This window comes from Lepidochelys olivacea (assembly GCF_965140295.1).
Source record: "Lepidochelys olivacea isolate rLepOli2 genome assembly, chromosome: 9".
In the NCBI taxonomy this organism is placed as follows: domain Eukaryota; kingdom Metazoa; phylum Chordata; order Testudines; family Cheloniidae; genus Lepidochelys; species Lepidochelys olivacea.
Genome location: NC_140419.1, coordinates 57,083,101 through 57,151,231, shown reverse-complemented (window position 1 = coordinate 57,151,231; position 68,131 = coordinate 57,083,101). Strand labels below are relative to the sequence as shown.

The 68,131-nt window shown below is 45.5% G+C and overlaps 2 protein-coding genes across 4 annotated transcripts; one reads left to right on the top strand and one right to left on the bottom strand.

Annotated features, from left to right (window-relative positions):
- Positions 1–8,176: 8,176 nt before the first annotated feature.
- NSDHL (NAD(P) dependent 3-beta-hydroxysteroid dehydrogenase NSDHL) lies at positions 8,177–37,510 on the bottom strand. Of its 2 annotated transcripts, XM_084640241.1 has the most exons (8): positions 37,373–37,510; positions 35,496–35,546; positions 31,264–31,425; positions 30,257–30,403; positions 27,436–27,564; positions 12,085–12,227; positions 9,857–9,959; positions 8,177–8,753 (listed from the first exon to the last, which is right to left on the bottom strand). In XM_084640241.1, exons 2-8 carry the CDS (start codon positions 35,514–35,516, stop codon positions 8,421–8,423), a joined length of 1,038 nt encoding a protein of 345 aa, XP_084496367.1. In that variant the 5' UTR covers positions 35,517–35,546; positions 37,373–37,510; the 3' UTR covers positions 8,177–8,420. The 2 variants fall into 2 exon arrangements, with proteins under 2 accessions (XP_084496367.1, XP_084496368.1); XM_084640242.1 differs by lacking the exon at positions 27,436–27,564.
- Positions 37,511–37,677: 167 nt separating this feature from the next.
- On the top strand, positions 37,678–45,720 carry CETN2 (centrin 2). 2 transcript variants are annotated; one of them, XM_084640244.1, is made up of 6 exons: positions 37,678–37,826; positions 39,263–39,421; positions 41,068–41,196; positions 41,955–42,092; positions 44,301–44,436; positions 45,504–45,720. In XM_084640244.1, the coding sequence occupies exons 1-5, from the start codon at positions 37,824–37,826 to the stop codon at positions 44,388–44,390; spliced, it is 519 nt and encodes a 172-aa protein (XP_084496370.1). In that variant the 5' UTR covers positions 37,678–37,823; the 3' UTR covers positions 44,391–44,436; positions 45,504–45,720. The 2 variants fall into 2 exon arrangements, with proteins under 2 accessions (XP_084496370.1, XP_084496369.1); XM_084640243.1 differs by having other exon boundaries at positions 44,301–45,720.
- The last annotated feature ends 22,411 nt before the right edge of the window (positions 45,721–68,131 follow it).

Genomic DNA, 68,131 nt, shown 5'->3' with positions numbered 1-68,131 from the left:
TCAATCCCTTGCGATTCAAGAGCAGTGCCGCTCCATCGAGCAGGAACATGAGCGGGTCGACTGATGACTCAGAGACCGAAGCACTCGTGGTGAGCCGTACCAGTGGTCTGGCAACCGGTGGCGTGGCTCCGGGGACTGGCGTCTTGACCTTGTGGAGTGGTGCTGTGCGCTGGGTGAGGGGCTCAGGCACTCCCAGTACTGGGGCTCTGAGGACTGCTGTCATGCCTCTACAGGTCTGCGCCAGCCAACTGGTGATCGCCACCTCAAGCCCAAGGAACACTGCCTGGAGTCCATGGACCGACACCAGGGACTCTGGCAGGCCAGCCAGCCTGCGTCCATGGGCTGGTGCCATTGCTCAGGTGAGCATTGACAGGGCACCTCCTGTGGCAAGGAGTGGTGCCATACAGACGAGGACCATTGTAAGGGTTCCAAAGACAATTTATCCCTCATCTGTAGTTAGCGTGGGCAGCACCAGCAAAGACAGAATGTCTCATAAGGCCTGAAAGGCCTCCAGAGTGGATGACACTGCCAGGTGCCGAGGACTTCTGCCGCTCCCTGGAGTGGCAGGCGAGTCCTGGAGTGGGCTCGGCCACTCAACGGGAGTCAGGGACTGACCTCTGTCCAGAGGGGAAGAGCTGCCCCTCGCAGGTCTTTGTTCTCCTTCAGCCCTCTCCTTCCGTTTATGGGACGTAGGAGAACATCCCCTCCCGGCCTTTCTTTGCTTTGGAGAAGAGGAGACTAAGGGGGATATGATAGAGGCATATAAAATCATGAATGGTGTGGAGACTAAGACTACCTCTGAGTCAGTTTTCTCTGCAAGTTTGGGCCTCCAGAACCCTGACTTGTCAAGGTCAGACATGCTAGTCTGCTCCAACATAGACCCAGGATCTGAACCACGCGCCTCAAAGCTGCAGAATTAATTGAAAATAGCTTAAGAAATGCTCCTGTCTCTAGCACCCAGACATCCAGCTCCCAATGGGATCCAAACCCCAAATAAATCCGTTTTACTTTGTATAAAGCTTATACAGGGGAAACTCAAATTGTCCGCCCTCTATAACACTGATAGAGAGATATGCACAGCTGTTTGCTCTCCCAGGTATTAATTACGTAGTCTGGGTTAATTAATAAGCAAAAGTGATTTTATTAAGTATAAAAAGTAGGATTTAAGTGGTTCCAAGTAATAACAGACAGAACAAAGTAAGTTACCAAGCAAAATGAAACAAAACACGCAAGTTAAGCCTAATACATTAAGAAACTAGATTGGCTAGATTGTCGGGCTCAACGGGTAGTGATCAATGGCTCCATGTCTAGTTGGCAGCCGGTATCAAGTGGAGTGCCCCAAGGGTCGGTTCTGGGGCCGGTTTTGTTCAATATCTTCATAAATGATCTGGAGGATGGTGTGGATTGCACTCTCAGCAAATTTGCGGATGATACTAAACTGGGAGGAGTGGTAGATACGCTGGAGGGGAGGGATAGGATACAGAAGGACCTAGACAAATTGGAGGATTGGGCCAAAAGAAATCTGATGAGGTTCAATAAGGATAAGTGCAGAGTCCTGCACTTAGGACGGAAGAACCCAATGCACAGCTACAGACTAGGGACCGAATGGCTAGGCAGCAGTTCTGCGGAAAAGGACCTAGGGGTGACAGTGGACGAGAAGCTGGATATGAGTCAGCAGTGTGCCCTTGTTGCCAAGAAGGCCAATGGCATTTTGGGATGTATACGTAGGGGCATAGCGAGCAGATCGAGGGACGTGATCATTCCCCTCTATTCGACATTGGTGAGGCCTCATCTGGAGTACTGTGTCCAGTTTTGGGCCCCACACTTCAAGAAGGATGTGGATAAATTGGAGAGAGTCCAGCGAAGGGCAACAAAAATGATTAGGGGTCTAGAACACATGAGTTATGAGGAGAGGCTGAGGGAGCTGGGATTGTTTAGCCTGCAGAAGAGAAGAATGAGGGGGGATTTGATAGCTGCTTTCAACTACCTGAAAGGGGGTTCCAAAGAGGATGGCTCTAGACTGTTCTCAATGGTAGCAGATGACAGAACGAGGAGTAATGGTCTCAAGTTGCAGTGGGGGAGGTTTAGGTTGGATATTAGGAAAAACTTTTTCACTAAGAGGGTGTTGAAACACTGGAATGCGTTACCTAGGGAGGTGGTAGAATCTCCTTCCTTAGAGGTTTTTAAGGTCAGGCTTGACAAAGCCCTGGCTGGGATGATTTAACTGGTAATTGGTCCTGCTTCAAGCAGGGGGTTGGACTAGATGACCTTCTGGGGTCCCTTCCAACCCTGATATTCTATGATTCTATGAAACTGCATACAGGTAAATCTCACACTTAGAGATGTTCCAATAAGCTTCTTTCACAGACTATACTCCTTCCTAGTCTGGGTCCAGCAATCACTCACACCCCCATAGTTACTGTCCTTTGTTCCAGTTTCTTTCAGGCAGCTCTTGGGGGTAGAGAGGCCATCTCTTAAGCCAGCAGAAGACAAAATGGAGGGGTTTCCAGGGCCTTTTATACTCTCTCTCTTGTGGTTGGAAACCCCTTTGTTCTCCTGTGCAAAATCACAGCAACAAGATGGAGCTTGTAGCCACATGGCCAAGTCACATGTCCATGAATGATTCAGCTTTTTGCAGGCCAACGCCATTGTTTACGTTAGTTTGAATGTTCCCAGGAAAGCTCAGATGTGGATTGGTGTCTCCCAAAGTCCATTGTCAGTTAAGTGTTTCTTGATTGGGCACTTACTGAGAATAGTCCCTTCTCAAGAAGCTGAGCAAATGCTTCACTGAGGCTACTTAGAACCAAACACATTGAGATACAAGTAGATAGCCAATATTCATAACTTCAAATACAAAAATGATACACACATACAGACAGCATAATCATAACCAGCAAACTACCACCTTTCCATAGACACCCCACTTGACCTCCTCTGTACAAGACCTGGTGCCACCATAGGACCTTGGTTGCAACAATGACCTATACGGTCACAGTTCATGTCAACAACATCACACCACCCATGCCATTCCGCATGTCGAACAGTCACAGTCGACACTCTTCTTAGAGGAGGCAGAGGAGTTGCCCCAAGACCTAGGGTGCTCCTAGTCAGTCTTATGTGACCTCTTCTTTGGCACCGCTTATGGGGAACAACTCCTGCACCTCTTTGGAGAGGTCCCTGCTCTAGAACAGGAGGCAGTAACACTTTCTGAGCCAGTGGGTGATCTGCAGCCAGCGGAAGGCTTTGGTACCAGGTCAAGCCTCATGGCCTGCTCAAGCAGGTGCTGTTTAAAGCAAAGGCCCACACCACCTGAGTCAGTTTCTTGAACAATCTGCAGATCGCACAGCACTCCTTAGAGTGGGCTTCACCGAGGCAGAGCGAGCACCGTGTGTGGGGTCACTGTTAGGAATCACCTCTCCACATGAAGGGTAATGCTTGAACCCCAGTGAGGGCATCACCAGGAGCACTACCACTATACAGAAAACTTTTAACAAAACACCAACTATATACAACTAGGCTAAGATATAAATTTGTGAGATTGTGAAGCAACAATCTCAGAGCTACAATTGCAGTTGACAGGCAGTAAGAAGGAATTGAGGGGGGCCACCTCACAGAATCACAGGAAGGACTACATGCACAAATGCTGCCTCTCTACAGGTATTGCTAGGCAAAAGTCTCCAGCCCCTGTGCACAGAACACACATAGGATACACATCTGCATCTACTTGAAGAAGAATCATTAGTTACCCACAGTGGAACAGCTTTGAGAGGAGATTGAGGGAGCACCTCAGTGGTAGGGCCCAATTCAAACCCTTTCTCCCTGTCTGGCGGTGGGGGGGGGGAATTGAACCCAGGTGTCCCATGTCTTAGGCAAGTGCTCTAATTGCTGAGATGCCACTGCCTCCTCCTTCAGCTGTGTTGTGTGAAGTGAAGCAGGTGCCTGACTCATTCCCCAGGAAAGTACCTTAGGTGCTTAAACCAGATGCCAAAGTGGCTGGTTCCTGTTCCTGGAACACTAAGCACTGTGAGGCCTCTGCCTGCAGCCTGGAATTAGGCATCATCTCTGAGAGGGGGGCAGGACTTAACACACAGCTCTCAGCTCAGCATCTCCCATTGGCTACTTTAGGCGGCTCCCCACCTGGCATGCTGGCTTCTGTGACTCAAATTCTAAGGTACCTATCTCTCCCCATTTATTGTATACGGAACCTTGGAGCCCAACTCAGGCTCTGTGGCTCACTGTTGTGTTCTATCATTCTCTAGGCACCTAAAAGATGGGAGCCACGACGCTCAGCACTGCATCATTTAAGTCCCTATGTGGATCTGGGTCCTTATGGAGAAGAGGTGTCTCTAAGCTAGTGGCTATAATTTCAGCCATGTTAACATCTGACTTCAGCCCAGCCATAGTGCAAGGTTTCTATCTGGTTTGGAAAATAAAGGCTAGTGATGCTATGTTGAAGAGATGGTGAGGTGACCTAATCAATAAGGAGCACCTAGTGGGTCAGTCCAATTCCAATTCTCTCATATGCTTTTTGTGAGCTACCAGCACAGGGAGACCATTCTAGCTACCTCACCTATCACAGTCTCTCATTTATTCTTCTCTTTTTGAGCTGGGTTTTAGAGGGAAAATTCTAGCACGCACACTGCTCCTTACATTACACCAGTCCAACCACCAGTCTCAAGGTTTCAGGTCCTGTAGCACTTCTGGCTAGATTCTACATTCACTTGATACCCCGATGATCTACAACGGGAGAGGAAAGGGGCAGCCCTCCATTGCAATTACTGCTGATAGTTGAGATAGACAGTACTTGTGGTATGGTGAAAACAGAAGCTGGCAGACAATTCTAGCTGGCAAGTGCCACCTGCAGGCCAACCTCAATATTGCCTCTAACAGCTCATTTTTCACTTTCTATCATTGGTACTGTACTTATCTCGCCCTCATTCCTGGGGTCTGAGCACCTCACAATCCCTTCTGCATTCATCCTCACAACACAGGGCAAGTGTCCCACAACTTACAGATAGGAAAATGAGGCCCAGAGAGGCTAAGGGATGGGTCCAAGGTCAGAAGCGAGTAAATCCCAAGCCCATGCTTCCTCTCACACAAAATGCTAAAAGTGGAAGTGCAGTAAGACACATTTGGACACCAGTAACTTGCCTGACTACTCGGCAAAGAGCACAACACATGCTAGTGCTTCCCCACTCTGTTAGAGATGAAAAGAACAGGCTGACCCAGAGGCAGATTGAGTAAATGGGCTTCGTTATTGCAGTACTTATTCCTCTCGACCCAATTGTCAAGAAAGCACTGAGTTAATCACTTTATTTGAGCATGAGCTTTCGTGAGCCACAGCTCACTTCATCGGATGCATACCGTGGAAACTGCAGAAGACATTATATGCACACAGAGACCATGAAACAATACTTCCTCCCACCCCACTGTCCTGCTGGTAATAGCTTATCTAAAGTGATCATCAAGTTGGGCCATTTCCAGCACAAATCCAGGTTCTCTCACCCTCCGCCCCCCCACACACAAACTCACTGTCCTGCTGGTAATAGCCCATCCAAAGTGACCACTCTCTTCACAATGTGTGTGAAAATCAAGGTGGGCCATTTCCTGCACAAATCCAGGTTCTCTCACTCCCTCACCCCCCCTCCAAAATGGCCCAACTTGATGATCACTTTAGATAAGCTATTACCAGCAGGACAGTGGGGTGGGAGGAGGTATTGTTTAATGGTCTCTGTGTGCATATAATGTCTTCTGCAGTTTCCACGGTATGCATCCGATGAAGTGAGCTGTAGCTCACGAAAGCTCATGCTCAAATAAATTGGTTAGTCTCTAAGGTGCCACAAGTACTCCTTTTCTTTTTGCGAAGACAGACTAACACGGCTGTTACTCTGAAACCTGAGTTAATCACATCACGCTCTTTTATCTAAGTTAATATGTAAATACCCCCATTTACTACAACACCCACAAAACCCTTATTTGATAATATGAATGCCCATATAATGAATATGAATAGCTATATACCAAATATAATTATACCCGCCCCTGTTTACAGCATTAAGCATATTATAGACATTTTTACATTGAAGACATTTCTTTGCAGTAATTGTAGCCACAAGTTCCCTTAAATCAGCAGTTCACAGGGGAGGGAGAAAGAGGCCATGATTCCGAGCTCATTTATGTAGCTGGGAAAGGAAGGGATGGGGGAGAACACTTCTTTACACAAAGGGTATCCTTCAGATAATCACATTCCTTATGCAACTACAATGCTTATCTATCCTTAACAAGCAGAAGGGAAGGGAGAGGGATGGCAACTTTATCTGTCAAGTGAAGAAACAGTGCCCGTCTGTGCCTTTACTTCCTACTCCCATGCTAGCACACCAGCAGTTTCCCAGGTCTTTACTTAATCCTTACATATCCCAACACACTCTTTAGCACAGGAAGCATTATGGGCCTTTCACAAAGTCAGGGTGTCAAAACCCCCACCCTAAAGTGGCATGACCTCACGATTGCAGGTGCATTCCATTGTGGAGGGATACAAGTTGGCAGAGAACCAACACAGAATTGGATAGCCAGGGAGGGCAAAGAGGTAGATAATGACTAAAAAGTTTAATTTAGGTGTAAGCTTTGAGGAGAGAAGCTTGTTTTCTCATTATGCTCTCTGCAGGACCATGCAGTACAGAAATGAGTAATGGCAACTGTGGTTTAGCGGTGTCATGGCATATCCTGGTTACAGGAAAAACCCAAGATTGTTACAAGTTAGGAACAGGGCACACCCTTTGCTTACTAAAGGATAAGAGAACTGATGCTCATTCCCACCACTGTTACAAATACAGAGTGTAAAGGATGGCTCCACTTGAGTCACTAGTTAGTGCCAACACCACTGTGTCATTGTCGAACATACAGAGTAAAATCCAGGGCGGCCCATGGATGAGGGCACCTGGTTCCAACTGAAGCTAGAGGCAGGATATGGACCCAAGAGGTTTCAGCACTGTCCTGTCTACTCAGGTAGTATAGCATGTCACAGAGGCCACTCGTTGCCAAAGGATTGTAGTCTAGAATCCAAACTTTAAATTTCACACTCTTGGGGGTTGCAAAAGACAGTTACCTTTTTCCATATCTGGTGTTCTTCGAGATGTGTTGCTCATTCAACTTAGGGGGTGTGCTCGCCACATGCACCCGTGCCAGAAGTTTTTCCCTCAGCAGTCTCCATAGGGGACCTGCTCTGGAGCCCCTTGGAGTGGTGCACATATGCTATGTCATATAGGCCGCCGCCGGCTCCCTCTACCCTCAGTTCCTTCTTGCCAAAAATTCCAACAGTGGGGAAGGAGGCGGAGTCGTTGAATAGACATGAGTAACATCTCAAAGAACACCAGTTACAGAAAAAGGGAACTGTCTTTTCTTCGAGTGATTGCTCATGTCCATTCAACTTAGGTAACTCCAAGCACTACCCATGGAGGCGGGTAAGGAGTTCATGAACATGTAGACTGCAACACAGCTCTACCGAACCCAGCATCGTCCTTGGCCTGCTGCGTGATGGCATAGTGGGCCGCAAACGTGTGCCGAGGACCACACATCTTGGCTTTACAGATGTCCTGGATCGGAACACATGCCAGGAAGGCCGCCAAGGATGCCTGCACTCTAGGCAAGTGGGCTCTGATTATCAGTTTTCACTGAGTGACCGGGGACCCAAATCCCCTGCCAGCTCATAACAAGCCCTTATGCAAGCGGACCAAATCACTTGGAGATCGGAGGCAAGGAGGGCATTTGTAATTTTCGTGACCCCCTCATGCAAGGCGAAAGCTATCCTGGCTGGGGCTAAGGGGCAGATAACATCATAGAGAGAGTCTGTGGGCTCCTCTAAGTCCTCCACCTGGAGGCCCAGGTTGGCGGCAACCCTCTTTAACAGCTCCTTATGTGCTGTAGCATCATTCTAGGGAACCAGTGGAGGGGGCCCCACTATAGCCTCATCTGGTGACAAGTAGGAGGAAGCTGGTACCAAGGGGTCCTCCACAACCAGAGGTGGTCCAGCAGCTTGCTCGCCCCCTTCCTCCTGTGCCTATTCTGTTACTCAATCCACAGTCATTAGGAAAGGCTGGCATAGTCACCAAAGCAGTGAAATAGAAGAAGACATGGGCGGACAGAGCAGGGGATGGGATGTGGATGTACTAGCTCACTATTTTAGGAGGAAACATTCGGGTGTTTATTCAAACAGAGTAGCAGCCAATAGCTATTTTAGAACAGGTTGTCACACAAAGCAGTCACAGGGAGGTACAGGCTGTTAGTACAACTACAGGATGAAGTCCTTCAATCCAGAGAAACGCATTATCCCTAGGAGAGGCTTGAAGAAAGGTTCATTTGTCCAGAGAATTAGGGTCTCTTCAATGCCCTTGTGTTAGCTAGAGGGGTTCCTCTGGGTCTCCTTACTTGGCCCGGCGTAGGTGGGAATAGCTCTGGATAGTCCTCTCCACTGCTTCATCCAGGCTCACCACCGGCTTGTAGCCCATGTACCTTTTGGCCCTCTTGCAGCTGTAGTAATGGAATGTCCCAGCTAATGCTACCCGCATGGGGGTGAAGGTAGGTTTGATCGTGATGAGTGGACTCAGCAACAGCAACACCAGAGACAGTAAGAGAGCTAAGTAATATGCCACCCAATAGGGGATTTGGTATTTGGGTGCACTGTAGTTCAAGCCAGTCAAGATACGGGACATGAATGACCAGAAAGGGACTGGCTCATCGTTTGTGATGTGAAATGCCTGAAAAAAAGAACACAAAAAAAGCCTTGTGGTTAAATGTGACAATTTGGACACATTTTTATAAAGCCCTAGTTTTAATTTCATTTTATTGTTGAATAGATTAACACCCGCAGCTTTGCTCTGATGACTCTTAGTATCAGACTTAAAGAAAAATTAACTATATTTAATATCAAGAAATGGCCATTTATGGAACTACAACTCCCTCCCTTGTTAAGAGAGCCCACTGCTCCCAACAAATCAGAAGTGAAAATTCACACCCCCGAATGGCATAGTTAAGCCTACCTAGTCCCCATGTAGACGGCTCTAGGTTGACAGAAGAATTCTTCTGTTGACCTCGCTGTCGCTTCTCGGGGAGGTGGATTACCTATGCCGATGGGACCAACCTTCCCATTAATGTACACAGTGTCTATACTGAAGTGCTACAGCTGCGCAGCTGTGCCACTGTAGCATTTTAAGTGTAGACAAGACCTCAGACTATTAGTGATTGTTGCACTGTAATTCTTTACCCAAAGATAACCTTGAGAATTTCTGCTGGAGTAGGTGTTTTATAACTGCTATGTTATACTTTTTAAGTGCTTAGAGCTTTGATTGAGCAGTAACTTTAAAGTCTATCTATCTTTAGCCCTTATGGTTGCGAGAAGCTTTTACCAGATGCAAAGCCATCTGAATGAATCTGCAGACAAAAAAGAAAAATAGCTACAAGGTGTGAACCACCTCCATTGGTCTTCAAAGTTAACATCCCATTGAGACCAATACTTCCATGTCAGTATTAACTATTTTATTGCCAATCCTATTAGCAGAAACATGCAGCTATTTCAGGAGTGTGGGCAGAGCATAGATAGGGTACCACACTCCAACCCCATTTAAGTCCCGACCTTGGGGTGTGGCAGAGCAGTGCATGTGCGGGTGAGGAGATGGAGTCTGGGGAAAGTTTACACAGCACTTTTTCATAGTGTGTTTTATTCTAGTTAGTGCAGTCACTTTCCTGTGTAATAAAAATTCATCCAAGTCACTGAGAGGAAAGAAGAGCTAAGACACAAAGAAATGGAACCTCTGATCACACCCAGTTTTGCTATCCATATGCAATGGGGAGACTACCTTACCTTCCCACACAGGGGAGAGTCTTTATGAAGATGCTCTGCAGCTAGTATGTGCCCATGGACCACATTTTCCACAAAGGTAAAGTCTACTAGGTTCTTCCCATCCCTGCACACACAAAAGGAAACAGCTTATCTCAATGTACAAAGCAGCTGAAAATCAGCAAGTGGCAAAAGGCAAAGCTACCAACATAGCTGAGCTCCCAGCTGCCTCTTCCCCAGATGTCAGAAAAAGGTCCTGCTTCAGGCCAACCCCTTTCTGAACGAGAAGCCTCTAAGGCTTTGTCTACACTACGGACCTTACAGTGGCATAGCTGTACCGCTGCAGCTGCGCCACTGTAAGGTCGCCTGTGTAGCTGCTGTATGCCAATGGGAGACAGCTCTCCCACCAGCATAATTAAACCATCCCAATGAGCGGTGGTAGCTATGTTGATGGGAGAGCGTGTTTTTTTCCCACACCCCGATCAATAAAAGTGCTAGTGTAGACAAAGCCTAAATCACTACTCAGGAGCAAGCCTGGCACCATCCCAGCTCCTGTCCAATGTCCCAGGTAAGGCTTTAAAACCTGCAGTCACATCTAATTGAAATCTGAAAGTTTTGGGACCCACAGAACATCAATGAAACAATCCACAGAAGCAGAACAGATATGACTATTGTATCTAGCACACAAAGGGTTATTTAAGGACAAGCTTTCTGCTCATTTATAGATTTGCCTGACTCATTAAAATTACATTTCATCCAAATTTAGCCCTGGCCAAAATGAGGGGGATCTTCACCTGCTTACATCAGAGTTGAATTTAACCCACTGTGTTCATTTCTCTTTAAGAGCCTAATTAAATCAACAACTGGATTGTCAGATGCACTCTCCCAGCCCCTGTCCCTGAAAGCTAATTGTTGTGAAACAACTTCCTGATGATTTGTAATTTTCAGTCATTGTGGCTTTAATGGGTCATACAAAGATAGAAAAGAAAAGAGTCTTCACTGGAAGGGAATACATAAGTGTTTCTAGTTCTGCAGAGCCAACACCTTTCTTAGGGAGGAAAATGGAGACTATAAAAAATGTTTCAGTAACATAAGAAGGGGAAGCTTAAATTTATTTGGATTCATGATTCATAAAGCAGCTTGAGAAGGTAAATTTAATTGATGGCACAAGTGCAAGCTAACACAAGCCACACAAGACACCTCTCTCTAAATAGGTCTCTCACACACACACCTACCCCTCCCAGTATGCAATTAAATCTATTATAAACTGGATGGGAAATTTATTTTTTAAATCACAATACACGAGTCTAAAAAAAGTCTTAATCACAGTCAGTACTATTTCTTGCTCTAAATTTTAAATTCCACACTATGAGTTGTGCCACTTGCAATGAGGAAGCAAAGTTTTTGAACTTTATTATAGTTATCAATATGAATATCAAAATGCAATTTAAGTTTTGAGATCACAATAAGACAGTCGAATGCAACAATTGTATAACACTAGATGAGTTAACGTAACACAATCCATGTTCTGTCAGGTCTTGTTGCATATTACATATGAACATAACTTGACCATGATGAATGTGTGACTGGTCAGCTTTGAACTACTGTCCAAACTACTAGGGCTGTGGCATTTAAATGTAACTTCTCTCTGATTTATAGGTCAATCTTTGTTTTGACCTGTAATGTCACAACCATAATTTAGCCATAATGATCACGAATCTTCACTATAAACTGGCATAGAACAAGAAACTCCTAAAGATGGTCTATCTGATAAAGGCTCATATGCCACTCTCGTTACTGTTGAGTCTGAGCACCATCCAGTAGTGCATTAAGCAATATTTGTACATAGTTATATTATAATTATATACATTTGTTCTAGATGGTTAATGGATAGCTCAACTGATGTCTCTTCAAACAGGAGACAAACTCATCTCAGTGCCAGTATCCCACAAAAAGAAGGCTTCTTCAAAATGAATCCTGGGTCAAAGCAGTGGTGGTATAGCTGGGGAACCCATCATTTCCTGGGAAAAAATGTTATGATTCCTGAGTAGGTTCTGTGCAGAAGTTGATGGACTGTTAAATCACACATTCTGCCTAGTTCTTGGGCATGTCCAGGCAGGGCCTTTGATTTAACACTGGAGAAGCACCATCCACATCTTTGACACTACAGATCTAATAATATTCTCTTCCAAATGGGGTATGTCACTTTGGTATCAAATTTCCCATGAGACAAAGATATAAGTCTCTCTCACCCAATCATGAACTTCATTTTGCCACTCTTAGCTGCCTGAATGAGGATGGGAACCAGCTGGAGGTCCCTGGGACCAAATATCCCATGAGGGCGAATGGCAGTCGTGAAGAAATCATCATCTGGGTCATTAGCATTTAGCACTTCCTGTGGGAGACAAAAAGTTAGTCAAGAAAGACTGGCGAGACCAACAGATGGCTTAGAAATGCATCCCTTGCATCATCATCCCATAGAACTGCTTCCTCTGCATTTTGGGGGGGAACCTTTCTCGAGCATCAATGTATGAGCTAATGCCCATCTATGCCTTTGTGGAACACCTTTTCCCTCTGGATCGCCTCCTTTTCTTCCACTCCTCTTCCTGCCAAGAAGGCAGCAGACAAGGCCGCATCCAGTTTCATTGTCAGACACAACTTCACAGATCAGCCAACAAAAGAGAGACCTGAAGGAGGACCAAAGAAATCATATCTATAGGTGAACAGTGGAACCCTGGAACTTTTGGAACTGCATCACTCCATCCACCCCTTGCTGAGGTAGTGGGGAATAGGAGAAGTAGAAAGAATTATTTCTCCACCCCAAAATCCTTTAGCTCATCAATAAATGAAAAATTTCCATCATTAGCTCCCTTAATCCACTTTTTGAGAAAGCATCATCTCACTCCACTGGAATCACCAACTGATAACATGCAGACTTAGTTTAGTTTTAGTTCCATTAGGAGTTTCCAAACAACATGTTCTACCACATTCCAGCAGCTAGTGTCTTTCCCAAAAGAAACCCAGTGTTATTTGATATGAAGTACTGAGTTGTATGTGCAAATAAATATGGATAGTTCCACTGCTTTGCCAAAAACAAAGGCATAATTATGGGCGTATTGGGCTGGATTTGTCTAATCGTGTATTCATAAGCCTCCTACTCCATTAGTTCATCAATCTGCAAGGCAGCTGAGTTTGCAAATGAATAGATGCGCTGATGCGATTTTTGAATAGCAAGTACATGGCTTTTTTTAAAAAAAATTAAAGGTTTTTTCAAGGAATGCAAAAAGGCTGTTAAGCCTAATACTTTTGCTTAAGGGTCAACTCAAATTGGGATTCAAATATAAATTCTGCTGAAAACTTTATGAAACTTTAGACTATTTCCATACATTTTTTTTAATTCCAATTACAAGAATTTGGTTTTGTTTCATTTGAAAACAGTCCCCTGCCATGTTTAACACCCAACTCCTGCAGCACTAAGAATTTGAATGTGAAACAGACTTCAGAGATTTTCAATGTCCCAAGTGGGAGAAAATGCAAAGTGCACAAAGACAGACAAGTTTTTACTTTCATAATGGAAGATGTTCTCTGCACCAGAGGCAACAAAATGTGTTTGTACAACATGTGATTAAGTTGATTGTGTCCCTTTAACTTTACCGGTCTCAGTCTCACCTTCCTGCTCTTTCCACACTAATCCTCTGGCACACCTTCTGTACAAATAAACATGTCTCAAACGTATACCCTACTTCAATAGCCTAACTTATGCCACAGGTTTACTTTGCTCTTTTCTATTAAGCGAAGGTACTGCTGGTATAAGGGCAGGTTTGACAGCTGTGAAGACAAAGCTCTATATTTATCCAAAGAACAGGAACAGCATGAGCATCTGCTGTGAAAGCATCTTTTCCACTGCCCCATCAGTGTGCCACAATGCTATTTTAAAGGCACCAGGGGAGACTTTCAAAGGTGCATGCAAACCGCTATTTGTATTTTTGAAAGTCTCCATCGTCTCTACATGACAGATATTCATGCATTCTTTATGGCTCATTAACCTCTTTGCTGAAATTGTCAGCAAGGAGACTAAATAAAAAAACAAACAGTTACCCACCTTTTCGTAACTGTTGTTCTTCAAGATCCATTCCATTCCAGGAGTGTGTGCACCCACATGCACAGTTGGAGACTTTTGCCTTATCGTTATCTGGAAGGCCAGCTGTGGCACCCCCTTGAGTGCCATGCTCATGCACCGGTATATCAGGCACCGCCGGCCCTATACCCTTCTCAGTTCCTTCTTGCCAGCAACTTCAACAGAGGGGCAGGAGGTTGGGTAATGGAATGTACATGAGCAACACATCTCAAAGAACAACTGTTATGAAAAGGTGGGTAACCATTTTTCCTTCAAGTGCTTGCTCATGTCGATTCCGTTCTAGGTGACTCACAAGCAGTATTAACGGAGGAGGGCTTGGAGTTCAGTCGTGCAGCTTGCAGCACTGCTCTACCAAAGCAAGCATTGTCTCGAGCTTGTTGGGTAAGCACGTAGTGAGATATGAATGTGTGAATGGACCACCAGATAGCAGCCCCGCAGATATCTTGAAGGGCTCTTGGGCTAGGAAGGCAGCCGACAAGGCCTGAGCTCTAGTTGAGTGGGGGGTGACAATTGCTGGCAGAGGCACCTTCAGCCAATCATAGCAGAAACGGATGCAGGCAGTGATCCAAAATAAAATCCTCTGGGCAGACACACAATGGCCTTTCATCCTATCTGCCACCGCGATGAACAACTGAGTCAACTTGTGAAATAGTGTGGTCCTTTTGATGTAGGAGGCTAGCACTCTCCTGACATCCAGGGAGTGTAAGCTACACTCCTCCTCAGACTTATAAGGCTTTGGAAAGAAGACTGGCAAGAATACGTCCTGGCTGGCATGAAATTGCGAAACCACCATGGGCAGGAAAGCCGGGTGTGGCACCTGCTGGACCTTATCCTTGAAGAACACAGTATACAGTGCTTCCAATGTGAATGCCCTAATCTCGGAAACCCTTTGGGAAGAAGTTATCGCCACCAGAAATGACACCTTCCAGGAGAGCAGAAGAGAACAGGACACCAAGGGCTCGAAGGGTGCTTTCGTGAGCTGCTTGAGTTCCAGATTAAGGTACCATGGAGGGACAGGATCCCAGACTTGAGAATAGAGCCGCTCCAGACCTTTTAAGAACCAGACCGTCATGCCATGGGCAAAGACTGATCTGCCCTGGAACGGAGAGTGAAAGGCTGATATAGCAGCCAAGTGGACCTTAATTGATAAAAGGGACAAGGCTTGGAGCTGAAGATGCATAAGGTAGTTCAGGATCAGCTGCAGCGAGACCTGCTCAGGCCCAACCCCTCGGGCCAAAAGTCCAGCACATGAAGCTTTTCCATTTAGCCAGATAGGTAGCTCTAGTGGAAGGCTTTCTGCTTCCCAGTAGGACCTGCTGGACTCTAACCAAGCACTCCTGCTTCTCAGTAGTCAACCATGGAGCAACCAAGCTGTGAGGTGCAGCGCTGCCAGGTTTGGGTGCAGGAGACAACCGTGATTCCTCGACAGGAGATCTGGCCAGGTCCGACACTGACAGGTCCACAAGCATCCTGAAACAGTGCTGGTGAGGCCAAGCCAGGGCGATCAGGATGACCTTGGCCTTGTCCTGCTTGACCTTCATGAGGACCTTGTGGAGCAACGACACTGGCAAGAAAGCGTACATCAGAACCCCAGAGCACAGGAGTGAAAAGGCGTCCGATAGGAAGTCCCTGTCTATTCCCCAGAACAAGCAGAACAGCTGGCACTTCCTGTTCTGGCAAGTCGCAAACAGGTCCACCTGGGGAGACCCCCACTTCCGGGAGATTTGGTAGACCACATCAGGATGGAGAGACCACTCGTGGTAAGATGAGAAGGTTCTGCTGAGGTGATCCGCCAAAATGTTCCTGGTCCCGTGAAGGTGCGCTGCCACGAGATAAATGACATGCTGCACACAGAAGTCCCAGAGCTAGCTGGCTTTCCGGCAAAGGGCTTATGACCTGGCTCCACCTTGTTTGTTGATATAAAACATTGTGGCAATGTTGTCCATCAGGACTTGAACCACCTTGCCTTGCAGCTGGGACCGAAAAGCCTGGAAGATCAGGCGAACCACCCTGAGGCTCCCTGACATTTATGTGGAGGGTGCAGTTGACCCCCGACCAGCGGCCTTGTGTACTGAACCCTCCCAGGTGGGCTCCCCAGCTTATGTCTGAGGCATCGGACACCAGAGTCAACGACGGGGCCGGAGCTGTGAAGGGACCTCCCTGCAAGACTGATGCAGGATCCAGTCACCATGCCAGGGATGCCCGAATGTGGTCTGGCACCTCGACTACCGGGTCCAGGTTGTGCCTGTTGGGGATGTAGACCGACGCCAACCATGCCTGCAGCAGGCAGAGAAGGAGCCAGGCATGGTAGACCATGTTGGTGCAGGCCGCGGTATGACCTAACAACCTTAGGCAGGTGCGGGTGGTGGTGAGCAGATGATCCCTCACACAAGAGATTACATCCGACATGTCTCAGAAGCAGGACTCCAAGAGGAATGCCCTTGCCTGCGTGGAATCGAGAACCGCCCCGATGAACTCTATCCATTGCACTGGTACAAGGGTTGACTTCTTTTCGTTCACTAACAGGCCCAAGTCGCTGTATGTGGCTCGTACCAGATTGAGGCTGCTCTGTACATGATCTGCCCTTGATGAGCCAATCGTCAAGATAAGAATAGATCCCCTGGGATCTACTGGGGCCATTCATTTTGTAAAGACCTGCAGAGCCGAGGATAGGCTATCATAACCATAAGGGTAACCTAAAAATTCCTCCTTACCTGTACGGGGTTAAGAAGCTCAAATAACCTGGTTGGCACCTGACCAAAGGAAGCAATGGGGACAAAAGATACTTTCAAATCGGGGGGGGGGGGGGTCTTTGTTTCTGTGGCTGTTCTCTCCTGGGACTGAGAGGGGCCAGACAGAAATCCATCTTCTCCAACCCATCCTAATCCAAGTCTCTAATATTGCAACCAGTATAGGTAAGCCAGGCAAGGTGAATTAGTTTATCTTTTGTTTTGCTTGTGAATTTTCCCTGTGCTAAGAGAGAGGTTTATTCCTGTTTTCTGCAACTTTAAGGTTTTGCCCAGAGGGGAACCCTCTGTATTTTGAATCTGAATACCCTGTGAGGTATTTTCCATCCTGATTTTTACAGAGATGATTTTTACCTCTTTTTTTTTTTTAAATAACATCTTTTTAAGAACCTGATTGATTTTTCCATTCTTCCAAGACCCAGGGGTTTGGGTCTTTGATCATTTTGTAACCAATTGGTTAGGATATTATTCTCAAGCCTCCCCAGGAAAGGGGGTGTAAAGGCTTGGGTGGATTGCTGGGAGAAGAGGACTCCAAGTGGTCCTTTTCCCTGGTTCTTTGTTAAATCACTTGGTGGTGACAGCATACCTCAGTCCAAGGACAAATAGAGATTTATGCCTTGGGGATGTTTTTAACCTAAGCTGGTAGAAATAAGCTTAGGGGGTCTTTCATGCAGGTCCCCACGTCTGTACTTAGAGTTCAGAGTGGGGAGGGAACCCTGACATAGGCCAAAGAGGACTGCTGTAAACTGGAAATGGCACTGGCCCACCATGAAACAAAGGAACCACCTGTGTCCTGGGAAGACAGAGATATGGAAATAAGCACCTCTCAAGTCAAGCGGTATACCAGTCTCCCAGAGCTAGGGAGGAAATGATGGATACCATGCAAAACTTCGACTTCTTGAGGTATTTATTGAGCCATTGCAGGTCCAGAATGGGACGTAGGCTACCTGTTGCCTTTAGGTTCATGAAATAGTGGGAGTAGAATCCTTCCCCCCCATTTCCTCAGGGACTTCCTCCACCGCTTCCAGTTGCGGAAGGTGGTTTATTTCCTGAACAAGGAGCTGCTCGTGAGACGGGTCCCTGAAGAGGGATGGGAGGGAGGGGTGGCCGAAAACTGGATGGTGTAGCCTGATGACATGATGTCCAACACCCAATGGTCCAAGGTAACCCTCAACCAGGCCAAACAGAAGAGACGGTCGAGGAAAAGGTGGGGCAGATCCAGGGAGGTGACTGGTGCGTCGCTCTCAAGCGCGCCCTCAAATCGAGCACTTCTGGCCCCCATGGTGTTTTGCCAGGCCAGGCTGTGCCAGTGAGTTGGAGGATGAGGGGTGGTGGTGACTAAAACCAGAGTCCCCTCTCCTTGCAGGTCCCTGCCGAGGCTACCACTACCTTCGCGGTGCGGGTGGATGGAATGGCTACCATGCATCCCCAGTGAGTGGAGGGTGGCCTGACCATCCTTTAGGCCATGCATCCTTGCGTTCATTTGGTTGAAGAGCCCAACTCCATCAAACGGGAGGTCCTGAACAGAGGCATGCATCTCCTAGGATAGGCCAGCAGTCTGGAGTCAGGAACTGTGCCTCATGACCACCACTGAGGCGACCACCCTGGCAGCCGAATTGGCCGCATCCCAAGCCATCTGGAGGGAGCACTGTGCCGCTGCGGTACCTTCCTCCACCAGAGTCCAAAAAGGTCCAGTCTCTTGGCCTCATTTTTTGGGATGGAACTGGCCGGCCCATTTGTTGGCTGCCGACACAACCAACAACTCCGGGGGTGGGTGGATGTATAGGTATTCAAATCCCTTTGCGGGGACAAAATACTTCTTTTCTGTCCTCTTGGAAGTGGGTGGGATGGAGGATGGGGTTTGCCAGCTGGTCTTGGCAATATTCAGGACCGGGAGTGAGACATGATCAGGGGTGAACACGGAGAGCACACTGAATAAAGTATCTGATTGCTCCACCATCTCCTCCGCCTTGAGGCCCAAGTTGGTGGCCCCCAGCAGAGCAGCACTTGATAATCTCTGAAGTCATCTGGTGGGCTAGGCCAGGAGGGCCCAGCCACATCCTCCTTCTCCTCCGGTGAGGTGGACTGGACTATCGGGGGACAGCCCAGGGCATCTTCCCCGGAAGGGGAAGGAGGCCTCAGGGTGGGCACCTACTCCTCCACGGCAGCACCCATCGGCACATCCTGCACCGAGCCCAGTGCCATCGGTGCCGACTGAGGTTTGGCCGATGTGGCAACCAAGGAGTAGTGGGATTGGGGCATCAGCATAACAGGTACACCCCAGGCTTTCCAATAGGACCATTGTGTCAGCCACTGACCCTGCTGCCACGTCAGCACTGCCACAGCGGATGCACCTTCTATAGTCCAGTTGCGCTGCTGCCTGGGGGAGGGGCTGAACTTCCTCTGTGCTGGAGAAGTCCTCTTCCTCCGGAGATCAGGGCAGGGTCATCAAGGCCCGGGTCTGGCGGTTAATCACTGCTGCGAGTGACCGGTGCCTGGAATGGTCCAACCAATACCGAGTAGGAGGAGAGATGCTGAGTTGGGGAGCATCCCTGAGGCCTCGGTGATGGTGACCATCATCGCGAAGATGACTGGTGCCAACTGTAAGGCGACCAGTGTCTCTCTCTAGACGAGTCTTTGAGCAAGGACAGAGACCAGTAAAGCGGTGCTGGCAACCTGTAGTGACAAACTGGTGACCTGGCTGACATGGAGACCAATGGTGGGGCACATGGCTCTGCCTTGGCTCCGGAGACCGGGGATGCTCACTTACTTTCTGGGAGGCCCTCATGGCAGGCTTGCCTCTGTGGGGAGCCTTAGCTTGGTCCATCATTGCAAGCAGCGCTGATTGCGGTGGGAGAGCTCGTTGCTCTCCAGGCACTGGGAGCCGAGAGGGCGTTGACTGAGCCATCAGCCTGGCTCCCCTACCACTCCCTAGAGTTGGTGGCGGGTCCAATAGGGGGATGGTACTCCACGGGGCAGAACCCCCTTGCAGCTCCAGTGTGGGTGGGCCAGCCAAGCAGTGTCCTTTGCCCAAAGCCCCTTTATCCAGTTTGCTCAGTGCCAGGTCCCTCTTCTTGGCATTCTTCGTGGGCACTGGTGAAGGGGACCACTGCCGGGAAGAGCCTGGTGCTGGAGGTGCACTACATGCCAAAGCACTGGGTGCTGCATGTGACGGGTTAGACCCCCGGCAGGAGTGCCACCTGATGTACTGTGGTTTCACTGAGCCCCTCATCCTGCTCCACCAGCCTAGATTCCCTCTCCGTTTTGCTGAATTAGGCTCTCCAGCAAAGGTTCTCCAACACAGGTAGGGCCACACCCAGCTGAAGACTGAAGTCAGCTCTGAAGTCATGTGCACACCCCTTTTGGGGAATAAACCCAAAATAATACTGTCTTGCACAGTGTAGAAAGATCTGCACAGCACAAACTCATAAAAATTCACCCTCTTCCCCAATGTGAAGAGAGTTATGCACACCTTCTTGCCCCCCCCCAGTTAAAAATTGCACAAACTGGGTTTAATAATAAACAAAACAAGTTTATTAACTCTAAGAGGCAGATTTTAAGTGGTTAAAGGGACAGCAACCAGAACAAAGCAGTTTACTAAGCAAACAAAACAAGCAAACTGAGCTCGATTCACTAAAGATCAAGTAGGGGGGGAAAAAAAACGCTGACCACTTGCAAAGCAAGGGAAAGAGGTGCTCCTACTAATCACCAGGGTCGGTAAGAAGGAACAGAGTGGGTAAGACCAGCGGCGCCTGATATACTGATGCATGAGCACGGCACTCAAGGGGACGCCACAGCCAGCCCTCCGGATACCACTAAGGCAAAAGTGTCTGATAACTGTGCACGTGGGCATGCGTGCGCATACACACACACCTAGAAAGGAATTAACATGAACAAGCACCTGAAGAAGAACAGCAACCCTGGTGAAATGAATGGCACATATAGTTTAGAGCTATCCTTTCAGGCTCTGAGAACTTGGGCAAACTTTGCTGCATCGGTTATACTTGGTCATGTTATGAAGGTTTTCTTTGCAACCATAAGAGCTAGAGACCTCTTGTTTTTTAAATGAAAGCTGAGACTCTAAAAAACAACTAAGAGGTCTGTCCACCCTGTGGCTAGTTGTCTGCACCCACTGCACAAGGCATGTCCCACTTTGGGAAGAGGAGGTTACTTACTGTAATTGGAGGTTCTTCACAGTGTGTGGTCTGTATCTGGATTCTAAATGTGGGTGTGCATGCGTACTACGTTCTGGAGCTGGAACTGTTCATAGTAGCGTCCGTTGACCACTGCATCCGAGGCTTTAAGAAGCTGTGCAGGTGGACACCACTCCAGTTCCCTCTTCTTACCTGGCAACAAAGATGCCCAGAGTAGAGTGGAAAGACAGCAGGATTAGAATCCAGATAGGGACCATCCTGAAGACCCTTCAGTTACACTAAGTAACCTCCTCCTCTTCGAGTGGTGACCCCTATATGGATTCCAAACATGGGAGAGTAGTGAGTACTGCACAGGTAGGAGGTGGCTGCGAGGACTTGGAAGAAGAGATAGTATGAAGAACAGCATGGCCCACCGCAGCATCCGTTGACGTGGCAGAGGCGATGGCATAATGAGCAGAAAAGGTGTAGACCAAGGCCCAGGTGGCAGCCCAACAGATATCATGCCATGGGACATCCACCAGGAAGGTGGATGTAACAGTGAAGTGGGCCATGACTCCCAGGGGGAGGGACGGAAGAGAAATATGGGAGAGCGTATAGCAGTCCATGAAGTAACAAGAAATACATTTTAAGAGGCATTGCAACGAAAGGGCATGGCTGCAGCAACATTCCACAATAGTGATAAAAAGCCAGTGGGGAGGCCCAAAAAAACACTGGATATGCTGGAGGTAAAAGCCAATTCGTGGCAAACATCCAGGGTGTGAAAAACCCATTCCTGGGGAGAGGCCTGCAGTTTAGGGTAGAAGGTGGGGAGGTGCACAGACTGGTTGAGGTGAAATGGGGAAGCAACTTTGGGGAGGAATTTGGGATGGAGACAAAAGGGAGACCTTATCCTTGTGCAAAACAGTAAAAGGGGGTCCCGCCATCATGGCTGCTAGGTTCACTAACTCGCCTTAGAGAGGTGATGGCCACTAAGAAGATCACCTTCATGGAGAGGTAGGCGAGGGAGCATGTTGCAAGTGGCTCGAATAGTGGTTTGGTGAGGGCTCAGAGGATGAGGTTAAGGTCCAGGTAGGAGTAGGCTTTCATATGGTGGGGAAGGAGTTGAGAAAGCTCCAAAAGAGGAGGAGGAGTCGGGTGGGTGAAGATGGAGAAATCGAAGCACTGAGCACCTCCAGGTGGATACAGACAGAAGAGTGGGCAAGGCCCGACTGATGGAGGTGGAGGAGATAGTCCAGAATGGCAGGAACGGAAATAGTCCAAGGGGAGCCAACGGTGCTGTGCCCAGGCAACAAAAAACGGCACCTTTTGGCTAGGTTGGTAACATGCCCTAGTAGATGGGTGGCGACTCTGGGAAAGGATGCCACGAACAGGAGAGGAACATGTGTTGTCTACGCATAAGCCTCATCAAATACCAGGCCATGAAGTGGAAAGGACCCAGGTTGGGAAGGTACAGTCAGCCATGTTGTGTGAGGAGATTCGGGATGTCTGGAAAACGTATCTGAGGGTGAACAGATAGGAGAGCCATGTACCAATACCGGCGGGGTGAGGAGGGAACTCTGAAGAGAAGAGTTGCACAATTTCGCTGTACTTTGCGGAGGACTTGGGGAAGTAGGGAAATAGGCAGGAACGCATAGCATAGGCTGTGGGTCTAGGGAACGAGGAGGGCCTTGCCCTAGGAGCCTGGGCCAAGAGTGCCTCTGGAGCAAAAAAGAGGGGAAGTTTGTGGTTTTCTGGCATGGCAAAAAGGTCCCAAATCAGCATGCCCCACAGGCAGAAAAGGGACCAGAGAGCAGAGTTGTAAAGTTCCCACTTGTGATTGGCACGGAAGGAGAAGCTGGGCAGGTCTACCATGGAGTTGCTGGTGCCGGGAAGATGTACTGCCTGCAACATGTCGTCGTGCTGGAGGCACCAGTTCTACAGGAGGATGGCCTTGGTAGAGAGAGGGGGAAATCGGGCTCCACCCTGCTTGTTGACATAAACCACAGCAGCCATGTTGTCCAACAGCAGATGTACATAGCAGGATCCAAAGAGAGGTAGGAAGGCCAGCAGGCAAGGCAAATGGCTTGCAGTTCTAGGATGCTGAGATGCATCCGCGCCTCCCTGGGTGACCAGAGACCCTGAGCCACTTGGTCGTCTAGATGAGCACCCCAGCCGACAAGCAAAGCATCTGTCGTGAGATTAAGGTGTGGTTTGGGAGGTGCAAATGGAACACCAGCCAAAACTGTAGCTGGATTGCGCCACCAGGTGAGAGAGGCAAGAACTGGTGGGGGAATGAAGACCCATTTGTTGAGGTGGTCGAAGTGCAGGTTGTAGAAGAACCGGAGCCACAGTTGGAGGCAGCACAAATGGAGACTGGTGTATGGGGTAATGGAGGTGCAGGCCGCCATATGACCCAGAAGGGAGAGGCAAGACAGATGTGGGTACACTGGTGGCGGCAGGAGGGTGGTGAGAGTGGTGAAGCATTCTGAGGGAAGGTACGTGCAGGCCGCAACAGCGTCCAGATGAGCACCTATAAAGGTGAGGGAACAGGAAGGGGTGAAGATAGACTTTTCCTCATTGATGCAAACCCCTAGAGCGCTGAGGAGGGCATGCAAGGTTTGAATAGTGGTGAGATAGGCTTGGGATGATGCCATGAAGAGCCAATTGTTTAGGCATGGGAACACAGAATGGCCCAGGCAGTGAATATGAGCTGACATGAGGGCAAAGATCTTTGTGAAGACGTGGGGGGCATTAGCAATCCCAAAGGGTAGGGCCCGGAACTGATCATGAGAACGTTTGACTGTGAAGCGGAGGAACTTACGATGAGCAGGGTGGACGTCGATATGGAAATATAAATAAAAGGATGCCTTCATACTGTGAACCAAGCTCCACTGGGGGGGGGGGGGGGAGAAGAGGAGGATATAATGAGAGGGAGGGTGAGTCATGAGGAAACGGAAGTTGCAGATAAATCTGTTCAGAAGGCTGAGGTCCAAAATAGGGCCAAAGTCACCGCCCTTCTTCGAAAAGAAGAAATAAGGGGAATAGAAGCCCCGACAGTGCTTGAGTTGGAGGACTTATGCTTCCTTCTGTAGGAGGTGAGAAGGAGGGCATATGCTTCCTTCTGGAGAAGGGGAGAGTGCAACAATGTGGCAGGGTGCTCCCGGGATGGGCAGGAAGCAGAGAAACTCAATCAGGTACCCCCAATGAACAATGTCCAGCACCCAGCAGTCGCTGGTAATCTTGACCCCCCAAAAATCACCTTTGTAGTGGCAGGAAGGTGGTGGGAAGGTTCATGGATCTCAGGGAAGGAGTCAAAAAGGCTGCTTTGAGGAATGCTGGAGACAGATGAAGCAGTGGCAGGCTAGCAAGGTCGCTGGGTGCACAGGTGGCACAGAGAAGAATCCTGTGGGAGCTGAGAATAGGACTGGTGGTAAGGCTGGTACATGGTCTGAGGGCAGGGATGGAAGGAGGAACGTTGTTGATAATGGGCAGCGGTGGGGGGATAAAGGTCCAGGGACTGGAGAGTGGCACAGAAGTGTAGGGACTCATCCACTTTGTAGCTGAACAACTTATGGTTGTCAAAGGGGAGGTCCTCAAGGATGGTTTGGACCTCTTTCAGGAAGCCACTGGAGTGAAGCCAGGAATCCCAGGGAGGGATGACCCTGGATGCTAGCGAGCAGGACGGTGGCTTTGGTGGCAGTATTGGCAGCATCAACCACAGCCTGGACAGCAACCTTGGCCACCAACTTGCCTTCATCCAGTTGGCATCAGAAGTCTTTGTTGCTTCTCTGGGGGAAGGAAGGCCTGGAAGTCTGTAAGCGTGGACTGTGACAGGAAGTCATACTTGGCCAAGATGGCCTGGTAGCTGATGATGCAGAATTGAAGACCAGCAGAGGAGTAGACCTTGCAGCCCATGAGGTACAGCTTCTTGGCAGCCCAATCAGGGATGTGGACCGCAGGTGTTGATGCCGGGCACGCTCAGTCGCAGGTTGGACCACTGGCAAGTTAGGGAGTGGGTGGGTGAAAGGAAAGTCCATGCCCTTAGAGGGAATGCAATAGCAGCATTCCACCCGCTTCGGTGTTGGGGCACAGGAGGCCAGGATGTGCTAAACAGTTGTAAGAGTGCGTTGTGAATCGGGAGGGAAATATGCAAGGGTCCAGGGGATCGTAGGATATCCAAGAATTGATCCTGCAGGTCCTGGACACCAAAATAAGTCCCAGTACGACACTAGGTCTGCAGGAGGTGAGAGTGTAGGAGGGATGATGGCATCATCTGGAGACTAGGAAGCGCCCATATGGACTGCGGTTGATGAGGTCACAGTCAGTAACACCAGTGCCGCCGGAACACGGACAGCCTGTGGGTCCTCAAAGATGGAGGAAGGGGCCACGTGCATTGGGGATGGACAGTGTCACAAGTGAGGTGGCATGCCACAGTCATGGTAGGGCTTTCACATGGCCCAGCATATGAGTCGCCAGGCGGCGGTAATGCTCGGGCATAATGGTACTATGGATCGGCCAGTGGGGTGTATGCGGGAGGGTATGGATGGCACCGAAGGTCCGGGCTGTAGGACCGTGCAGTCGAGAATGCAGTGTTCAGTTTGGAAGACCACTTAGATTCAGAAGACAGGTCTGGTAGGGGCAGAGCCGTCAGAACTGCTGGCACCGTTGGTGTGAGAGGACAGACCAGGAGCAACAGAGGCTCCTCTGCAGAGGGGCCCAGTGTAGAAGAGCGGAACAGAAGGTTGGAGAAGGAGCAGGGGGAATGGTAGGCAGATAGTGACAGAGGTCCCAGGACAGAGCAGGGAGACCACGTACAGCAGCATAAGTTTGGGGTAATGGGAGACAAGTGTCCTGGCATGCATGGTACTGGGTAGGTATATCTGGATAGACCCAGCAGACTGAACAGAGCCTGAGGCGACAGTGGTGGGCCAGACACCATGGCCGGCGGCAGGGCTTAGACTCGTGCTCAGAGTGGGACTCTTTGGAACTGGAGTGTCTGAGTTGGCGAGCAACTTCTCACCCGACCTGGCATGGCTCAGGGAGACAACACTGTGCTTGGAGGCAGTCGCCATCAGGGAGCTACCTTTATGCCCATGAGTGTGCTTTTTATGCAGCTGGTGCTGGGCGGGATGGCTCTGGAGAGGTGTTCACTGCCAGTGTTGAACCCCGTTCCAGCAGATCTGTGGATCCCGGAAGCACACACGGTTGTGTTGCATTGCCTATTCCATGAGGTTTTTGTGGTGGTGACGTTCTATGGCCTTGCAGATGCGCGACAGAAATGATCGACAAATAGAGCTGTGGGCAGCAATATGAGCCTCGCCAAGGCAATGTTGGTGCTCGTCACTCACAGAAAAGGATTGCAGGCATGAAGCACAGTATTTGAACCCAGCTTGCCAGGCAAAAAGTCCCCAGAGGGGAGACGTCTAGGGGAAAAAGCTAACCAACTAATGATAAACAAATAAGTACACTACGAAAAACTAACTAAGGAGAAAAAACTATGTACAATGGACAGAAGCTGTCTCTTATTAAGCTAAGAAGGAATCTGATGAGGTTCAATAAGGATAAGTGCAAGGTCCTGCACTTAGGACGGAAGAACCCAATGCACAGCTACAGACTAGGGACCGAATGGCTAGGCAGCAGTTCTGCGGAAAAGGACCTAGGGGTGACAGTGGACGAGAAGCTGGATATGAGTCAGCAGTGTGCCCTTGTTGCCAAGAAGGCCAATGGCATTTTGGGAGGTATAAGTAGGGGCATAGCCAGCAGATCGAGGGACGTGATCGTTCCCCTCTATTCGACATTGGTGAGGCCTCATCTGGAGTACTGTGTCCAGTTTTGGGCCCCACACTTCAAGAAGGATGTGGATAAATTGGAGAGAGTCCAGCGAAGGGCAACAAAAATGATTAGGGGACTGGAACACATGAGTTATGAGGAGAGGCTGAGGGAGCTGGGATTGTTTAGCCTGCAGAAGAGAAGAATGAGGGGGGATTTGATAGCTGCTTTCAACTACCTGAAAGGGGGTTCCAAAGAGGATGGCTCTAGACTGTTCTCAATGGTAGCAGATGACAGAACGAGGAGTAATGGTCTCAAGTTGCAGTGGGGGAGGTTTAGATTGGATATTAGGAAAAACTTTTTCACTAAGAGGGTGGTGAAACACTGGAATGCGTTACCTAGGGAGGTGGTAGAATCTCCTTCCTTAGAGGTTTTTAAGGTCAGGCTTGACAAAGCCCTGGCTGGGATGATTTAACTGGGAATTGGTCCTGCTTTGAGCAGGGGGTTGGACTAGATAACCTTCTGGGGTCCCTTCCAACCCTGATATTCTATGATTCTAAGAGCACCGAGGAACAGAGATTCCAACTCTGGCGATGCGGCGGTAAGAGGGAACTGGAGCGGCGTTGACCCACGCAACCTCTTAAAGCCTCAGCATGGGTCATGCAGGTCAACTGACACTACTATGAACAGTTTCGGCTCCAGCATATGGCGTGCATGAGCACCCACATTTGGAATCCACATAGGGACCATCACTCAAAGAAGAAATGCTGGTTTAAGCCCAGAGAGTGATAGCATTAGCAGCACGGTGCTGTATACCTTCTCCTGTAGGATCTTGGTCTCTGTGTAGTAGTCAATGGGCTTCTTTGCATAAGGGAGGTCTTCTGTTCCATTCTTGATGTCTGTGCCCTCAAAGACTACGCTGGCACTGCTGGTTAACACCAGTTTCTGACAATGGTTATGGAAGAAAAGTAATGTATTAGAGCAGTGGTTCCCAAACTGGGGTTCGCAGAACGTTACAGGAGGTTCGCCAGAAAAATTTCACTAATGGCAACCAGAGGACCCCAGGCATTGGAGGCACCAGGTGGGACCTGGTTGCAGGGCAGACAGCCCAAGAGTGGGACAGGGCAGTTGGGGCTGACAGCCTGAGCCCTGCCCCATGAGCAGGGGAGCCAGCAGCCTGAAACCCAGCACTCCAAGCGGGGTTGGCAGCCCGAGCCCCAGGGAGAAGGGGCTGGGCAGTTGGGGCTGGCAGCCCAAGCCCTAGAGGTCAGCAGGACCTGCAGCCTGAGCTCAGTTGACCAGGGTGGTCAATAGGGTCCAGCAGCAGGAGACCCACAGAGTGTGGAGGAAATTTAAACTTAAATCCCTGGAAATATTCATTTTTAGGAGGGGCTTCATGAGATTTCACGATTTAGTGAAAGGGGTTTGCGGGCTGTTAAAGTTTGGGAACCACTGTATTAGAGGATAAGCCAAAAGATATATTGTTTACAAAGGCTGCATGGAAGGGAAAGTCAATGTGAAGGAACAAGATTAGCTTCTTCTTGGCTAGTTCTACAGAGAATGCAGCAGTTTCTTTTAGAGATGCTTTAATTGAAAGTGATCTGAAAATTACAGGTTATAAAAACTCCATTTTCTTAATTGAGCTCCATTAGATAGCACATTACTGAAAAAATCAGAGGAAGTCCCTATTCCAAGGAATGTATTTATTTCTATGAACTGTTTATTAATTTTTAAATACACAGAGAAAAAGCAAACAAAATATACATAAACGTCTCATTATACATATGTGATGCTGGCAGACCAGATGCCAGCTCTTGCCCATGCTGCAGGCATTAGCTAAGAACTGACAAACTCATAGCTGGAGACCAGACCAGTTCACCTGTTTGTTAGTTTTGCTCGAAATAGGTATTATCTTATAAGAATGTATTTAATGTTTAGCCTCTAAGAAATGCTTGTAAAATTTTGCATGCATTAATCTCACTTGTAATGTTGGTATTCCATACTAAGAAAATGCATGAGTTTTGTTTTATAACTTTGAAAATATTTACTCTGAACTTGTGAACCCAAGCATCCCAGTCATCCCAAAGGACTATCAAAAACAGATGGGCCATCAAGGAACATCACAATACTACGGACTGGTTAATGGCCCTATTGCACCTGGGAAATTCTAATAAAACAAACAAAGTCACAGGAAGATTTTCTCTTTTTGCAGTTTGAACTCTCACAGGGCCAGAGCTACCAAAATGAAGCTAGAGATTCCTAGAGGCTGCCTCCTGGTCTGCTCTGAAAGACACTACAACTCTGTCGCTCTTAGAATTTAGATGGTAAGTCATTTGTGTGTATACATTTGCTTGCTTTAAGCTGTAACTAACTCCCCCCCCCCCCCCCCCAGTTAATAAACCTTTAGATAACTTATTACAAGATTAGCTACAAGCATTGTCTTTGGTGTAAAATCTAGGGTACCAATTGATTTGGGGTAAGTAACTGGTCTCTTGGGATTGGAAGCAATGTGAATATGGTATGATTTTTGGTATACATAACCATTTATCACTAAGTCCAGTTTGTCTGGGTGGCAAGATAGACTGGAGAGTAAGAGGACTGCCTAACTCTATGCTAAAACTGTTACATTGATTCAGGAGTTCACATTTGTTACTGGCTTGGTGAAATCTAATCATAGAATAGACCACCAGTTTGCGGTATCTCCCCTGGTTCTGACAGTCTGCCCTGAGGTAGAAACTCATGGTCGTGAGCCACTGCAAACTGCCTGACAACATAAACTTCTCATAATATACCCTACTCTAAGGATTTTATAATCCTACTGAAGTAACAAAATGCTTCAGAAACAGGTGAAGTGGACACTTCAGAAAATTTCCAGTGCTGTCAATCAAGAGAGAAAAATAGTTTCCAAGGAGAACTTGAATGCCCACTTAGCCTGTTTTCCTGGTACATTTCAACTCTTAATACCTCTTAAAAAAGCACACATTGGTATTTGCTAGTCGTTAAAGTATCTTTAAAAAGATTTTTATGCTGCATTTGTTGGAATATGATATAGCCCAGCAGATTTGAAATGGGAAGTCAAAGATATACAGATGATCAGAAATATCATCAAATTACCCTCTGAAATGTGACTTTTTAATTTTTTACAATTTAAAAGAGACATTACTTTTTGCCTAACAAGTTCTAGACTGAAATGTACTCCCTGTTCTGACGAATCCCAATCTGAAGCCTGAAGGTAAACAACGCATGGCCTATTTTCCTCCCAGCAGCCTATTACAGAAAGAAAGCAATTGTGGGGCAGGAGTCCATACTTGACATGCATCATTTAATTCTGTGTATTGTTTTAGTAATTCTGTATTTCCGCCCAGAAACTGTACAGTGGCTGTATTTCACAAGCAACCTTCCTTCCACCAAAAAATAAAGTCTCTCATTCATCCAGTGCTCGAGGATTTCAATAGGCAGAAATTGAAATAAAAAGCTCATGTGATGTTGGAAAGACCAAGGGGAAAATGGTGCAGTTGTCTTACAGTTACTACTGGAGTCATTAAGTTCACATTTCTTTTAACGCTGCTATTACTCTATAGCCTTATATCAGGACTTCAGCATCTCATGCCCCTCCCATATGCTGTTCTATTCTTACCTGAACCCCAGCTTCTTTGCAGGCTTCAATGACTGTTTTGGTCCCCATAAAATTCACTTTGTAAAACAGATCCCTGTTGTCACTGGAAGGTGCTGGTGAAGCACAGTGAAAAGCCACTGTCACACCTTGTAGAGCTGGAAACAGGTCCTAGGGGGACAGATGAGGCAAGGCACCAGTGAAAACACCAGGAGTGCTTTCCATTTGAAAACTGTGTAGGTTATATGAACACACAAATACCCACATTTTGTTTTGTGAAACATAACAGCCACATCATCTTCATGAAGCTGAAGAGTCGAGATACAGGACCAGCTCTTGTATCTCCAGACCTCTTTCTGCTAGGCAGGAAGCTCTATTTGTTTCCCTTCCCCCTCACCCCCCAGGAAAAAATCCAGAAGCTTCCCAAGGCTTGGAGACTAGCCATGCCCAGCTAGTCAGGTGCAGGCAGAAGGCCAAGGATGCCTCAGATAGGAGTTAAAAACTCAGCATAGTTCCAAGGATTTAACCCCCATATCCCAACATTACTGCCCAGCTTTATGGTGCATCTCTCAGGAGTACATCATGCCTGTGGAGAAGTCCTCTCAAAGACACATGCAGCAAGTTATTTCCAAGACACATTGTGATGCATGTCTCCACATTGGAAGGCAGGTATAAGCCCTGTCCTTGTACAGATACAAGCTAAAACACCCAAGGACTGTTCCAAAGAGTTCAAGAAGAGTGTTCCTTTAGGGACCATTTTGAGCCACTGGTGAAAGAGAAGTGAAGGACAGCACTAGCAGAGAGGGGATACAGTTGACCACCCTTTCACAAGGTCTTACTGCAACCATTCCACGAAATACTGCTGTAGTGTTGACCTTCCCACCTTTCAAGGAACACATTACATGTCTCACACAAAAACTGAGTCAATTACCTTGGGGAACGTGCCTCTACAAGATCCTAAGCTCAGTTTATATATTTCACTTTTGTTACCTAACACAGTGTTATATTTGTCAGCTCTGTTCATACTATACCTTTTTACTGCAGAGATCTCCCAGGAAAAACTGCACCTTATCATTCTCAAACCCCTTTTGAATATCAAACACATTGACTGTATAGCCTTTCTCCAGCAGCCTCTCCACCATGTGTTGGCCTAAGAATCCTGAGCCACCTATCACGGTGCATTTCTTACTGGCCTGCAGAGGCAAGAAGGGGAGAGAAGTATCATAACAAGCAGACACACTTGTGAAGTCTTTCATTAAACCCAGGCTTGAACTTTATAGGATTATAGGAGTGATGATCTCATTCACTTGGCTGAAGTCCAGAATTCAAATTTTCCACTGCTGCAGTTAGACAAGTCAGTAAATTAGGCTGATCAGAGGAATCTGAATCCAGGTATTAAGCGACTCACCAAGATCCACTTCAGTGGATAGAGTGTAGTAGACATGCACAGCTTATGTCCTTTGTAAGAAGATTCTGTCTCATTCTCTCTCATTGATTAGGTTTATCCTGACTATATTTACCTTCCTAGGAGGTTGATTATAGTGCAAAAATTCATTAGACTCATTTATTTTGTTTAATTTCCCAGTTCTTGTATCAAGCAGGCTGAAACTGCTCAAGAGACAGACACGGGAAACAAGAGCTTAGCCACCCCTAAAAATATGATGAACTAAGTTCTACACAATCCTATTTGACTTTATGTACTGATTCACAACCCATGTAATGCCACTAATTTGGCTCAGATATAAACCAAATACATTAGTTTCCCAATATTAGAAAAGTCCGTTCAGCTTCCTGTAAACTGGAGCTGGGATTCTTGGGCTTTGCAACATGCCAGCTGTCTACCCCCTCGTCCATTCTGCCAATGAGCCCCACTCTTTATATATTCCACTTGCTCACTCATTTACAAAATCTCAATCTCTAGAGCACTCAGATTGCAAAATTCTTCTCTACTTCTATACACTGCCTGCACAGTATGAAATATATGTATGTCTCTACAAACCAAAGCATGGATGATAGGTGCAGTTGTAGATCTATTTGCCCCAAGTGTCTCTTAAAATCAATGAGAACAAAGGCCACTCTGGCTGTCAGTAGCTCCTCGTCTCCAGATGTTTCCTTCATATATAGCTCTAACCCTCCTACAAACTTAGCTTGCTACAGTTTATTCCAATAGAGTTTCATCCTCAGTGATGGAGAGGAGCAGGTGAAACTAGCTCTCTCACAAAGCCTGGAGCAGGACTAATGGCTCCAAAACCAGGAAGGCAGCCAAGCAGATACAGCTTATCCTTTTAATTAATCCTTAGCCTTTTTTTCTATGGAGATATTGGTCAGAGTCAGTATCAGGCACTCTGGTCTGGGTACTCACCTGCCTGAAATAAGACCAGTGACCTATGGGCTCAACACCAGCACAGAGCGAGCAACTGAGGTTTTGCAGAAGAGCTTCGTACAGCGAACCCTCTGTCCTGCTTGCAAATAGATTTGCTCCTATTGTTACTACACAAAAACTCACCTCAGCAAATCTTCTACAGAGTTTAAGGGGAAAATTATCCCATTGAAACTGCCCAAGGCAAGTGACTCTTCAATGGGTTCTAAGTGCTGTGTCTTTCGATGGATCCCATTGCAGAGTACCAGTTTTCCAGAACGGAGATGAGAAAAGTCTACTGGACTTGTTCAGTTATATCAAAGTTCAGTGCTTATTCTGAAGGGTCTCTGAACGGGTTGTGTAAAGCACTGCAGCAAGCAGAGATGTCATAATTATGAGGAGTGAGGGAGCCATCTGATGCCATAGCATAGATTAGAAAGTCCCAACTTGCGTGTGTACTAATCTTACCCATAGCCCAGTAAAACACAGCATTACAACTGCCACTGTGAAGCATGCTCAACATTTTATTTCATTCACGCTTATTTTCTTATCTCTCAGTTTCACTTGTCCTTATCACAAGAAAGCTTAAAAAAATAATGATATGAAAAGAATCAGGAGGATAAATATGCCAGAATTTCCTCTGAAAACAATAAACAGTTGTTGTGCAATAACAGAGCTCACACTTGACGAATACAATTTACCTACGCCCAAAAAGTTACATGAACTAAATTAGATTTTATTCTTTCCCCATTCTAACTCCCTGCAAGCACTCTAAACATCAGAGTGACAGGATAACAATGGCTCTAGCAAGTTCCGGGGACATGGTTTAAAATAAAAAACAAAAAAATAGTCAGACTACCCATCTGCACGGTATCAAGGTACAGCCCTATTGTAATTGAATCTCCAGACCTGTGGATTTTGTAGTGTAGATGAAGCCTAAATGTGTGTTAGACACATCCCTGAATCTTTTTAAAACTGCATCAGTAGCAATCATGTTATAAATAGATCCCAACAACTCCAGGTTCCGTTCCCACTAGTAATACCAGGAGTGAGTATTCCAGTGTCCTGGACGACAGTCCCTGACTTCACTGGCTATGTCAGGGTTTCCTCCCCACTCTGAACTTTAGGTGTTATGGGGCTTATTCCTTCACCCACTTACTTCCCTGGTCCTTCTCGCTTGAACAGAGAGCAATACCCAAAGTCCAAAGGTGCAAACAATTCGATGTTTATTAGGGTGAACTTCCAGCAAGCATGATTCCAGTTTCCTTCCTTAGTGTCACCCTTCCCAGCTCTGACACCACAGAGCCTTACACCTGTGTCCCTGTTCCCATTCCTGCCCTTAGCCAAACATAATTCCAATTTCCCCCACTCACCCACTTCCTGATAGACTGCAGACTATGTAGTAAAACTTGAGTTCTGCTTAGCTATATCTTAGCCAATCATTTTACTGAAATTTAACTAACCAATCCTAACATATTGTAACATGATTATTCAACCAATTATATCCCACCACCTTAATTAGTTTACACCCAGCAAAATTAATTATACAGCAGACAGGAACAATCACAGAACCAGACAGAGATTATACAGACAAACAATAGCAAAGTGGGAACTAGAATGACAAAACAATACAGAAGTGAGGATTTCACATCCCAGCTATTGATAAGTGAGTTCTTGCCAGACAGGATGCTATCAAACTAAGTTTCCTTTTACATCTTCTAGGCACTTCCCTTTCTCTGGCAGCGATAGGAATACAATCCTGTCCTGATAATGCCTAACAGCCCAATAGCACCTTATTTCAATGTGACTAGGTTGGAATGTGAGGATGTGACCTTTCGCCGCCCAGCTTATGGCTGCCTCTGTTGCTTAGCCTAAGGCCGTAGCCTAAGCACAGAGCCTCAGACTGTCACAGTAAGAGAAGGACCTTACACTGGCAAACAGTGATTTTGATTCTTCTATACCTCTATCTAGCCAAGTGATAAGAATACATCTAAATTCTTAGAGTATAGGCCTTTACAGACAGGCCTGAATATCTATATCCTAACATTAGGGTACAGATGTGGGGACCTGCATGAAAGACCCCCTAAGCTTATTTTTACCAGCTTAGGGTAAAAACTCCCCAAGGCACAAATTCTCCCTTGTACTTTGGATTCAGCTGCCACCACCAAGAGATTCAAATAAACATTTAGGGAGGGCCACTTGGACCCCTATCTCCCCCCTAATATCCTCCCCAAGCCCCACACCCCCTTTCCTGGGGAGGCTTGAGAATAAACAAGATGAGCACAGACCAACCTTGGGTTTTTAGGGAAACTAAAAACCCCAATCAGATTCTTAAAGAAAACAGAACTTTATTAAAAAGTAAAAGAAACACCTCTGTAAAAATTAGAATGGAAAATAATCTCACAGGGCAATCAGATTCAAAACACAGAGGGTTTCCCCTCTAAGCAAAACTTTAAGGTTACAAAAACAGGGATAAACCTTCCTCTTAGCACAGGGAAAATTCACAAGCTGAATCAAAAGATAATCTAATGCATTTTCTTGTGATTACTTACTATTTCTGTAAGATTAGATACTTAGTTCAGATATGGCTTAGGGAGATGTATTTTCCCTGTCCTGGTTCCTCGCTGACCCCCGAGCAAACAACAAAGAGACCAAAAGCAAACTCCTGCCCCCACAGATTTTGAAAGTATCTTCTCCTCTCATTGGTCCCTTTGGTCAGGTGCCAACCAAATTACCTGAGTTTCTTAACCCTTTACAGATAAAGGAGGGATTTTATGCTACCCTTAGCTGTGTGTTTATCACAGGGTAGATAACCAATTTTTCTTCCTCTTCTGGATAAACTTCCAACAAAAATAAGTGATGCTTAGAAAACAAACTTGGAAAAAATATTTCCTTTAAACTTACTAGTCGGAGTTGTGTAGCCATTTCTTGGAGGATTCACTGTAAATCTAATCCCTAAAATAAATAAATAAAATAAATAAATAAATAATGATGTTAATACTTTAACATATCACATTTAATTAACCATATCACAATTAATTAATTAATGAGTGGTGCAAAGAACTTAAACACCTGCCATTTAAACTGGAAAAAACAGATTTTTCCCATATAACATTACCACAACAGATGAGTAACTTGGATCAATCTTGTACACTTTACTCGCTGGCATCATCTTCATAGGGAGAACACACTGTTTTTGTGTAGGTCCCACAAAAACAAAATGGCTATTTTTTATAAAACTTCTCGCCAACATAGTTGTGCTCTTATTATTTTAAGCTCCAGAAAATACATAAATTATTGAAATTCAATTTGGTATAAAGATTCTCCGCCAATGACAGAACTCCAAACAGGTTATGTATCTCAGATAATTGTGTACCTGTGGGAAAATGCCTCTTAATCAGCAAATCCTTCTCATTTTAGACAGTTTAAACTGCCATGTCATCTCTGAATTGAACACTATAATGCAAACACATCAGCAGACTGTGCAATATAATTCCCAGAGAGCAGCCTGGGAGTGGGGCAGAAGCTCCCTGAAAATGTGGGGGATTGAGAGGTAGTACTGAGACTCAGCCAGGAAATGGAGTGAGTTTCTAGTCTGGGAAGGAGGCTCCCAGTAGTCCCTGCCTACTCCAGCCCCTGCAGGTCCCTCTCTCTGGCCTGACCCCCAACCCATGGTAGCCACTCCAGCCTCTTTGGTTCCCAATCTTGCCTCCCCTCCCAAGTATGAGTTTATTGTATAACCATTTCAGAGCTGCGGGCTAGAACTCCCCACCAGTTCTACCACTCTGGAAGCCACACTGGGCCAATCAATATCTACTGCAGATCTGTTGAGACTCATCTGCACAACATCCAGAGGCAGAGGAACCAGTGGCCACATGATTTATCCTTAGCCAGGACAGAATTGAACCACTATAATACAAAAATATTTTCTAATAATGATGGTAGGGCAAACTCCCAAATTGGAACTAGAGCCCCACTGTGCTCTGTGCAGAGAAAAGAGACAATCCCTACCCTGAATTGCTTACAATTTAAAGACAAAAAGAATGAGACTATAACATAAGCAAATGAATCTGGTGAGGAATTGGCCCTACTTAGTTACATAGGATGTACCCTGTTTTCAAACTGGGGAGGAAGAATCACAGCTTGTCCCTATCCCAGCTATGATTAACAGGCTGGGGTTTGTAAGTATAACAGCAAAGGTGACTCTTATGGAAAAATTTGAGGTTAAGTTAGTGGCTGTTAGGATTTTATCAGGGGGATTTTGGCAGGGAAGAGTAGTATTGTCAGTCCACAGTCTTCAAAAAACAGAGTCTGGCCCTGAAAAATAATTAGATTGTCTTAAAATCCACTAGTTATTTTACATAATAAAATATTTCTGTGCCTTCACATTGCACTTGCTTCCTCACCACGGAGGGCTAGACACTTTCTTTAAAAAAATGAAAACTCAGATTCTCATGCAGTATAGCAGTTCCAGCAGCTGGAGCTTTAATAAAAGCACAAGAATTGGCCACACAAAGGCAACATGGGAGAGAGCCCCGAGGTGAGTCCCTGCCCTGGGCCGAAGCCTAGGGGGATACCACCCCTCCCAACACCCATACTGGGACTCCCACTGTCCCCCCCGCCCCCAGGCTTCAGGGCTCCCCACCCACAGGCCCGTACGGCCCTGAGCATCCAGACACCCTCCCACCAGCCCTGCCCTCTGCCACAGTTCCCGCCAATCCAGCCCCTTCCCAGCTCCCCCATGCTCCCAACCTCCTGCCACAGCCCTTCCCCACCCCTACCTGGCACCAGCCCCGAAAAGAAGCAGGCAGGATCCCGACACCGCCACTGCTTTCACCGGCCCCACCCCAGACCCAGTTTCCCCCCGCCCAGGGACACGCGCGCACCCCTCAGCCGCTCCAAGCGGCGACAGCATTTCCTGTTAGCTCCGCCCTCCCCCTCTTCTCGCAGCCCCGCCCCGCCCCGCCCCGCCCCGCGGCCGAGAATCAGCCGAGCTCCAACGCGCTCACTGATTGGTTTCCTGGATACTCCTCTTCAGCCACTGGTCTTGGCGGAAGGCGGAATAGACCCCTCTCTTCTTCCGGATCCGCCCACTAAGCATAATGAAAAACATGGTTGCTATGGCATCAAGGTAGAACTATTGGCCTATGGGGAAGGCTGCCGTTGATACTGTGCCCGCCCCTTTTTTCTGTCCGGACCCGAGGCGCTGTTCCTGCAGCACCGGCCTGAGGGATGGTGAGTGGGTCCGAGAGCTGTCCGGTCTGGAGGACGGGGCGGGGGCACACAACACGGAGGGGCGCGGGCTAGGCCGGCCACTTGATGGAGTGATGGTGCTGAAGCAGTAGGCCCCGAAGCCTGTCACAGGGAATTAGCAGCCCCGCCCCCACACAGCAGCTGCGGGAGTGGGCCCTGAGGTCCAAAGGGCTGGGTCCGCGCTGGCGTGGCAGGTACAGAGTTCCTAGCTGCATCCTTGCCCGTGCTGCAGGGGGGCTTCCAAGGGGGTGCAGACCCCCACATGTGCTGGTCCTCCTCCCACCCCGCCGTAATAACACCACCCAGCCCTTTTGGAGCACTTGTCATCAGTCAATCTCAAAGTACTTTACAAAGGAGGGCGGTAGCATTATCCCCATTTTATAGATGGGGGAAACTGAGGCACAGAGCAGAGACATTACTTATTGATGGTCACCCTACAGGCTAATAATAGTGCTGGGATTAGAACCAGGTCTTCTGAGACCAGGTCAATGCTAATCCATTAGGCTATACTGCCACAATGAGTTGCTCCAGTTGATGTAGGTGGCATGGCCTACATAGGCAACAGTCCCTAGTGTGTGCTACATGGTGCTGGTCCCGGCTGTGTGGCTTGCAAAGATATTCTGGTGTGCACTGTATCATCTTGATCCCAACCATGTAGCCAGGGCTGTCCCTAGGTGAGTGTGCGGCCTGGGACCACCCCTGCCCCCACTCCAACCTTTCCCTTAAGCCCCCCCCCTTCCTTCCCCTGCTCTGCCTCTTTCTGGCTTCTACCCCCTCCCCCCGAGTGACACTGGGAGCTGGCAGGGGGGACTGGGGTTACTGCTGCCACTTCCCAATGGTGTGTGCAGGCCTGACCTCTGCTGTTGGAGCCAGGCCCCCCCGCTAACCCCCCAGGCCAGCCTGGCCCCCCACTCCCCCTCTGGGCTGGCCTAGCACACCCCACACGACACGCTCACAGAGCTGTCCCTAGGGTAAGGCGATTCAGGGCGGCCACCACAGGGGCCCCCCAAAGCGTGGGGCCTGGGGCGGCTGCCCCAATTCACCATACCCTAGGGACAGCTCTGCATGTAGCCTGCAAAAATTACCAGCCTCAGTCTCACTGTCTCAGTTTGAATGCACTTATATACAAATATAGATGGAGCATAATATGCAGGGACCTATCACCCCTGCAAGTTACACCTTCAGGCTGGAACCTTCTGTCTTCACAAGCCATATCTCTGTCCTTTAAAAGGGCAGCTTGTTAGATTTTTGTGTGGCCAGATTGTCTATTGTTTTCTGGCTTCACTGGAAATCACAAGGGTTGCTGAGAACGGAAGTTTCTGGTTTCATTCTGGATTGTTCTCCCCTGATGCTGAAAGTCTTGTCTGCCTGCTTTGGGAATCTAATTCTAGTCTCTGATCTTCTATTAATATTTCAAGGCTTCCAGCTTCAAGAAATCTACATTAGGGGCGGTAGCCCAGAAGAAGAAGACCGGTCCTAAACTTGAACTAACTGAAGACCAGAAGCAGGAGATCCGAGAGGCTTTTGATCTGTTTGATACCGATGGCACTGGGAACATAGATGTTAAGGAGCTAAAGGCAAGATTAAACTCGATGTTAAAGAAAAAAAGGACCTAGATGTATAGAGACTTAAACTAATCTAAGCTGGGGCAGAGGAGGGTTGATCCCTTTACAACATAAAGTCACTGTATCCCCACACAACTGCTATCTGTCGCTCTTTGTGCTGTCCCCTTCTCCCATGGGGCTCTTTGGAGCTGGATTGACAAAATCACACTCTGAAATGTAGTTCCAGGATGTCATGAGCTTTGTAGGTGTTGGCAGAAGGTCCAAGGTTTTAGGTCATTGTGAAAGCCATCTTAGGATCATACCATTCCGAAAGCCATAGTTAAAGGACATGCCAGTGTCATTAATTTCTGTGTCACTGTTTGTGACAGAGCAGATATTTGGTGTCTCCACCTCACTCATTCTGTTAGAGAGGATGATGATTAACCCCGTCTAGGATTTTCCTGCTTTCTACAGCTCCCTCTTCTGCTTCTCCAGTTTAAATCCTGCCTCGCTCAGAGGACCATGCAGAAAGGCAACCTTCAAGTCTGCCATTTGTCTCTTCACTAGGGAATGGAAAAGCAGAGTGTGGAGGGATGGGGAAACTCTTTCCTGAGGGGATTCTAAGTGTTTTTTCTACTCTCCTTAGAGAGAAATTTCCATTATGTCAGTGGAATGTGGCAGGGGCAGAAGTAACTTCTATATACATGATAGACAAAACCAACTGTTCAGCTTTTTTAAAGAAGATTTATAGAGGAACCAGAATCCCAGCTGTTTTAGACCTTCTTCTGAAGGTTTATGTCAAGGTATAGACCCTAACTCCCTCTGGGCTTAAGTGCTGGTTGAGTTGAGCACAGTAGATTGGAGTTCAGTACAGTACTAGGCATGATGGGATCTTCTCCCATGGGGTCACGTTCCTTGAAGACTGTGACCTTTCTTTGCCCTCCAGTTACCTCCCTAGTGGCTCCAGGAACTCTGTATATCTAGTATATCTGAGCTTCCTCATCCTGAATGTAGTGTCCAAATAGTAATGTAGTGACCCTTTGACCAGTAGAATACAAGCGTTTTCTGCATTTTCCTGTACCTTGATTTTCCGTGGCGAAAAGGTGGTCTTTTAGATCTGTTCTATTTGTTTTCCCAAACCTTTCACCTAACTAGAACACTTACCCTCTGAGTGGGTGTCTGAGTCGTAACCAGAAAGAGGGAAAACCCAGACCTCAGAAAATGACTTGGAATGCGAAAGATCAGATGAATAAGGTTAAAGACCTCAGGACCAGAGGGTACAATTTCTCAGGCAGCATGGATGATGAGTCTTACATCTGTTGGGCTTTTTTCTTATAGGGGAAAGAGGGTCTGCAGAGCACCAAGAACTTCTCTCTTCCATTAATTTCCCCCTTTACTGACTCCACTTACTTGCTAGTACTGACTAGAGAAGGCATTATTCTCCAGAGTATGTCTAGAAAGCTCCTTATACAAGGGTTGCTGTTAAGACATTCAGCTCTCTCCAGGTTGCTAAGTGTTATTAGTAGACCATTTTTCCATCACCTGCTCTTTGACCTTGTTGTTTGCCGTGAGAAAAAAATACCTAATTTAACCACAGCATGGCATAGTTTAACTTTTTTTCTTCCATACTTGTATTTCCATTGCCCACTGAGGAGCTAATCTCTTTTCATTGTTTGCAGGTGGCCATGAGAGCACTAGGGTTTGAACCCAAAAAAGAAGAGATCAAGAAAATGATATCAGACATTGATAAGGAAGGAACAGGAAAGATCAGCTTCCATGACTTTCTGGTGGTGATGACTCAGAAGATGGTATGTAACTTGGGACAGTCACAATGAAACCAATTTTGCAAGTTGCTGAATGCCTTTCAATTCCTGTTGACTTCAGTGGGAGTTGAAAGGACTCAAAACTTCCCTACCTAATCTTAGCAACCACATGTGCAAAATTTATGGTTGCAAACAGGAACCATCCCATCATAGTTGGTGGTGTCTTTAAGATCTTTCTCTTGGATAAGATTGCTTACAAAGAAGGGAGTGGAGAGAAATTAATATAATCAAAACCACACCAAAGAGGAAAAACAACATTGGCCACCAAGAAGAGAAGCTGTGCTAAGTTTTGGTAAGTTGTGAGGATGACAGTGATAGTCACTATGCCAGTACAGTGTTTTTCCAAATTTAAGATATCTACGTCCATGATCTGTGTACTGTACCTAAAAATTCTTAGAAAAACTCATTGATAACAAAATAACATATTTGACAGTGTTGATGCTGCAAAACTTTAATCATGCAAAGATCTGGTCCTAGACATGACAGGAACATAAAAGTGACATTCAGAAAACATCATTACATTGGCAAAATTAAGGCTCGCTGAGTGCTTTCACTCACTATTTGCATAATTTCTAATAATTGGGTTTCTTTTATATTGAATCTTAGCTTAGTTTCCTGTGTTTCTAATATTTGTTTTGATAAGTACAACTTTTACACTTAAGTTACTGATATGTACTCTTAGATTTAACTACAAGTTAACAAAGTTTTTGGCTATGAACTGGTATGTTGCTTACTTCTTTAAGGCTGAAAAAGATTCCAAAGAGGAGATTCTAAAAGCCTTCAAACTGTTTGATGATGATGAAACTGGAAAAATCTCTTTCAAAAACCTTAAACGTGTGGCCAAGGAACTTGGGGAAAATCTCACAGAGGAGGAGCTACAGGTTTGTGCCTTGTATGATTTTGCCTACGTATGTTGTATACATAGTAGTCACTGATTGTATTATTTCATTTCAGATTTAATTCATTAACATTCATTTTTTAACTTAGGTGAAACTGCTGCGGAATTACCAGTCTGCTACACTAGAGTGCCACAGAATCCAGAAGTTTTACAACAGAGTTCTGGTTTAGTTTGCCACACAGTACATGGGGCCTTGAATATGCTCTTTTTAAAGAGATGGGTGTACATTGCAGTACAAAGAGCCTAAAATATAAGCCCTTGTCTTAGAGGGCTGGTATGAGGCCTGAGCTAAAGTAGTGGACAAGCTTTGCTGAAGCAAAGTTAGGCTGTGAGCAAACGTTAGACTTTGCCTGCTTGCAAATTTACTGAATTTGGCAAGAACAGGGCTAATATTGAAAAAAACCACACATTTGTAAGAAGTGCTAGGCACAAAGTACTTAAGCAAACTCGTTTTAGAAGGGTGGTATCAGAGCATTTCAGTATTAAGGATGGTATATAAATATTCCCCAAAGATAACAGGGACACATAGACCCCTCCTAAAAATAAGGTCAGAATAACAGTGTAATGAATAAAAATGTATAAGGTGGTGGGTGGTAACCAACTACGTCAGAGGGTGTTAACTAACCATGTCAGAAGGGCAGTACGTAACTTGTTTATACTAATGTATAAAATAAAGTCTCCGAGGAAGTGTCTTTGGCCAGCCTAGGGGGCAGTGAAAAGTCCTGCCACTAACTAAGCTGCATCCATTGTCCTGGGCATACATGTTTTAGTATCCTCAGAGTTTGCCAGGTGCTATTACCATGCTTCATCTACAATAACCCTAGCTGTGTGTCTTCGTTCCTAAACCGATCTTGTGTCATTGGGCAGTTTGCCCAAGTCTGCGCAAAGCTGGGACAGCACACAGGAAAAACACATACACACAGCCGAACATCTAACAACATCGGTGACCCAAGAGATCTTTTGTTCTTTCGCACTCCATAGACCGGATCCCCAGTCCCTGACATATCCCCTTTGCATTGCTGTTGTAGTGCAAAAGGTCCATAAGACTGCCCTAACCAAGTACTTGAGGATTTCCCTTGTGTGGGGATATTCCTTGGTGGAATAACTGGATCTGTGTTAAAACCCTCTCAGTCTTCAAGGCAGGGAGTTGGGAGGGCAAGGAAATGTGTCCAGAGTGTTGCTGTGTGCCTGCAAACCCTGGTTGGTGTTATGGCTCCTTGGGGGCTATTCTCAGCCAGCACAATCCTGTGGCTGCTCTGGCTTATGTGGAAGGGGCACACCACAAGCACCAGGATCAGGGATGGGATGGAAAGGTTGTTTAAACCCACTCTTGCCCTGGATGCAAGCAGGTAAATTTGTAAATTATATTTGTAACAACAGAAAGTGCTGAGTTTTACTTAAATTATCTCCATTTCCCACTGCCCTTTTCTTTCCCACTCCCTCCTGTTTCCTTTACTCTCCTGGTGTCATTCTGGCTCAAATGGCAGTACTCTGGGACTAAAGATTGCAAGTTAAAGATCCACACCATAATGGGGATTCTTGCTCAGTGCAGACACTGTCATGTGTTACTTAAGTGAATGTTGTGCTATCCTTCAGCATCTTAAATCAAAGTCCTTTCCACGTGCACTAGTACAAAAAATAAAGTTAAAGAGTTTATGACAATCTGTGTCTGAAATAGGTTCTAAAAGCCAAGACTGCGTTGAGCATATATGGCCGGGTGGATCCCACTTAGAATCATAGAATATCAGGGTTGGAAGGAACCTCAGGAGGTCATCTAGTCCAACCCCCTGCTAAAAGCAGGACCAATCCCCAATTTTTGCCCCAGATCCCTAAATGGCCCCTCAAGGATTGAGCTCACAACCTGGGTTTAGCAAGCCAATGCTCAAACCGCTGAGCTATCCCTCTCCCTATCGTTATCCTTTTGTACATCCCGAGTAACTCCAATGACTTCAGTGAAATTGCAGTACTCTGGAGTTACAAAGATACAATACAGCAGGATCTGTTGTTTTCTTCCAGGATAGTTCCTGTACCACACAGTGTGTATAGCAGCATAACAACTGCTTTTGAATAGATTGAATGTGAAATGTGCTGTAATAAAATCCTGTGTCCTTTCCATTCCATTTCCCTCCCTTCCCTGATATACCTTAATGGACCCATCTAATTTGGTCTCTGAATCCTTAACATCATACAGGAAATGATTGATGAAGCAGATCGAGATGGAGATGGGGAAGTGAATGAGCAGGAATTCCTGAGGATCATGAAGAAGACCAGCCTTTACTGATATGTTTGTTGTGGATTTTCTTTTTATACAGTTGGAAATATATTTGGTAGGTGCATCAGTTTTCTCCAGCCTCTGTCATTTCTCAGGGACAAAGGAAAAGTTGGGTCATTGTGTTCTGTGTGTCTGATCTTTAAACTTCATTTGTGAAATGTTCCACTGCTAAGCTGAAACTGTTTTCACTGAGAAAAATCTTCACACATTTATTCTTGTAGATTTTTCACACCCAGTTTGTTTCAGATATACAGTTCATATTTGCAGAGCCTTATCTGACTGAAACAGCACCGGAAAGAGATTGTGTATGCTTACAGAATTGTTAATAAAAGAGAGGACTCGAAGCCAGAGACTTTTGATACAAACTGCCTCACAGTTCACGGTGCATTTGAATCCAGAGTTTTGGTTTGGGCACAGTGATATTAAATGCTGCATTTGACAGGGAGCAGTGTTGTTGTTTTTTTTAACTCTGTCCAAAGATCACCAAGCTTGTGTTTTATGCGAAGAACAAACCCTTTCCTTCTTTTATTATACTGTTAAAAACATGTAAGTGAGCAGATTGTTACAGCTTATTGTACTGCTATCTATCAGAGAAGTTCTTCTTTGTGCAATCTGTCCTTAATAGTGGGTGAGGGAGAAGACGTGAAGTTACAACTGTTAAAAAACTGTGTGTTCTGGGGAACATTCAGTGGTTCCTAATTGTACAATTTTGTTTGAAATGAAATACTATTTTTTTTAGCCATCATGGTTGTAGAAATTAACATACAGTAACATGAATATAAATGGACACAGCTGCTTTCTTGAATTTGCAAACAACCTAAAGCAAATGTGCCAAATTCTCTTATTAGACTCTTAATATTTAAATGGTCAATTTTAGGTGTGACGAAGTGGGGGATTTTCTTTGTGTTTTGCATGAATAACGTATGTGCTGCATGTTTAACGAGGTGGCGGGAGAGCGTGTTTGTTGTTGCAGAGGACCAGGTATGATCTCGCCTAGTAGCCTGGCCCCCAGAAAATGACCTGGATACTGTGGAACTTAGCAACCAGTGACCCAGAGGCCCACCCCAGCCTGGGAGCCAGCTGGTTCTGGCCATTGGTAACAAAGGTGATCTGTTTGCCCAGGAATAAAGACAGACAATGGAGGAGGGGCTTTCTGGAAGGTGATACTGGGTGGTCAACTGGAAGGAGATCGCTTCTGGAGTGGGGATAAAGAGCAGCCTGAGGCATCTGGATGCGGTATAGACCCAGATGGATGGTGCTAAGACTTTTGAGGACCAAGGGTCCTGAGAACTTCCTGTGTTGTGTTCAGATGTACAATAAAGCCTTCTGTTTGACCCTGGCTGAGAGTCACTGCAGGCTAGAGATTGGGGTTTCATTATTCCCTCTGGGTGTGGAGGCCCTGGGGGGTCCAGAACGAGTGGACTCCCTGAGGGGGGCTCAGAGAGAGAGAGAAAGGCATGCTGAGGGCTCAGAGATGTGGTCCCAGGAGGCAGCAGGGCCAAAGGGCCTAACCGCAGAGAGCGAGTGCAACCCTCGAGAAGGGCTGTCACCCTCTCAAGGACTATATGGAGTTGAGACTACACAGAGTGGGGGTTAAAAATAGGAATAAATCAATTCTGTTGTATGCATCTTACAGGTGGACCCACAAAGGAAAAACAAAATCCACCCTGACTTGGAATAAAATAATCATTGCTGCTATTCTTGCTATTGTAAGCCCTACCCAAATCCAGCGATGTGAAGTGGCAAAGGAAGGAAACACGTGAACTGTTACACCCCCAAGTGGTGGTAATGAGGCAGATGGGGACTCTAAGGATTTCCCCGTAAAAAACTGTACTACTAGCCCCACCCCCACCCCCCATGGGAATTAAGCAATGTCAGTAAGTGGTGTATGAATTGGAGGGGGGAATCCTAACCCAGTGAAGAATACTAAATGTATCTGGAAATATTGCATGGTATTCTTTAGAATATGTCATAATGAATGACAGTAGGAAACAGTCATCTAGACAGGTGGTTTATCACAAAGGGCCCAAAAATATAATTCTCTGGCCTCCTGGGGTGTTTGGGTTATGGGGTTCCGCTGTTGGGGTGTGGTGTTACAATGTGTAATCATAATGGTACCTCCACAGAGGACAATCCTTAAGCTTGCAGTTATGTACATACCAGACTGGGCAAGAAGTCTCCCCTGGGACACAAGGAATATAACAATTTAACCGCTTTGCAGAATGTAACCCTACACGTAATATGGATGCCAAGATGGAAGGATCCTGATTTAAGCTGGCTGCAGCCTGGAGCTGAAAATACGTCCTTATGGGCTAACGTGTGGGAGCGGGTGCACCAAAAGCTCGTCAGTGTGTCCTTTCAGTCCATTATATAAATTGGTGGTACACGCCAAAGAATGGTGGGTGGACAGGGTACACTCTAACTGCAGCACATACATAAAAGGGTTAAAGCAACAATTTAATTGGTGGGTGAGGGTATACACATAGAATTGTTGCTGCAGAAGGAATCTATGAGCAGTAGGAACCACAGGGTTAAGTGCATGAAATTTGGGTGTGGGGGGGAAATGTGTATGGGAATGCAAAATGTTCAACTAGTGGGGCTAGCACCTGGGTAATAGTTGCAGTGGAACCTTGAAATAAGACTGCAACTAAGGTCGTCCCCATGAGCCCTATGGAAATAATAAGAAAGGGAAGAGCTCACTGGGAACCACTAAGAAGATCAAATGATGTAAAATAAACAATAATTCAGTTAAGTAATTATTTGTCCAAATAAAATATCTAAATGTGCCCCTCTCCAATGGCCATAAAGAAGCAGGCCCAGTGCCCTGTGCCAGGAGTGAACAATTGGGTGTAATGTATATGGGATATGGAGTGTTCTGCTGGGAGTGTGCACAATTCTGTAATATGACAGGTTTCAGAGTAACAGCCGTGTTAGTCTGTATTCGCAAAAAGAAAAGGAGTACTTGTGGCACCTTAGAGACTAACCAATTTATTTGAGCATAAGCTTTCGTGAGCTACAGCTCACTTCATGGGATGCATACTGTGGAAACTGCAGAAGACATTATATACACAGAGACCATGAAACAATACCTCCTCCCATCCCACTCTCCTGCTGGTAATAGCTTATCTAAAGTGATCACTCTCCTTACAATGTAATAGTTGGATTGTTACAATGTAAGGAGAGTGATCACTTTAGATAAGCTATTACCAGCAGGAGAGTGGGATGGGAGGAGGTATTGTTTCATGGTCTCTGTGTATATAATGGCTTCTGCAATTTCCACAGTATGCATCCAATGAAGTGAGCTGTAGCTCACGAAAGCTTATGCTCAAATAAATTGGTTAGTCTCTAAGGTGCCACAAGTACTCCTTTTCTTTTTGAGAATTCTGTAATAGAACACTTGGGAGTACAAGTGCACCAGCATCTGGCACAATTACATGCTGCCATTGGAACTTTGGTGCATGAATGGATCTGTGGAACTCATTGCTGTGGACAAATTGAACCAGTGCATTACCCAATTCCATACCAAGTTTTCAAGCTGGTTTGGACAGTGCCCCGTTTCTCTGTAAATATTCATGATATGGACACAGTTGTGGCAGCTCCAGGCCAAGCAACGCCAAATGCAGGTCTTGGAAACCAGGGCCCTTCAAGGAATGAATGCCTTCCAACTAGCTACTGAACTGCTGATTGATTGTACTTGGACTGATGTAGTCTGTGCCCTTTGGACAGGCCTAATGGACCCTCATTCGCTTCTTGGTCATATTACTCACGTTATAGGGGTGCTATTCATACTAACTGTATTATTAATCGTATTAATGGGGTGCTTAAAATTATATGCTGCCTTAGCCTCGCCCCAAAATCCATACTTGTAAATTCAGCGGCTTATGCCTTTTATAACCTACCTTTGCTCTCTCCCCCTAGCATGACTGGTGGACCAAGGTATTGAGCTAATCGGAGCCAGGGCTTCCAGCTCAAGTGCCCCACCATCCAGTGTGCGGGAAGGAGGGGCACCTGGGCCCTTCTTTGAAGAGAGTGGGGGAGTGTTGGGGTATGTAAGGGTTAATTAAAACCTGGGTAACCACTAGCATTGTATTGGGGAGGAAGGCAGGGGCAGGCACTGTCTCTTTGATAGATAAAGTGCTATCCCTCTCCCTTCCCTTCTGCTTAAGGAGTGATAAGCATTGCAGGAATGTGGGGATCTAAAAATACTGTTCATGTGAAGCGGTGATTGCTCCCCCTCCCTTCCTTTCCCAGCCACATAAACGAGCTTGGGGTCATGGCCCGTTCCTCCCTTCCCTGTGGTCAGCTGATCAAGGGAATTTGTGGCTGCAATTATTACAAAGAAATGTGTCTGTAAAGTAAAAACTATCTGTAGAATATACTAATGTTGTAAATAGTAATCAGGGGCTGAAATAATTATGATCAGTATATAGCTGTTAATATTTATGGTATGGACATTCACATTACTAAATAAGGGTTTTGGGGGTGTTGTAGTGAATGTAGGTATTTACATACTAACTTAAATAAAAGAAGTGTGCTGTAACTAATTCAGTGCTTACTCGACAATTGGGTCAAGGGGAACAAGTACCGCAATAAAGAAGCCTGTCTACTCAATTAGCTTCTGGGTCCCCCTCCTCATTCTCTAACAACATACTTACCTGAAGTGTACCACAAAGAAAAGGAAAACTTAAAACAAGCTTAAAGACAAGAAAATCCCTGTTATCTTTGATTAACATTGTGATGATGAGGCAAAATCAATACTGAATGTATTGTTTGCACCATTAGAAGAACCTGATTGCCGGGAATGTTAACTCTTTTTTTGGTGTTTTTAGATAACTGTTAATCACTCAACTGTTTCACGGGCTGTAGTCAAAGCACTAAACGAGTACCAGATTGATTATAAAAATGTTGTAGTAATTGATACTGACAATGCTAGTTACATGAAAAAAGGCATTTGATTTTGTGTTGTCTACACTGTTTCCAAATTCTGTGCATACGTGCCAAACAGGTTATATTGTTAACTTAATTGGTGAATCATTTAGAATGCCTTTTCAGCTGGTTGATACATTTGTAAGATGCTTCAGAAACATGTTCTGTAACTCTGGAAGTACGAAAGAGAGGTACCTCCTTTTCATGAACCAGAAACTACAAGAGGAGTCTCCAGATGCCAAATTATCCATGCCTTCTAGCCCAGGTGGAACACGCTGGAACAGCTGGTTCCATCCTGTCCAGTATCATTCTAAGAACTTTCAGTTCTACAAAGAGTTCTTTAATGAAGAGTGCAATAGCAACACCCCAATTTCTGTGCAAACTATTCAGAAAATGCTGAATGAGCCAACTAATTATGCATTGTTGAAAGTACAGAAAATGTGAACAAATTATCAGTTTAAATCTGGCATTTGAGAGAAGGAAGCCTTGCACTGTTAAAGCATTTGACATTCTGGAAGAACTGCAGATATATTTCAGTTCACATCTAGAGCTCCATTCAGAAAGCACCTCAGAGTTCTTCAATTTTAGGGAAGCAGTAAACTTACCTCCTGTTAAAAGACTTCCCTGTCTAGCTCCTTTTAAAGAGGCATTCCATGAAGCTTCTGAAAAGCTTGACAACTCTTTATCATTTGGACAACCAGATTAAATTTTCTGAAGACTTGTAGGTTATTTGATCCTCATCGTGTTTACATCCCTGTAAAAATTTTCAAGCAATACCTGTTTTTTTCTGAGATAGTTGAACAGGAGCTGAAACTGTACAGGGAAAATATTGTGCCTGAAGCTAGTCAAAGTCAACCTATTTTTGTAGACTGCCAAGTGTTTTGGCTTTCAGTGACAGAGAAAATTCCAAATATCTCCAAACTGGCCTTGAATTGCATAAATGCTGTCTCAAACTCTGCAGATGCAGAGAGGTTTTTCAGTGTATTTTCTGGCACAAGGAAATCACTAAGTGAGAAAAACTTGAAGGCTCTTTGTTTTCTGTACTATAACTGAATTAAATGAAAATATTAGATTGCACTGAAATGCAGGATAATGATTAGCAAAACTGTGACTTTCATGTGTGAAAGTCTAAGCAATTTAAAATGACATTCTACTTTATTTTTATTTGCTGTTGGTGTTCTGTAATGTAATCTAAATTAAAATCCAGGTTTACAATTGGAGTGCAGGGTATAGGTTACCAAGTATTTGTAATTTAACTTTCATGTATTTAGGAAATGCTGAATAGTTATTGTGACTTTTTTCTGTATTGTAGTTTTTTAAAATTGCCAAAATATGCAGAATTTTTAATTTTTTGGAGCAGAATTCCTCTGGAAGTAAAGAAGGCCTGCCTAAGCAGCACACAATGGGGCCTGCACAACACTATGATTCAGCAAAGCCCATCAGGACATGTCTGGGCAAGTGTCTTCTAGGTACATGGACTAAGGATATAAAACAGGAGACTGTGGCATCATGTTTAGTCTTTCACCTCCCCCATCTCACTGTGAACAACAGCTGTTCATCTGAGGAGAGTGGTCCAGGCTTAAGGAGAAGCCTGTATATTAAGAACTGTAACAGCCAGTGGGGTGAGAAAAATATGCTTATCTTTTATTTTCCTTTGTAACTATTTCTGACCTCTGATGCCTACCACTTTTAATCCCCTAAAATCTATCTTTCAGTAGTTAATAAATCTGTTTTATACTTTACATAAAACACTGCCTTTGGCTCGAAGTGCTTGGAAAATCTCAGTTCTGGTTACAAAGGCTGGTGCATGACCTCTCCATGTTGAGGGAGGGGCAGGCAGGGTAATAAACTTACACTGCTCAGGCTTCTGACCAGGACAAGATGGTACAGCTCAGGGGTGCAAAGCTGGGGGGAGTTGGCTGGTGCCTTTCTCTGTGTGATTCATGAGTACCTTTGGGCGCACTCCTGCAATGTAGCTGTATGCGGGGCTCCACATGCTGTTGTGCTGCATGATAACAGTGCCTGGAAGGATTTGCTGCTTGTCACTAGCAAAGCATTGTGACAGATAGTCCAGGCTGGAGAATCAAGGGAGTACACCGGTAACCCAGTTCCAGGATTCACGTTGGGGAATCCCATCACAGTAGGACTGCAGGGAAAAATCCCTGTGAGAGACAGGGTCCAGTACTGGGAAAGGGCTCTGTGATGGGTTGCCCCCTGCCCCTGCCGAGGTGCCACCTGTTACATTGGGGTACCACTGAGCCGGCCTGTTCCACCAGCCTGGGCTCCTTTACATGGTCCTGCTTAGCCAGGCCCTGAAGCCTCCTTCAAGCACTGTGCCATTCTGTACCTTGGGCGATGACCCAGCACAGCAATGTTCAGCCTTATAATATGATTGTGTGGTATCCAAAAAACGAGGAACACGCATGATTCTTGAAAGAACTTTTGAACATGCTAGGAGTGGTAACAAGGAAGTGCTATAAGAATACTACTTAGCTAGTAGTACCTGTAAACAGCATTAGAGCTTGGCACAGCAGCAAAGCATAATAAACCTGGAGTGCTGTTTGGAAGGGGAAACTGAGTCATGTTGTCTCATAGCATTGGTAGCTAAATGCTAAGGCACCTACACTCTAAAATATACTAATATCTACATTGTGTTAACAATGCTGCACACGCTAGAATGCTTTCCTGCAAGCTGGAAAAAGAAACACAGAACATTGTAAAAACACCTATGGATAACACTCCTATTTTTGGTAACACTGGCAAGTTAGATAACCAAGACCTAAAGAGGATTGTAGGCACACTGTCTTTGCATTAGTCAGTAACTAAGGCTCTAGCACACCTAAGGCGGGAGGTGTGATGCTACACCCCATATTCTTCATAGAAATATTGGTATGATATGAATATAGCACAACTAAGATACGTTTTATGTAAGATGGGTCTTGTGACATAGCATTGGAAAGGTCACGAGTTGCTAAATATGAGTATCCTATTTGTATGCATGTATCATTTCTGTATCTGAAGTGAGGAATATTCACGATGTATCAATTACAAAAGTGTTTGCATCTGGGGAATGCCCACCAAACAGAATGCAATCCGTCTTGATGAGCCTTTAGGGAGAACAATAGGACTTTGAAGATTCTAATTTCCTACCTTTTAGAGAATCTTCTTACTGAAGGGTCATGTGATTAAGTCACTTGGCACTGGATTCCATGATACAATACCACTATTTTTCCAATGGGTGGGGGACCACACTGGCAAACAAAGGGTTCCCCACCATATATAAACCTACTTAAGACAGGGGACTGACTTAATTAGTTTTTGTTCTTCACTGAACAGGATGACTGCTGGAAACATCTAAGGAACAAAGACAAAAGTGGGGGCAGAGAAAAACTGAGCCCTGGCTGGAAAAGCTGCCTGGCCTCTGAAATAAACGTCTAAAACAACATTTAGGGTGAGAAATAGCTACTTGATACCAGTTTCTTTAGTATTTTAAGCTTACATTGCGGTTTTTGTTTTATTTGCTGGTAATCTGCTTTGGTCTGTTTGCTATTCCTTATAATCGCTTAAAATCTATCTTGTGCAGTTAATAAATGTGTTTGTGTTTTCTCTAAAACCAGTTGATAACTTCAGGGCAAAAACTGCATCTCTTCCTCCACACTGAGGGAGGGGGCGAAATTTCACGAGCTTGTGCTGTACATTTCTCTGATCAGTGCAAGACAATACCATTTTGGATTTACACTCCAAAAGAGGTGTGCACTTGAGTTCTGAGGAATTCCATAGCTCAGTCTGCCTATGCAGTGCTGATTTTAATGTCTTTCTCTTGCTGAAGCTGCGTGTGTCCTACCTATGTGTGTGCTTTTGACGTTCCCCTGTAGTACCTGTAGTTCCCCTGTAATACCAGTAGATCAGGACAGAATCCAAATGTCTTTTAGAGAAAGCGTCAATACGAAATTTATAACGAACACTAGTCACTTGGAGTCAGGGTTAACATTCCTATGGGTACTACACGAAGCATGGCTTAGGATTTCTTTGCGCAGTGCTCCCTGCCCTAGTTTCAGGAGTCCTGTGAGTAGCGCTTCCATTAGGCTTTCAAAGTACAGGGTTCCTCACCCTAGGATTACGGTTCCTATAGTAGAGTGGAACACGCTAGTGTAAGGTTTCCTATAGGTAAGCCAGTTGGCATTTGGGTAGGGTTCCTATTCTTAGCCCACTTGGAGTTAGGGTTCCTATGGGTAGCCAGGTTAGGATTAGGGTTCCTATGGTTAGGCAACTTGGAGTTAGAGTTTGGATTCCTATAGGTAGGCTACTTATATTTAGGCTTAGAGTTGCTATGGTTAGTGTTGACCATCTTTGGATTAGGCCACTTGGAGTTGGGGAAGGATTCCGATGGTAGGGCTCCCCGCCATAGTGTTAGGGTTTGTACTGGTTGCACTCCCCCGGCCCACCAGCGCACGTGTGGTTAGGGTTTCTATTCGCAGGGCTTCCCGTTTTAGGGTTAAATTTGTATGTGTAAGACTCTATAACCTAGGGTTAGGGTTCCTTTGGGTGGGGATCCCTGACTTAAGGAGTCCTATGAGTAGGCCACTCAGAGTTAGCGTTAGAGTTCCCCCGCCCCACAGAGTTCCTCTAAGTAGGCTTTTTGGAATTAGAGATAGGGTTCCTAAGTGTTGGGGAGCACTACCCATAGAAACTGTAAACCTAAGGCGGAGAGCGGTACCTGAAGGAATGCTAACCCTAACACCAAGTGGCCAAGCGCTAGCAATCCTAAACCTAGGGCGGGGAGCCCTAGCCACAGGAAGCCTAACTTGAACTCCAACTGTGCTGCGAATTGGATCCCGAATCCTACGGCAGGTATGTCATGCCACAACATTAAGTGAACACTAACTCCAGGTGGCCTACCTAGAATAAACCCTATCTTAGTCGGAGAAAACTACACAAAGTACTCTTAAAACGTGGATCGGGACTCTGAACCATCTAAACCCTAACCCTCGGGCTGTGATCCCTCCGAATAGGAACGGTTAGCCAATTCAATGTGGCTTACCCTCAGGAACACTAAGCCGAACTGCAAGGGGCCTGTCCATAGGAAATTTAACCCTATCTCTAGGTCACATACACATAGGATCCCCCTAACCTCAAATCCAAATAGCCAATACATAGCAGTCTTAACCTTAATTTCAAGAAGACTACCAACAGGTATCCTAAACTAGGACTGGCCCCCATGCCCCCTCACTTGGGCCAAAACTTTGAAAGGTCTCAATTCTGCCTTCTTCCTTTTCTACTCTTCTTATGCTCTGCTACCTACCCCAATAAAGGAGAACTAACAACTTAAAATGCCTTGTTCAACAATTTTAAGTAATACTTAACTTTCAAAACCATGAACAGCAAATATAACTTTTCTTGTCTGTATAGTGAACGCTGGCATTTTTATCTGTTTGATAGTGGTGCTTTCCATGCCTTCTTAGTTGCAAAGATTTGAACTGCTTCTTGAGGAAGATCCGCATTCTAGGTCAGCTCACTGAGATGATTGTGAGGCCGACCAGCCTGGCCTGTGTTATTGTGACGCGTAGATATCTTTTTATTAACTTCAGCGCAGAGTCTCCACTGGCAACTGCAACAGGAAATGTTAGAGATATATGCAGAACAACAAAAGCATTTGGAAAGAGGGTGGTCATATGCTTTGTGCACACATGTTCCAGAACAGCCTTTGGCGTTTATTCTGCTGAAATATATCTTGAAAGGGCTTTCAGTTCATCACCTAAATCACTCACATCAATATCGTGCATGTCATCATGTGTTAACACTGTCTCTAGTTCCCTGCATTGCTGGTGTAGGTCTTCAGGTATAGTGAGGAGTTTTGGAATATCATACAACATCCCAAATATACTGCTGTGTTCCCTTGAGCTGCATGAAAAGTTCTTCAACTGACTGTATTGCACAGTCTAGCACTTGGTTAAAGAATTCAACTTTGAATTGTTTGGGCTCTCTGATGGGATTATTCCATGCTTTGTAATCAAAATATCTTCTTCTTCGGTGACTCTTGTATTCTTGAGTGGGTGGAAAAATAGTTTCAGTGTGAAGTTCCTCCGCCAACTTCTGTGCACTCTTCAGAATGTTTTGAAATCCCTCATCTGACCGGTAAGACTGTAGGAATGACTTTGCTTTGTCCAGTTCTTCCATTGCTCCAGATATATCAAGGTCAACGCTTTGGAGTATCTTGCTTACAACATTTATTTCAAACAATATGCCATGCCACAACACTAAGCCACACAGAAATTTGAAGTGATGTATGTTTCCTTCCCTTTATATTTATGACACGCCCCCCTCCCCCCCCCAAATCACAGATAGGGTGAAACACTGTGATTTCTTCCTCGAGCTGTAGGAGAAAAGAGAGTTAATAAGACACATACACCTCTAAATATACTACCAAGTGTATAAAGACTAACAATATTTTCCAAATCTCAAGGGCGATTTTAAACAGCTGATTCTGGGAAACTTTCACGGGAGAGTGCATCAGCCACTTTGTTAAAAGCTCGTTGGATGTTGAAATCAAGATCTTGGAGAGCTAAACTCCACCGAATAAGTTTTTTGTTATTTCTCGTGGCAGTATGAAGCCACTGTAACGCAGCATTGTCAGTTTGCATGTGGAAACGCCTTCCCCAAACGTATGGGCATTGCTTTTCCACAGCATAGGCAATGGCGTAACATTCTTTTTCACTGACTGACCAGTTGCTTTCCCTCTCGCATAGCTTCTTGCTGAGAAACACTACAGGGTGGAATTCTTGATCAGGTCCTTTCTGCATTAAAACTGCTCCCACACCACACTCGGACGCATCTGTGGTTACTAGGAATGGTTTGTCAAAGTCTGAGGCCCTTAGTACACGGTCAGACATAAGTGTTGCTTTAACCTAGTTAAAGGCCTTCTGACACTTTTCGGTCCACTGAACGGCATTCGGGTGTTTCTTTTTGGTTAGGTCTGTCAGTGGGGCGGCAAGTCGGCTGTATTGCGGTACAAATCGTCTGTAATAACCGGCCAAGCCTAAGAAGGATTGAATCTGTTTCTTTGACTTTGGGAAAGGCCACTTTTGGATCGCATCCACTTTGGCCTGTAGGGGGCTGATAATTCCTTGACCCACCTGGTGTCCAAGGTAAATAACTCTGTTTAGGCCTATTTGACACTTCTTAGCCTTAACAGTTAGTCCTGCCTCCCTTATGCGCTTAAGGACTTCTTGTAGATGTTCCAGGTGTTCTGCCCAGGAATCCGAAAATATGGCCACATCATCAAGGTAGTCGACTGCATATTCTCCTAATCCCGCTAGGAGATCATCTACAAGTCTTTGGAAGGTGGCGGGTGCATTTCATAGCCCGAAAGGGAGTACATTAAATTCATACAGCCCGACATCTGTGGTGAAGGCTGACCTTTCCTTGGCGGATTCATCTAGCGGTACCTGCCAGTACCCCTGGGTTAAGTCCAAGGTAGAGATGAACTGGGCCCGTCCCAGTTTCTCTAATAGTTCATCTATGCGTGGCATTGGATAGTTGTCTGGGCGAGTTACAGCATTTAGCTTATGGTAGTCCACGTTAAAACGTATTTCCCCATCTGGTTTGGGAACTAGAACCACTGGAGATGCCCACGCACTGCCAGAAGGGCGGATTACACCCATCTGTAACATATCCTGGATCTCCCGTTCTATAGCAGTTTTAGCTTGAGGAGACACCCGGTAAGGTTGGACTTTAATTGGGTGAGCATTACCTGTGTCAATGGAGTGGTATGCCAGTTCAGTCAGTCCTGGGGTGGCTGTGCACAGCTCCTTGATCTGCTGTCGCTGCATACGCCCAAGAGCTCCATCAAGGAGCTGTGCACTAGTTACGTGCCGACGTTCTCAGCCACCTGGACCATGAATGGCCCTTCCCACGATGCTTCCATTTTATGGGCCTGGAGCGTCTTTAAGACCATGACCTGGTCCCCTACTTTGAAGGAACGCTCTCTGGCATGTTTATCATACCAGGCTTTTTGCTCTTTTTGAGCATCCTGTAAGTTTTCTTTAGCAAGGGCTAAAGCGGTTCGGAGGGTGTTTTGTAGGTTGGTTACAAAGTCCTGAATGTTAGTTCCTGGAGAAGGTGTAAATCCCTCCCATTGCTGCTTCACCAACTGTAGTGGCCCCTTAACCGCACGGCCATATACAAGTTCAAATGGCCAAAACCCTAAACTGGGATGAGATACAGCTCTGTAGGCAAAGAGCAACTGCTGCAACACTAGGTCCCAATCATTGGAGTGCTCATTTACGAATTTATGTATCATGGCCCCCAAAGTTCCATTAAACTTCTCCACCATGCCATTTGTTTGATGGTGGTAAGGAGTGGCAACCAAGTGATTTACCCCATGAACTTCCCAGAGGTTTTCCATAGTTCCTGCCAGGAAATTAGTCCGTGCATCTGTGAGGATGTCAGAGGGCCAACCTACCCTGGCAAAAATGTCTGCTAGTGCCTGGCACACACTTTTAGCCCTGGTGTTGCTTAGAGCTACTGCTTCCGGCCATCGGGTGGCAAAATCCATGAAAGTCAGTATGTACTGTGTTCCTCTGGGTGTCTTTTTTGGAAAAGGACCCAGAATATCCACAGCTACTCGCTGAAATGGAACTTCAATGATGGGGAGTGGCTGGAGAGGGGCTTTGACCTGGTCTTGGGGTTTTCCCACTCTTTAGAATCATAGAATCATAGAATATCAGGGTTGAAAGGGACCCCTGAAGGTCATCTAGTCCAACCCCCTGCTCGAAGCAGGACCAATTCCCAGTTAAATCATCCCAGCCAGGGCTTTGTCAAGCCTGACCTTAAAAACCTCTAAGGAAGGAGATTCTACCACCTCCCTAGGTAACGCATTCCAGTGTTTCACCACCCTCTTAGTGAAAAAGTTTTTCCTAATATCCAATCTAAACCTCCCCCACTGCAACTTGAGACCATTACTCCTCGTTCTGTCATCTGCTACCATTGAGAACAGTCTAGAGCCATCCTCTTTGGAACCCCCTTTCAGGTAGTTGAAAGCAGCTATCAAATCTCCCCTCGTTTTTAAACAGCCAGGCTTCCCTGACGCAAACAAACACCCTAATGCCTGCCCCCTGCAGGCTAGCAGTCAATCAGACACTCACTCAGGCTCTCACACTGCCCTCCCAGCAAACACACGCTCGGATACTTCCTCAGCAAGCAAACAAACACACACTCGGATACTTACCAGTCCCAGGCAAACTCCTGCTGTGAGCTGCTTTGCTGTCCCCTGCTGCTCAGCTGGTTCGCCGCCGCTCAGCTGGTTCGTGAAGCTCTGGCTATTTTTAAACAGCCAGGCTTTTGTTTTTGTTTTTTTGTTTTTTGTTTTTTTCCTTTGGCATACTTCACAAGACTGGACATAGGTAGAAACATCCTTGCCCATTCTCTCCCAGTGGAATGACCCCCCCCAAACGGTCTTTGGTCCTGTTCACCCCAGCATGGCCACTAGGATGATCATGGGCTAAGCTCAAGAGCTTGGCCCGGTATTTAGTTGGAACTACCAACTGTCTCTGAGGATGCCAGTTTTCCTGGTGTCCACCAGAAAGAGTTTCCTTGTATAAAAGTCCTTTTTCTACAACAAACCTAGATCGATTAGAAGAGCTGAGAGGCGGTGGATTGCTCTTGCTGCCGTCCAAGCTCTCTGGAGGCTTTCATCTGCTTCCTGTTCAGTCTGGAACTGTTCCCTTGATGCTGGAGACATTTCCTCATTGGAGTGTGGACCTAGGCTTGGTCCCCCTGGAAGCGATGCAGGTGATGGGGCTGTTTCCGTTGACTGTGAACTGCTCTCTGCTGAAGCACTATGTTGGAGGTTCAGGCTCTGGCATGACCCGGGAATGCTCGGGTGTTAGCCCCATTCTGACTCTCGCCTTGGATTTAAACAGTTCATAGTGGTTCATGTGTTCCTTTGTCATTTCAGCCGCCACCTCTGCTAAGGGTCCACTGAGCTGCGGCCTCATCTCTACCATGTACTGGTCAGAGATGCTGTACCGAAGGCAGGCCTTTTCGAAGTTTTCAAAGAAGGGCTTGGTATCATCATGTGCCTTGTAGGTGGGGAACTTCCTGGGATGTGAAGAGGTACCTGTAGAAGAATTGGTATTCTGTTGTCTTTGCTATCTGGAGCTCTAGTGCATGCTTCCACTCTTTTTCCTTTACCTCCATTTCTTTTTCCTTTGCTTCCATTTCTCTCCGGACAGCCTGACGTTCCTTCAGCTCATGCTTCCATTCTTTTTCCTTTACCTCCATTTCTCTCCTGTGGGCCGCCTCCTTTGCTTTTTCTGCCTTTGGTGCTGTCATCTTAGCCTCTCTGTTTTTAATTAACTTTACACCCGACAGTTAAAGAAAATAACAAAAAACTGGCTTGTAAAATTCTTGTGCTGTAATGTAATACCTATGTTCTCTGATAGCTAGTCTTAGCCTACAGAAAAATGCACTGTCTCCAGGCAAATAGACAGAAAAACCTTCTAGTTGCTCTTAGCTAAAAAACATCTATGGATAACACTCCAACATAAAAAGGATTGAAGGCACACTGTCTTCGCATTAGTCAGTGACTAAGGCTTAGCAGTAATCTAAGGCGGGAGGTGTGACGCTACACCACTGTTCTTCATAGAAATATTGGTATGATATGAATATAGCAAAACTAAGATAGGTTTTAAGCAATATAAGTCTTGTGACATAGCATTGGAAAGGTCACGAGCGACTGAATATGAGTTGCCTATTTGTATCATTTCTGTGTCTGAAGTTAGAAATTTTCACTATGTATCAATTACAAAAGTGGTTGTACCTGGGGAATGCTCACCAAACAGAAATCAATCCTGGAAACGTCCACTTGGCGTAGTCTTCCCCTCAAAGTATTCTCCCCAAGCCCTGCACCCCCTTTTTGGGGGCAGACTTGATAAGAATCCTCACCAATTTGCATAGGTGAACACAGACCCACCCTTGGATCTTGGAACAATGACAAAGCAAAGTCTGAAGGTGAGTTTTTTTCTGTATTCACTTTTCTTTCTGTATTAAGCTTAGACATGCGTGTTTTAATTTCTTCTGTTTGGTAATTCACTTTGTTCTTTCTGCTACTACTTGGAACCATTTTAATCCTACTTTCTATGTTTAATTAAAAAAACACTTTTTACTTATTATTATACCCAGTGTACGCATTTATATCTGGGGAGCAAACTGTGCATATCTCGCAATCAGTGCTATAGAGAGCGATAAATTTACAAGTTTACCCTTCTAAGCTTTATACAGGGTAAAACGGTTTTATTTAGGCCTTGGACCCCATTTTGAGTTGCGCATCAGAATGTTAAAGACATGAATATTTCCCAAACTGCTTGCAATTTATGGGTCATGGTTAAGACCCTGGCTCTGTCTTTTAATCAGGGAAGGTTGTCTGGCTTTTGTTAAGGCAAGTTTCTGAAGTTCCACGCTGTCAGGAAAAACAGGTTACAAGTCGTAACAGAAAGGCTCGGCCTTAGTGCCTACCTCTGGCGGGCGCCCAAACCCTTCACCCACAAACAGCCTTACAGATACAACAGAGCAGTAGCCAAACAGCGGTTAATGGCTCAGCAACACCCAGCAAAAAAAGGATTCACTATCCAAGGAACTGTATACAATGGAGACTGTTGAGAGAAAGCACAGAGACAATGCATAGTGAGAAACTCCTGAAACTGCACTGTCTGTCTGTGAAGAAGTGGGTTTTTTTACACACGAAAGCTTATGCCCAAATAAATCTGTTCGTCTTTAAGATGCCACCGGACTTCTCGTTGTTTCTGTGACAGACTGACAATTATGGATGACTGGCATCTCCTGAATGCTCCTGTTGGCTCAGTTTGGAGTATCAGTGATTCACGTCGCAGTTAGAATTCATCTTACTCAATGTGGTTCTAAACTCTGCTTATTTCTGTAGAGTCAACATCAATGCAAAAAAGATATCCGTTATATTCTCTCACCCCTCTGTCTGCTCTTGCCACTGTGGTTCATTCAGACTTCACCAGCCACACAGGAATTGCACTTGTGAACACAAAACTCTGCCTCTGGCTGAAATGGTAGTGAAACGTATGTGACGAATTATTGATACAAATAGTTGTTATCAAACGAAGAGAGCCTTTGCTCACAGGAACTGGCTACAGCAACTGCATCCTGATGGTCATTATGAGGATTGGGTAGGTTAAGCAGTCGTTTTTCTAAATGGGGATGTTCAGGAAAGGCAAACAGGATTTTGAGGAGTTTCTTCATGTTATAGAACTATTGGACAGCAGTGGGAGTTAATAGTCACATCCAGCTGAGTTAGTGCATTCTTAGCATGGAGGACATTGGATTCCATGCCTTCGCTCTGTATGGTCTTAGGCCAGTGGTTCCCAAACTTGTTCCGCTGCTTGTGCAGGGAAAGCCCCTGGCGGGCCGCGCCGGTTTATTTACCTGCTGCGTCTGCAGGTTCGGCCGATCGCGGCTTCTAGTGGCCGCGGTTCGCTGCTCCAGGCCAATGGGAGCTGCTGGTAGCGGCGGCCAGTATGTCCCTCGCCCCACGCTAAGGGGAAACCCAAACAAGAATAAAAGGGCACGCAGGAACAAACAGTATGTTGAGAAACCCTGGGCCATTGAGGCAATGCTGTCTAGCCACAGGACTGGACCTATTGGAGTCTGCAGTAGGCTTTTTGCAGGTGGAATTGTCTAGGTGTCTCTCTGCTTTCCATTTTTGCCATCTTTGTGTAAGGTAAACAGGACTTGTATTGTGAATAAAAATAGAATACGAGAAAAACAGATACACAGCTTCTTGCAACAGGAAATTGACGTACTGCAAAGTTCTAAAATCTGTTGCTGCTTGGCGAAGGAAAACACCTCTTTAGACTTTTAAGATCAGTGTTACATATACAACTCTCTCTATCCCACACATGTTGGCCAAATAATATCTAATTTGGTAGCACTTCTCCTCAGGGATGTCAGATCATGAGCCAGATTCTGGATCCAAGAATGTGTCTTTATGTTTCTCCCCGGCATAGGATCAGCACCTCCAACCGCCCCCGACCTTGGGGACACTGTGTGCCCAGTGGAAGCAGGAATAGCATAATACCTCTTCCTTTGCTCCACAGAGTACAAGGGCTGTAACTCTGTTTGGATTTCACTTGGGCCATAGGTGTGGGGAAAGTCCCACATCCTCCACCACCCACTAGGTACCAATGTACAGATCAGAAAGAATCTTCCTTGTAAAAACCTAAATAGCACTTTAAGGGAAAGCTAAACAAGATTCTTCGGAAATCCCAAGGGTTCTGGGCCGAATATACCTTAATCTGATTCTAATTTTACATTAACTGTTAACAAATCATGGCCACAAAATCCTGGACAAGTGGAAAAAGACAAAGTTTACATGTAAAGCGTATACTTTGAATGCTACTGCCACATAAATAATTACAGCCCATAAATCAAGCAGGATAATTCTCACCACCAGTGCCATCCTGTTAGCTTTTTGGCCTTTTACCTGCTTTGGACAGAGCACCACAAGTGTTTATAAACTGGAAGTTGAGCACAAGGAGAGCTTTGTGTTCTCTACATATAATTATTGTGTCAAGGACAGCAATCCTGCACTTAAAGTGGAGGTGGAATTTATAAATCCCTATTTTCATCTGCGCTTAATGGTTTCACTTAATTTGGGGACTGAAATATCTTATTCTTACACCTCCCCATGTGATTCCTTCCAACCTGTCCCCCTCCCCCCAAATAAAAGGTTTTAGAAAGTCTGATTATTTTTGAGAGAAGCAAACTTGGGACTGGTCAAAAATTGGATGGGAGATGCATAGTGAGAAAAAAACGTCTTTAGAAGCACAGGTATGTTTTAGTATATCATGTTATGGGCCAAGGTCTGCACTTAGACCAGTCTAAATCTGGGTATTTCTGTTCACTTCAGTGGAATTGCTCCAGATTTAGACTGATGCCCTGGAGAGCAGAATCTGGTCTAGCCATAATTCTAACTTCTGTGGAAACTTCCATTGTAGTTCTAGCTATATTTCTTCCTTGTTTCTCAGTCTTTCAACTTTTAAGAGATTTTTTTGTAGCAAAAAAATGGGTCTGATCTTTTAGGTGTTACTCAGGCAAATAGGCTCATGCTTATTTCCTTTAAAATATTATATGGAAGAACTCTATTAACACAATATTAAGTCTGAAATTTTTAACTTCACAAGTCAGTACCTACAGAGCTAATAGTTTCCAACGCACTCTGAAAGTTGAACTGCAAATAGGGTCTGACTAGCCCACAGTGCTTCAGATGCTGTAAGCTCCCTAGACAGTCTGGCAAGAGGCCTGTATATTTGCTTAGCTGAGCACTTTTTAAATTTTACCCGGGTACAGTTAGTGAAAAGCACAGGCAATTAGCCAGATGGGTGAAGAGGCCAAAGGGAGAATCTTGCACTGTTGAGACAGGTGCGTTGCACCGGTGGGTTTGAGTGTGTGTGCAAATCTGCACTAGAGGAGAAAACACGTCTGCTGGGCTTGTGCTTGTAGCATAGAATCCTGGACTGTTATCCAGTCAGTCCACCTCTTACTGCACGTATAATTCCCAGACTTCTGTTTGTTTCCCTTAGGGAAGAAGACATTTAAGCAGGGGAATGAACTAATTGCAAATATCAAATCTGACTCACTGTTTGCCCTGCCAGGAGGGCATGATTCCAAGATTTTGTGCATGAAAGTTCTGCTCTGGAACAGCCACTGGTTCTGCTGTTTCAAATGGAATAATGGGTTTGTGGCAGCACTGGGTTCTTAAAATCATTATCAGGTGTATTCTGACTTCTAAGAAGCAAAGTAACATAAGAAACCTTAGTTGTTTAGTACTTGCTGAAATTTTGCCAGACTGTTAAAGCTCTTCTGGATATATTAAAGAAAAATGCTACAGAAAACTAGAAGTGAAGCTATAGAATGTCGAACTGACCTGTTATTGAACAGTCAAATTCTACCACTCAGGCAAAAAATTGCAACCTGATGTGCCATATGCATTTGCCAAGCTTGCATTAAGGAACAGAACATTACAGGATGTCTTGGATTTTCTAAGAAAACAGTGTTTTAAATCAGCCAGAAAAATTCTTCAGCGTTGGCAAGGTATTTGCCTCTCTCATTTTGAAAGGACTGACAATGTAGGACAAGGAAATGCTTCATTCCCATTTCAAAAAAAGTTACAAGGAAAGTTTATCGCCTCTATTTACAGTCACTTGGAGGTGGCATTCAATGCAGTGTGCTGCTTACCACTCCATAGGAAAAATGTCTTTAAAGCCCAGTATTTGTTTTCACTATACACAGATGTCTTAAAAGAGACAGTGGGAGATTAGTCATCGTGGATCAAAATCTGGGAATATGCAATAAATGACCAAAAAACGATTGGAATAATTACACTATAACAACTGTAATTGTTTCACCCTTCAAAGGAAATCCTTCAAAAACAAAAACAAAGCAACATAAAGGTAAAGGTAACTTAATGATAGGGAAACTGAAACAGAAGGGTAAGGTGTCTTGACTGTATTCTCTGATGGACTATGTCCATTTTGTGCTGATTGTGCCAGCTACCCCTACACTTGGGAGAAAGGAAAGCAGGTGCATATTGGCAGTGTGGCAGAGTGGATCTCCCCTAAACCCAGTTCTCCGGTGTTGTAAGGTCATCTTGTGTCAGTGGCATGAGTTACAGCTGCTCTTCAGCAGCTCTAGCTTATGCCAAGGCACAGGATCAAGGGGCTGCAGTCAGCTCCCTGATGGCTTCCCACATCACCATATCCAAGTTCTAGAGGCAGATGAGAATTTGGTCCTTTGTATCTTGTACTGCTATGACTTTTCCTTTTGTTCTGACTCTAACATATTTTCAGCTACTTCAGCACAGTCTTTAATTCTTTGTCTTTGCACTATTTTCAATAGCCTTGAAATAGATTTAGAAGTTGTCTAAAGTGAATCAGAACTGAAAAGGGTCTGGTACACACTAAACCAGGGGTAGGCAACCTATAGCACACATGCCAAATGCAGCACACGAGCTGATTTTCAGTGGCACTCACACTGCCCGGGTCCTGGCCACCAGTCGGGGGTCTCTGCTGCCAGCTGGTATTCCGGCTGCTGGCCCCGCTCACCGTGCTGCTGGCCCTGGGTCCTGGCCGCTGGCCTGGGGCTCTGCAGCTGCCCCTAGCTGTGGTCCATTGGCCCTAGCCCGGAACACTGACGGGTGCAGACAGGGGCAAGAGGGGGCGCAGCTCAGCACCCCCACCTTAAAAATTGTTCCAGCGCCACTGTACTGGTATATTTTTAAGTCCTGATTTGCTGCTTATATCACTATCACGCAACGTGGAACAGCGCACTGCATTTGACGTTGTGTGTGCCGTCTGTTGTGATTCTTTTCCCCACTGTAAGTTGAGGGGTATGTTTGACAAAATGTCAGCGCCTAAGAAAGCAAAGTTAGATGTCCATTCATTTCAGCCTTCTTGGATGGACACATTTGGACTTATTCAAAAGAAGGACTGTGCTGTTTGTGCTTTCTGTTATAAAGTGTTGTTTGTCGCGCTTCAAGTGTTCGACGACTTTTTCAAACGAAGCACGAGAAAACCTTTCTTGATGAAGCAGACAAGGCTGATTTGATCAAAAATGCAGTAGCAGGATATGAGAAGCAAAGCAATGTTTTTAAATGCTTAAGTGTAAGTAAAAATCAAGCCACAGAAGGAAGTTACCGGATTGCACAATACATTGGAAAAAACGGGAATATATAAAAGAAGTTTTTCTCAGCAGTTCAGAGGTTTTGTTCAATGATTTTCCAAATAGGATCATATCTTTATCTAGAATAAAAGAATTTCCTGTCTCTGCCAGAACAGTTGAAACGCATAAGCAAAATGGCAGAAAACATTAACAAAAAGCAGACAACTGTATTAAAAGACACAGCAGTGTTTAGCGTTGCTGTTGATGAGACTGTGGGTATAAATGACATTCCTCATTTGGAAGACATTGTGCTTCTGATGAAACCCAAGAGGAACTTTGTTGCCTAAAACCCCTGCATGGCACAACAAAGGAGGAAGATATAGTAGAAAGTTTTTTAAACCATTTTGAAGAACGAGGAGTTGACATCATAAAAATATTTTGTGTGACAACAGATGGTGCTCCTGCCATGGTCGGAAAACAGAAGAGATTTGTAAAGTTACTTGAAGATCAAATTGGCTGCCCTACTGTCAAATTTCACTGTATCAGCCATCAAGTAAAACCGTTTGCTTAAATTTCAAATTCAGAGCTTAATAATGTGATGAATACAGTGGTGCGAATTGTGAATTTCCTTGTTGCTCGATCTGCTTTGACTCACAGTTTCAAGCATTGCTAGAAGAGATGGACAGTGCTTATAACTATATTTCACTTCACTGCAACATTTGGTGGCTAAGTCGTGGCAAGGTTTTGGTGTGCTTTGTAAACTGTTTTCATGCAATCAAGGCCTTTTTGTCGGAAAAAGGACAAAACTGCCCTGAACTGGATCATGACAAATGTCTGTGTAAGCTCATGTTTCTAACTGACATCACCGCTCACTTAAACTAAATCAACCTCTGTGTCCAGGGTGCAGGGCAAACAGTTCTGGATCTTTATGAAGCCCAAAGGCATTTGTTGTAAAACTAGCATTTTTTCCTCAGGATATTCGAAGTTCGACTTTCTGCTATTTCCAACACATAAAAGAGCTATCGACATATTGCACTATGAATTGCATATTGCATATTCATCAGTGTTGATGAAATTGGAATGTACATGCAAGAACTGGAATCAGAATTTTCTGACAGACTTCAAGATTTCCAGAAATTTGGCCCATGTTTTCTTTTCTAATTAAACATGAAAAGTTCAACGAAAGCAACTTGGATTTGTCTGTATTTCAGTGAATGGGTGTTGAAGATTTCAAAATACAGCTCATTCAGTTAAAAAACTCAGAATTGTGGGCATCAAAGTTTGGAGATCTGCGGAGTGCACTTGAAGTTACCGAGAGAGATCATGGGGCATGTATTCTGACCTGCTGGACGTCCCTGCCAGTGAAATTTAACTGTTTGAAGAAAACTGCGTTTGCAATGCTTTCAGCATTTGGATCCACATACCTGTGTGAACAGGTATTTTCACACATTAAATCTGTCCTCTGTCCCTCTCGGAGCCGGTTAATAACTGGTCACTCAGAAGTCTGTGTCCAGCTTAAAGTATCCAAATACATGCCCAACACTGGAAAACTCAGCAAGGAAAAGCAAGGGCAAGGGTCACACTAAACTGATAAGATCTGCATTTTAATTTAATTTTAATTGAAGCTTATTAAACATTTTAAAAAATTTATTTACTTTACATACAACAATAGTTTAGTTATATATTATAGACTTATAGAAAGAGACCTTCTAAAAACATTAAAATGTAGTACTGGCGCCCTGCTGTGTAGTGACACTCACCGTTTTCTCTATTTTTCTTAGCAGGTTTGAAAACACTAAAGCAAGACTGTCTACCACAGGGCATTGGTATCCAATATTGGATTGATATCAACCTCTTCAACCATTCTCCTTTCTGTGTCTCAACTAAAATTAATATCAGCAATAATAAGTGAAGGATTATAATTATTACCAGCCACTCAATCATCAGACCCAGCAAGGAAGATATATATCGACAAAGAATAACTGGAAAATGTAGAACATTTTGTTTCTCTTGGCAGCAATCTCTCACAGAGAGCAGACATAAATGTCGCCTTTCAGCCCAGTATTCGCTGCGCCAGGCTTGCCTTTGGCAGACTGTCTCATCAGGTGTTCAACAATCAGGTCGGTGCAGTGAGATCTGTA

Excerpts from the sequence above, each read along its gene's own strand:
- CETN2 (XM_084640244.1), top strand. Across the intron at positions 39,422-41,067 it reads TAGATGTTAAGGAGCTAAAG|GTGGCCATGAGAGCACTAGG; the intron begins GCAAGATTAAAC and ends CATTGTTTGCAG. Across the intron at positions 41,197-41,954 it reads TGGTGATGACTCAGAAGATG|GCTGAAAAAGATTCCAAAGA; the intron begins GTATGTAACTTG and ends TACTTCTTTAAG.
- NSDHL (XM_084640241.1), bottom strand. The coding sequence starts at position 35,516 with ATGGCTACACAACTCCGACTA. Across the intron at positions 31,426-35,495 it reads TGGCTACACAACTCCGACTA|GCCAGTAAGAAATGCACCGT; the intron begins GTAAGTTTAAAG and ends TTGCCTCTGCAG. Across the intron at positions 8,754-9,856 it reads ACTCTCCCCTGTGTGGGAAG|GCATTTCACATCACAAACGA; the intron begins GTAAGGTAGTCT and ends TCTTTTTTTCAG.